Raw genomic sequence first — 72,089 nt, forward strand, 5'->3', positions numbered from 1 at the left:
TCAGAATTCGAGGAGGGTGGTGACGGAGCCAATCCCATTGCCCCCACACCTAGGAGCTCCCTTCATGTATTCACTCATCTTGTGAACCATGCTGGCGTCTGCACTCCACAGGCTCAAGAAACTGGAAAACGATGCCTTGATTTGCTCAAAAACATTAACAATTCTGGATCTCAGAAATGAACAACACAGGCAATACAGGAAATGTACTTCTCAGCATTTCATTCATGTTCCATTCCATGGCACTGGAAGTAATGGTTGTGTTTTTTTAAAAAAAACAAAACAAAAACCCCTAAACGCCTCCCCCCCCCCCAGTCAAATGGGGCTGATGCCTTGTAATCCGGTATTAATCCGGTATTATCACGATCACTTTCGGATGTACCCTTTTTCAGAATGGCACAGGGCATGGTTGTGCTGTATCAGGCTCCTCAGGCTCCACCCCCAAAACCTCCAGGTATTTCCCAACCCAGAGCTGGCAACCCTACTTACAGGGTTGTCGTGAGGGTAAGCACAAGAAAGGAGAACCATGCACTACACCCTGTGCCGCTTGGAGGAAAGGCAAGATTAAAAATGGGACGGATAAGATATTGGCTTAATTCTCTGATTATTCTTTTTTGTTTCCAACTGTTGCTGTTTTCCCTAAATTATTATTTATGATTCAAATATTTGGATTTGGGGGAAAAAAATCCCCAAATCATTCCAAATCTGCACAGAACCTCCTATGTTGTACATCTAGCCATGGCAACTCTCCCCAATAAAAGAAAACTGCAAACAGCCGACTCTCTTCTTTATCATTTGCATCCCGTTACGCCCTTAACCGCGAAAAAATAACCTCCACTTTTCCGCCCCTCCGCAGGACTAGCGATGCAAGCTTCTGTTGCAAAACTGGGACATGTAGTTTTCCAGCAGCAAAGCAGAACCCTTTCTAGCAGCAAAGGGTTCTGGGAGTTGTAGTTTGTAGCCTTCCTGGGGTTCAATGGCTGTCTACGGAGACTGTAAGGTACTGTAGCGAGCTTGCTTCTTAAACCAGAAAAGGCGTGACAATTGCAACCAGTAAACTCTGCATTGGAGTGAGCGAGTCTCATTACAATTTACAGCGTTCGCCTTATTTCTGACCTGTCGCCGTGCATAAAGAACTATTATTTTGATGCTGGTGTTACTTAATAGGCGTTTTGCTCCTTTAAATACCCACGGCTGAAATCCTTTGCACGTGCATTTAGGAGCAAGCCCTGCTGCAACGGAAGCCGTCTGCAAAAGGCGCAGCGAGAAGGGGGACTGAACATCTGTTTCGCTCCTGGTTTGCAATGTTTGCTTTAACCGGATTCCTTTCCTTTTCTCCCTTAGATCAGTGGTTCCCAACCTTTTTTTTGACCAGGGACCACTAGGCCTTTTTTGTTCGGGGCAGGGACCCCAAGGTTCAAAATAAAAATTCGGAGAATTTGAAAATAAACTTTAATCATAACTGTTAGTTAAACATTAAACTTAGAATAATATTTGAATATATATATTTTATAATAGAGAACTTTTAATTGAAAAGATTAATTGATTATGGGTTTAGAACTTTGTTTCGCGGACCTTAATTTAGTTCTCGCGGACCCCTGGGGGTCCACGGACCCCTGGTTGGGAACCGGTGCCTTAGAAGCGCCTTGATCCATTGATCTTGAGCAGCGTCTATCTCACTGGTTCCCAACCAGGGGTCTGTGGACCCCCAGGGGTCTGCGAGAACTAAATTAAGGTCCGCGAAACAAAGTTCTAAACCCATAATAAATTAATCTTTTCAATTAAAAGTTCTCTATTATAATATATATATATATTCAAATATTATTCTAAGTTTAATGTTTAGCTAACAGTTATGATTAAAGTTTATTTTCAAATTCTCGGAATTTTTATTTTGAACCTTGGGGTCCCTGCACCGAACAAAAAAGTCCTACTGGTCCCTGGTCCAAAAAAGGTTGGGAACCACGGATCTATCTAGTGTTGGAGGGATAGAAGGATTGAAACAAATCTTGCCACTAGATTGAAACAAATCTTGCCACTGAACAATGTAGCCTTGGGGTCCCTGTCGCTTAGTAGAAAAGGCATTATGTCAGGCACAGCCTGGAAGCCTGGCTGGCTGCTTCTCACTGTGAAGACCATGCCCTGAATGATGTCTGTGGTGACTCCCATGGCTGGTCCTTTGACAGATTCCTCCCCCCCAATGGTGAATTGTCTGGTCAAATAACTTTGTAGCACAAGATAAATTTATTGTAATAACAAAAATCCTAATGCTGTGAAGCAGTGGTTCCCAACCTTTTTTTGACCAGGGACCACTAGGACTTTTTTGTTCGGTGCAGGGACCCCAAGGTTCAAAATAAAAAATGCCGAGAATTTGAAAATAATCTTTAATCATAACTGTTAGTTAAACATTAGAATAATATTTGAATATATATTTTTATAACAGAGAACTTTTAATTGAAAATATTAATTTATTATGGGTTTATAACTTTGTTTCGCGGACCTTATTTTAGTTCTCAGGGACCCCTGGGGGTCCACGGACCCCTGGTTGGGAACCAGTGCTGTGAAGCAATGACATTTAATTCTGATCTGTTGCTATTGATTATTTGTAGCTGACCGTGTCACATAGATATAAGAGCTAGTGAGTGATAGTCAAAAGATAGAAGTGCCCTCCCTGGTTTGTCTTGGGTCACCAAGGATGGCCTAAATGCTGTAAACTGCGCTGTATGTATAAAAAACAAAGCTCCTATTAAAAAAAAAAACATGGCCGGTTGGGCGATGTCTGCCCTTCATCAAAGTACCAGTTTGTGTATGCTCCGGCAGGGCCAGGGAGAAGGAGACCTCACCCCTGCTGTCACTAATGCCAGATGCCACCGTCAAGGTGGCCCGCTGCCTCTGCAAGGGCGTCCTTGGATCAAACTACAGGTGGCCAGTTGGCGATATTTGATCAGCCACAAGTTGCTTGATTGTCATCCCGAGCCAATTTCAGTGCGGGTGGCAGCCTAGAGGAAGGCAAGCGAACGTGGCAATGGCGAGAGAGGCAGGCTGGCGGGGTGGACGGACAGCCAAAGCAAGGAGAGAGAGAAAGACCGTCATGTAGTTTGTTTGTCACTTGGATGCTGGTCCAGCTGCAGTTGCTATGTGCTTCTGGGAGCACGGGTCATAATCACGCAGCATGGTAGCTGTCTGCACAAAGGGAGGTGAAGAAGCATACCCATGATCCAGTTGCTGTCAATGTACCCTTGACAACCGTAGGATATGGCTGTATGCCAATGCGGGTAAGTAATTCCCAGAGGCCACTTTTCAAAAGAAAGAAATCCAGCCCAATTTTAGAACAACTTAGAGCAAAGAAACAGCGGAGTAGGTATGTAACCCTTTTGTGCTTTGAATCACACCCCATACTTACTTTTGTCTCCACAGGGTTCCAGATGTGTGTGTGTGTGGAGTAAACAGCTTGCGAGGAGTGATTAACAGTGGAATAGAGGGCCTGGGAATAGTTAAATTAATTTGGGGATGGAGCAATTTATAATTTATCTTCTCATGAAACAACTATCAGGTCTGGGAATCAGGGTTTCTTTATATGGAGGCCCTTGCAGATGTCCAGAGATGCCTCAGCCACTTCCAGCTTTTTTGGCCCATGGCCATAAAAAGAAAAGGCAACACATGATGTGCATAAAAACAAATTCCAAACTTTTTTTGAATGCCAACAAATTAACAGGTCTAAATTTGAGGCCTTCTTTGGACTTGAGACCCAAACCTAATGGCCTTCTGAACGGCCCTAGTTATATGCATTTAACTCTCCATCTTCACTCATGTGGAATCTCTGTGTAAATAGTAAGAAAATATGCAGTCTGGTTTTGTCCATTACCAGTGATGCTTTTCTGCTGTTTATGGGAAAACTTCAACATTGCAAGTCCTTTTACTGAACTAGGTCTTTGTCATACTCCCCGCCCCATACTTTTGTTCAGAGTAGGGTCCCTACTGACCACGAGTAGGGGATGGGGTTTGGGTTTCCAGATCCAGGTTGAGAAACCCCTGGAGATTTGGGATGGAGCCTGGGGAGGACAGGGACTTCAGTAGGGTACAATGCCACAGAAGCCACCCTCCAAAGCAGCTATTTTCCCCAGGGGCCTGACCTCTGTAGTCTGGAGATGAGCTGTAATTCCAGGGGATCCCCAGATCCCACCGGCAGGCTGGCATCTCTAGTTCAGAAGGACTTTACATTTATGTCTTTATTTATTTTATTAGATTTGTATCCCACCCTCTGCTGACTATAGTCAGACTCAGGGCCCCTACTAACAGAGACAAACAGACATTTAAAAATACGTATCCTAAAAGTTAAACAACAAGGTCAACAAATCACAACCGTTAACTCATATCTCCCCTTTATCTCAGAAATTCAAAACACTGGCTGCCCGAGTGATTCCAGGACTTTGAGAACTTGACCTTGAAAGCACAATATGTAATGTTCCTTTTTAAGTCACTGATATTATTTTGAAAAAACGGTGCTTCTGTTAACATTGAAGTAGAAACTTTTGCTTATCGGATGCACATTACTTATTTGTTCGTGTTTTTTGTGCAGGGTTCAGCGGATACAAATCAAGGTTAAACATAGAAACCGTTGAAGTGGGCAAATCTGATGCTGGGACGAGAAGCTACTGCTGATTGGTGACCTTGCAGAGTGGGTACTCAAAATGGATATGGGCATGGCATTGTGGAATAAGCTTCAAGTTGCAACTGTAGTCCTCAGTGAATTTACTTGAAAGTTAGAACATTGAAATATTTAACTTCCCACCTGTGTTCTGAACTGGTGGAGTCCAAAGAAATCTGAACATACTTTTCCTGAATATCCAAATGTATTCTTAGCAGTAGTAAATAAAAGACAGTAGTCCCTTCATGGAGTCTGTGGGAGCTGCCTTGACTTCCTTCTGTTTTATTTATGCTGTAATAGTTTTTTCCCCCCTGAATGAATATTCCAACCTTGCGAGTAGCAGGAGATGAAGTCCAGCCCTAGATATTCCAGGTGTGACATCAATCAGGATAAAGAAAAAAACCCCTTCAGTGTGTGAGTGTGATTTAGTTTTCAGCTGAATCTCAGTCTTCTAATGAAAATACTATATATCTTTGTTTTCAGTGGAACTTGAGCAGGATTCGGATCTGTGTGTACAGGATGTTTGCAAAGCAGTCAGTGTTGCTTAGCTGAATAGCTGCTGAAATCTGCTGTAAGTGGAAGGGGATAGCCATCTCCATATAAAGCGGTGGCACCTGTCCACAGACAGTAAATTATCTGCTCTGCCTGACAGTCCAACTGGACATTGTTCCTGTCACTCAGAGCTGAAGGATTCCCCTTTGTGTCACAGTGAGAACTTTCTCAAATGTTCTCTCCAAGCAGCAGGGGCAGTGAACTTCTTGCATTCAAACAGACTGGCTGGATATTTTTATCAGCTGGGTCTGCCCCTATATATGTGAGGCACAAACAGGTTGGCTGAATATATTTCTAAATTTTTTTCAGGTGGCTTTTTAACCCTGCTAGCTTCTTATCAATCTGACTGGTGCTGTTTGGTTCATCCCTGAGGTGCAAGCCTTGATCTCACCAAAAACTGAAGATGTGGCTACTGAATTGGAAGGTGAGGACACTTTAGCTTATACACGCTTTGAAAAGTGTAGAATTAAAAAGAGAGTTCAGTGTGTTCGGTGTCGCTGATGAATGGCTCTGTGAAAATTCAATGCTTTGTTTAAAAATAGTTGTTCAGTGCCACAGCTTGTTTACATTTGCATGTTTCTTCCATATGAATATATTGCTTTGCAAACTGGCCCTCCCCTTTCTATGCAGCTGCCATTTATACAGCTGCCAGAATGTTGCTTGTTTCTCAGCTTCAGGAAGATTCCAGCTTATCTCAAGAGAGGGACGTGTGATCTTGCCCATTTATAGTGGGCAGTTAAGGCCTCTCCTAACTCTACATGATCCTTGTTGTTTATCAGAATAAAAGGACTAAACATCCTTGAATACCCTTGAACAAGTGACATTCAAAACAAGTAATTGTTTGATAATATGGTTGCATTATTAACAGGAAATGTTAAAACGAGCAGAATAAACACCTCTAAAATGTAGCTTAAATATAACAGTCTGAACAGCTGTTTCTTTTAAAAGGGGATTTTATAAAAGATGCATCTTATAAAAGATGCAGCTTCTGCCATTTGTCTCCAATCCAGATTTAGGCATGATTCTATAATATTTTTAAATTTGTAGTACATTTTAAAGGGGTCCTAATGGAAAAATCTAGGAGTTGGTGGTGATGATAGTTGTTTTTTGAGGGGGGGCTTATCTGTAGAAATAACTGCTGAGTGCGCAGTGTGATTTCAGTGCACCTCTTCACAGAAGAGCGCAATGATTATTCCTGTGAACACATGTCTCAAGCACTGGTCACACAAGTCATGTCTATAGCCTTCCCTAAGCAGTTCCTTCAGTTCTGCACTGTTTGCCCTGGGGTGAGCTGTTGTTTGCACAAGTGGCTCCTGAAAATTATATTTGCACTAGGTCTCCCAAACGTTGTCCCTCTTGCTAAGTCATATTCTTTCCCCATCATTCAGGTTCTTTTGTTAAATTCTAGCATATTGGCTGTGAACCAGAAGAATGTGTAGCAAGCTTCATAGGCACGGCACAGCTTTGGAGCCTTTTTTTTTTCTTGCCTGGGGTGTAACTTGAGAAGTCAGTAACATAAGAGGAACTGTTATGAGCAGGGGTACTAAAAATGAATATGGGCAGGCAGAAGTGATGCTGTCACAGAAGAAGGAAACGTTATTTAAAAATGTAAATATATATTTTGGGAAATGTGATTTTTCAGTGCTATCCTTGTATACGCAGGGCCTTTGTAAAACAAAATTTTACTAATGGGCTGGATCCGAAGGTTTTGTTCAGCCTTGCTGTGATGGAAACCTCATGTTCCATTGGTGGAATGCTTCACAGTTAGTGGAATCTTTGGACCCAACTCAGTGTCTCTTTGGTAGCGCAGGCTTAAAGAGCATAGGGACCCTAGACAAAATCCCATTTATTGTTCTTTATGTTCACTTTTACTCACATAGGAGCAAGCATTCAAACACACACAGTCCCTTCCCTTGCCTCACGTGACCCATGCTTGAAATCTACTGTTTTATGTAGAAAATACCATAATTCTGTTCCTCATGCTGGCAGCAGTTCACATTTTCTTAATATACGTAGATTCAGTTACATCTAAAAGTATAATGTGGTCCTTGTGATACGAATAGGAGGCATCAACCATCTGGTAATTTTGGGTGGTATTATGAAAGAACCTTTAGGGCCACATGTGAGCTCTAGTCCTGCGGCCCCCTTAAACAGACTTCAGCAGACAACCAATCCACAAAAGCAGTTTTATTGGGTAGAATCGACAGGTTTCAGAAGCCATATTCAAAAGGACACTAGTAAGGGTCAAAGGCTAGGTACATAGCATATATGGAAAAGCAAAAGGAGATAACCGGTTACCCAGGCAACCCCCCCCCCCTCCAAGAGGCAGGAAGGAGTACTTGGCGATTCCCACAGTATGGGAATCTATGAAGACTAAACACGGGGCATAGACTGGCCTTGGACAGAATAGCACAACAGCACCTGGAAGCAGCACAGTTGCACTTCTGCATACTATCCTCATGGCCTGCTCCTGACACCACATTATATGTTACGTGTGTGTGTTAAGTGCCATCAAGTCACTTCCAATGCATGGTGACTCCAGTGTCCTCCAAAGTGTCCCATCCTTAACAGCCTTGCTCAGGCCTTGCAAATTGAGGGCCCGGGCTTCCTTTATAGAGTCAATCCACCTCATGTTGGGTCTTCCTGTTTTCCTCCTGCCTTCAGCTTTTCCTAGCATGATTGTCATTTCCAGTGACTCTTGTCTTCTCATAATATGATGAAAGAATTAAAGCCTCAGTTTAATCATTTTAGCTTCTAGGGACAGTTAAGACTTGATTTGATCTAAAACCCACTTATTTGTCTTTTTGGCGGTCCACAGTATCCGTAAAACTCTCCTTCAATACCACATTTCAAAGGAATGAACTTTGTTCCTGTCAGCTTTCTTAATTCTTCATTTCGTTCATTCTTTCACACCCATACATAGGAATAGGGAATACTATGGCATGAATTAACTTGATCTTAGTGGCCAGTGACACATCCTTACACTTAAGTATGTTTTCTAGCTCCTTCTTGGCTGCTCTGCCCAGTCTGAATCTCCTTCTGATTTCTTGTTTGCAAGATCAGATCCTTTTTTTTAAAGGATGCAAAACAGTTGCTGGGAAGGGGGATAACATGAAATTGGGACGACAGCAGGTGGGAAAACGGATTTTGTTTTTTTAGCCCATGCTGTTTCCTGATCAAAACTACCCCTCCAAACTTTTGTTAGTCACAGTGCGTAAAAAGAAATACCCTGGTATGGCTAATAGCAGTTTCAGTGTCTGTATGTGTGTGTGTGTGTATGATCTATATTTTCACTGGGGAAGAGGTGAATTCACCCCTTCTTCCAATGGCACAGCATGGAACAACCCCCACCAACCCCAAAACCCTACCTTGATTCTGCTTTAAACCCTTAATTAAAATCAGGCGGTCTGATTTGTTTCCTACGTAACACATACTTTTGTCCCTCAGGTAGATTACACTACAATAAATATTCCACTTTGCACTTACTCCTATACCTTAGTTAGCATGACCCCTAATCCATGTCTTTGAAGGCAATTTGAAATATTAAAGCTGGCATAATGAGTTAATTATGGCCCATCATTGGAAATACGTTTGACTTGCCAAATCTTTTAAATCAATTTACTTAAATCTTAGAAAAATTGTCATTTTATAAATGGATAGAATTGAATGCCATGCAGACTTAAAGCATTCTTCAGAACTGGTCAGATGCTGGGAAAAGGGACCTTTTTTGTTGAGTTTCCAAAACTGTGGAACTCCTCCTTCTGAGAATATTGCCTGATGCTTAATATACCCACATAGGGTTGCACGGGAGATACGCCACCTAAAAGGCGGAATATCTCAACCAAAAAAAGGGTGGTGTTCCTGAGCAGTAACGGCTTAGGAGGCCACCTAATGGCGGCCCCGCCCCCAGACCGGCGCCGTGATGCCCCGGAAACGCCTCCCGGGATGCCAGGACGCCCCAGGAAACAAACCTGAGGAGTAAGAGATCATCAGTGGAATCCTAACCAAAGTTGTGTGTGTGTATATAAAGTGCCGTCAAGTCGCAGCTGACTTATGGCGACCCCTTATGGGATTTTCAAGGCAAGAGACTAACAGAGATGGTTTGCCAGTGCCTTCCTCTGTATAGCAGCCCTGGACTTCTTTGGTGGTCTCCCATCCAAATCCATTGAAGTCAATGGACACTGCCTGTTATTTATTTGTTGACTGCAGTAAAGGGTATCCTGGCAAGCTAATGGCATCCCTTCTGAGGCAGTTTGCGATATATTTGACCAATCAAATATGTTTAGATACATGTACACTGAAGGTTTTTTATGGGGGTTTGTTTTTAGTTTGTATAATATAAGTAAAACATATTTACAAGTTGCAAAGCCATTCAGATATCATTTGTTTCTTAAATGCTGACAAATTAATAGTGTATAGGTTGATAATTGTTTTCATTCCCTTCTGTACAAAAAGCATTTCTGATTGCTATACATTATGACATACGATGTGCAGTTGTTTCTATTTTATTGTTATTAATTATAGTTATTTCTTTTGGCGGGTAATTTTTAAAATCTTGTGTATGTATGGATTTACTGTTTTAAAGTGTGTGCTTGCGGGGACAGGAAATAATTTTGTATTTTACACACTTGTTCAAAAGGCTTAGGGCATTACAACATGAAACACCTAGTTCTAGATTATTTTCTTGATTTCATTTTTTATAGACTTCAGTTGCTGGGACTGTATTTTAAGAGATCAGACTAGGAGGGAGGAAGAAGGGCTACCTAACTTTCTTCCTCATGCAATCTCTTCCTGCTGAAAACTGCCATCCCTGAACCGCTTTTATCTCTGATGGGGAAGTCTACAGAATATAGCATAAGGTTGGATCCAATTAGTTTTTACACTGCTGAAAAGTGGGTCTCCTAAAAAAGCTATGGAGTGGATCCTGGGACTTGCATGGATAAAAGCCACGTGGGGTGGGGGCTCTAGTAGGGAGGGAAATTGGTTGAGATAGATTGAAAAAGCTGGCAGGGTCCCACCCATAAATTTCCCCCCATGGAGCAAAAGCATAACTTGGAGGTGGCAGTGTTCAGTGGTAAAATGGAAACCATGGTGCGATGCCAATGCTTACACATCCAGCTGGAAGTGATGTCATCACACGAGGAATGCAGATTGCTCCTCCCCTTCCACTGGCTTGCTTCCGCCCACCAGCCAGCTGAGTGTTGGCGGGCAGTGGCATGAATCGGTGGGCGATTGCCCACCATTAGGGGGTAGCTGGGAACCCTAATAATCATGGATCTGCATATATTATGCAGTTCTACTTTTATCCTGTAATTGTTGTGGTTGAATGTGTGTTTGTTTGTTTCCCCCCCCCCTCCTATTTTAGGTATTGGAAAATTTTCCACTGCTTATGTACATTTTGGCAGCTAAAACGTTAATCCTTTGCTTAGCATTCGCTGGGGCAAAAATGTACCAGAGGAAAAGGCTTGAAGAAAAAATGAAAAAAGAACAGGAGGAGAAACAGAAAAGGGAAGCTGAGAAGAAGGGGAACTGAGGTGTCTTAAGAGGTACAGTCAGATTGGCATGACTGATACTTAGTAATATGGAAATGTCTCATTGTGGCTTTAGTATCAACAGGGTGTTTATTTAGCATCCTTCGATTTACACAGTCATTCAGAAAGGGGAACGTGGGTATACAACTGTTATGTCTTAAGTATGCTGGTATAGAGGACCTGAGGGATACTTCACATATTTCAGAATTTCCTACCTAATGGGGCTGCCTTCTCCTGTATCAGTAGGTTGGCCAACCTCCAAGTGGTGGCTGGAGATCTCCTATAATTACAACTGATCTCCAGGTGACAGAGATCAGTTCACCTGAAGAAAATGGCCGCTTTGGAAGGTGGACTATATGGCATTATACCCTATTGAAGTCCCTCCCCACCGCAAACCCCACCTTCCTCAGGCTCCACCCCCAAAATCTCCAGATATTTCCCAACCCAGATATGGCAACCCTATGTATCATCCTGCTGAGAGTCACTGTTGAGGCTTTCCCCACATATCTTTGTTCTTAGAAATCAGTTAGATGGCAACTAGGGAGACAGCCAATTTGGTTGAGGTGCTTCATTGATACCTCTTTGCAGACAGGTCTGTGAGGTGCTTGTATTGGCTTTGCTCAGTGCCAGATGAAAACCTGTTCAATACTTCTGTTTGACTGTTTTTATTGAAAGATATTTTACTGCTGCTTGCTTTCATCATGGCCTGCTTTCATTGTTGTTTAAGTTGAATTTGATATTTGCTTCAAAGATGCTTGGCTTGGAACTCAGCATTTTGTGGAACCTCCCAACTTTTCCTGATTGAACCCAGCGCCCATAACAGCTATTTTGTCATGGCTCCCCATCTCTGTTCTCAAAATTCCAAAAGTGCCCACAGATTCAACAAATTTCGAAACCTCAAATTTAAGCAAATGGGTGGCTTCATACTGTGAGAGTCCCCAGCTAGTTGGGCAAACTTCGCCAAATCAATTGCTCAGACTTGGATGCAGAAACAAAAGATTTATTGAAGGCTTCAAATAGAGAAGACAGGCTCATGGATTCAAAGTTGCGAGTGACTAGCTTATCGGGGTTACAGTATTTATCTACTACAGGGCATGAAGGTTCACACGCATGGGAGACATGGGAGGTTACAAGGCAAACCGGTGCAGCATAAAACATCAAACAGTCCTAGAGAGACAGTGAGGGCTATCTGCATTTCAAGGCCGGAGTCAGCCCGAGGGAGTGAAGGCAGAAGGCACAGCAGGGGAGGAGAGGTGGCACCTGGGCAAGAAGGACGAGGCAGGGGACTCAGGAAGATACACAGAGGTGCGAACTGCTTGTACGAGTTCAAAGAGGGAGAGATAGAAACAGATAGGAGCCAAAACCAGATGGCCCTCACATTCTGCCCCCCTTAAGGCCCCCCTCCCGTGAGTTCGGGAGGTCGAGGCTTCTCGGGATAAGCGCAATGGAATTCGTGTACGAGCCAGGGGGCGGCCATGTGGGGGGCTGCAACCCATTCATCGTGCGCGGGGCCTAGATGTTTCCATCGAACAAAGTAAAACAGCTTTCCCTTTTTCCACTTGGAATCCAAGACCTTGGACACTTCCATGTGGGTATCCCCACCCACAACAGTGGGCACTTCTGGTTTAGAAGGGGGGTGGAACTGGGGAGCGGAGACGAACGGCTTGAGCAGACTGATGTGAAAAACGGGGTGTACCCCGCGAAGGGTCTTGGGAAGATCCAGCTCCGCAGTTACCTCGTTGATCACCCGAGTAATGGGGAAGGGGCCCACATAGCGGTCGCTGAGTTTTTTACAGGGTCGGAGGGAACGCAGATTCTTCGTGGAAAGATAAACCTGTTCCCCCACCCGGAGTTCCCATCCCTGTGACCGGTGTTTGTCAGCCTGTTCTTTGTATTTCCGCTTGGCCCGTTCAAGGTTCTTCTGTAGCCAGGGCCAAGTGGAACTGACCGCCTGCACCCATTCCTGCATTTCGGGCACTGCCTCGAGTTCGGGGGAGACGGGGGCGGCACCGAAAGGGCCGAAATCGGTTCCGTATACTACACGGAACGGACTAAACCCCGTGGAGGAGTGGGGGGCATTGTTGTATGCGTATTCAGCGAAGGGTAACAGGTCCACCCAGTCATCCTGATGGTAATTAACATAGCATCGGAGATAGCACTCGACCACGGCATTCACCCGTTCGGTTTGGCCATCAGTTTGCGGGTGGTAGGCAGACGAGAGACCCTGTTCCCCCACCCCCATAAGCTTCAGGAAGGCTCGCCAGAATTTGGCAACGAACTGGGCCCCTCTGTCGGAGAGGACCTTCCTAGGTATCGAGTGAAGCCGTAGGACATGGGCGACGAACATCTTGGCCAACCCCTGCGCTGACGGGAGCCCAGCGCAGGGGACAAAGTGGACCTGCTTGGAAAAGAGGTCCGTAACAACCCACAGTACGGTCTTGCCCCTGCTGGGGGGTAGATCGGTGATGAAATCCATGGCGATCACCTCCCATGGCCGGGTGGGGATCTCCAGAGGTTTCAGAAGCCCTGGGGTTTTTCCCCCCCTGTTTTTGGCGGTGGCGCATGTGGGACAACTGCGAACGTACAATTCTACATCCCCTCTCATGCCCGGCCACCAGAACTGCCGCCGTACCAAATGCAATGTCTTGACAAACCCAAAGTGACCGGCCAGCTTGGCTCCGTGGACCAGTCCCAAAACCTCCCTGCGAAGAGAGGCTGGGACATAGAGTTTCCCTTCCTGCACCCACCAGGACTCTCGCTGCTCCATACCGGAAGGGAGCGTCTGCTGCTCTGCTTCCTGTAAGGACGCTTCCCGGAGGCGCTGCTGGAAAGCCTCCGGGATTCCCTTGAGCGAGGGACCACTGGGGTGGCGGGTTTGAGACCGGGTGGAGACTGCCAAACCCGGGATCTCTCCCCTTTGCTCAGGAGTGAATAAAGAGTCCACAGGACGGTCAAAATCGTTGCGGTACTGGGGCAGTCGGGATAGGGCATCGGCTAGGGCGTTTTCCTTGCCGGGTACATGTTTGAGGGTGAACCGAAATTTGGCAAAGAATTGGGCCCAACGTATTTGCTTGGCGTTGAGTTTTCTAGCTCCTTTGAGAGCCTCCAGATTTTTGTGATCGGTACACACTTCAAACGGGAATTCTGCCCCCTCCAGAAAATGCCTCCACACAGTGAGGGCGTGCTTAACTGCCGCGGCTTCTTTCTCCCAGATGGCCCAGTTGATTTCGGACTGGGTAAACTTCTTGGAGAAATAGGCGCATGGCTTTAAAGCGCCATTTTCGTCCCGCTGCAGGAGGGCCCCTCCCATAGCTGCATCGGAGGCGTCCACCTGGACCACAAACGGTTTGGTGCAGTCCGGGTGGGCCAGGACCGGTTCGGACGAGAAGAGTAGCTTCAAGTCCTCAAAGGCCTGTTGGCAGGGAGGGGACCACTGCAGTCGGGCCGAAGGCAAGGCGGCATTGGCACCTTTTCCCTTAGTGCGCAGAAGGGAAGTGAGAGGAAGAGCCACTTGCGCAAAGTTGGGAATGAAATTGCGGTAAAAGTTGGCGAACCCCAGGAACTGCTGCAGTTGTTTGCGTGTAGTAGGGGGTTCCCAATCACGCACCGCTTGAACCTTTCCGGGATCCATTTCCAACCCCTGGTGAGAGATTACATAGCCTAGAAAGGTAATGGAAGGCTGGTGGAATTCACACTTAGACACTTTGGCATATAACTTGTGGTCCCGTAACCGCTGGAGGACCTCCCGCACCAGCCGGACATGCTCTTCCATGGTTTCAGAATAAATGAGTATATCATCCAGAAATACCACCACCCCCCGAAACAACAAATCATGTAACACTTCGTTGATTAACTGCATGAACACACTCGGAGCCTCAGAAAGTCCGAACGGCATGACTAAATACTCAAACATGCCAAAACAGCTCGAAAAGGCCGTTTTTGGTTCGTCCCCCTCTTTTATGCGAATGCAGTGGTAGGCTTCCACTAAATCCAGTTTGGTGAAAATCCGGCCCTCCTTCAATTGTGCTAGTAGGTCTGGAATGAGAGGGAGGGGGTAAGCGTTAGACTGCGTGACAGCGTTGAGCCTCCGAAAGTCAATACACAGTCTCAAGTCTCCCGTTTTCTTTTTGACAAAAAAGGCGGGGGCGGAGTACGGAGCTTTGGAGGGGCGGATGAAGCCCCTCGCCAAGTTAGTGTCCAAATAGTCCCGCAACACTGTCTTTTCACTGGGGCTCATGGGGTACACCTTTCCCTTGGACAACTTGCCGTCCCCAACTATTTCAATCGCACAGTCGGTCTCCCGGTGTGGTGGCAATTCGTCACACTCCCGCACATCAAACACATCCGAATATTGGGAGTATTCCGAGGGTAGGTTGGGGGTATTGGAAACGGGTCCTGGGGAACCCACTAGGGCGGCTGCCGGGGTCCCGGACATGCGGTCCCTGTCATGCATGGCGCAGGGATCCTCAGGGAAGGTAAGGGTCCGCTTGACCCAATCAATAGAAGGGTTGTGGCCCCGTAGCCAGTTCATTCCCAGTACTACAGGGGCAACTATGGGAGCAATGGTAAAGTACAGCCGTTCCCAATGCTCCCCTACAGTCATGTCTATCGCGGTAGTCCGGTGAGTGACAGGCCCCTTTTTAAAGTCACTCCCGTCCATCTGGGAGAAGCGAAGGGGACCCGGGAGGCGCTTGCGGCGGACCTGCAATTTCCGGGCCGCTTCCTCGCTAATCAATGTGCGGGCGCACCCCGAGTCCACGAGCGCGGGGAATTCTAAAACTGGGCCCCCCGTGGGTAGTGAGAGGTGAACCCGAATATAAACATTATCTTCCTGGGCGCTTACCATCGGTGGAGCTCCTTGCACGAGGGTCGGTGCGGTCTGCTGAGGAGCCCCCCTTACAGCAGACCGACGGCGTTTTTTGCCGGCACATCCCACTCTTCCTCCTCGCTGGACGAGGGGGACGTGGTATTTGTAATCCGTGACTCGGCGGAGTCAGAGGTTGCACTGGCAATCCGGGGTCCCGATGGACCGGTCGAACTGGCGATCTCATCCAGGGCGTGCGCGTGCAGTGCCGAGGGGGTGCTCCGACGTTCTGGAGCGTTGCTTCGGCGTCGCGGCTGACCCTCTGCGGGGGCTTTCTCTGGTTCGCTCGGGACGGGGCGAATGGAAGCCGGGCGTCCGGAGCGGGATGGGCATTGGGAGGCGAAGTGACCCTTTCCTCCACAGACCAGGCACACCCCTGCCTCGAAGCGCTTGCGGCGCTCCGCTGGCGTGGGGCCGCTGCCGCCTGGGGTGCGAGGGTCCCGGATCCCACCTGCCTTGTCTCCTCTCGGTTTGAAGTCGCGGCCGGAACGTTGCTTGGACAGGTTCAGGAGCTGCTTCCGATTTTCGATGTCGGCAGCGTGGCGCACCCAACCCTCAACGTCAGGGGGGTTGCCTTGCATAAAGGCCCAATGCTGCAGGTCCGGGTTTAGGCCCTCCCTGAACAACTGCACCCGGGTAGCCTCACTCCAGTCCAGAATCCGACTCGACAGAGACTGGAACTCGCTCGCATACTGCGCCACTGACTTGGCCCCTTGGCGTAGTTGCATCAGAGCGGCTTTGGCCCGCTCCCCCAGGTTCGGGTCCTCGAACCGGTTACGGAGTGCGATCATAAAGTCATCCAAACTCCGTAGCACAGGGGAGCGGAGCTCGTACTGTAACACCATCCACGCGGCCGCTTCGCCTTGCAGGAGGGAGGCCACATACTGGACCTGGGACTCCTCGGAGGTAAAGGTCCTGCCCTGCTCCCGCATGAAAATGTCCACTTGGACCATGAAAAAGGTCAACTGGTCCCCCGACCCATCATACGTGATTTTCAAGTCCCGGCGGGCCGGGGTGCTGGGAGGAGGCGCGGGGGGAGCCGCCGGTGTCCCATCCGGAGGGTTACCCGGCGGGGGCTGTACCTTCAGCGCGTCCATGGCAGCGGCCATCTCCTCCATCACAAGCTGCATGGCATCTATGCGCTCCACCATCGCCTGGCGCTCCTCCTGCCACTGTCTCCGCTCCTCATCCATCAGAGCGTCCCGACGAGCGGGGTCGTCCTCGAACCCCGTACCCGTTAAGGCCAAGCGGCGGTGCTTTGCCTCAGTCCGGGAAAGCGACCAACCTTTCGGCGAATCCAGCCAAGTGTTAAAGGTGGTCTTGGGACGCGTGCCCGGTCCTGGGCCCGGTCGGGGCGCACCTGGCACCTTCTGGTCCGGTTTGTCTTTCGGGGCCGGCTTGTCCGGGGCACCGCTTCCATCCGGCGAAGCCGGAGGGGTCGTTTTTTCCTCGTCGGCTGACATAGCTGTCCCGTAGGGTACAGATGCAGAACGAAGAGGCAAGGACTCGCAACTTAATGTGAGAGTCCCCAGCTAGTTGGGCAAACTTCGCCAAATCAATTGCTCAGACTTGGATGCAGAAACAAAAGATTTATTGAAGGCTTCAAATAGAGAAGACAGGCTCATGGATTCAAAGTTGCGAGTGACTAGCTTATCGGGGTTACAGTATTTATCTACTACAGGGCATGAAGGTTCACACGCATGGGAGACATGGGAGGTTACAAGGCAAACCGGTGCAGCATAAAACATCAAACAGTCCTAGAGAGACAGTGAGGGCTATCTGCATTTCAAGGCCGGAGTCAGCCCGAGGGAGTGAAGGCAGAAGGCACAGCAGGGGAGGAGAGGTGGCACCTGGGCAAGAAGGACGAGGCGGGGGACTCAGGAAGATACACAGAGGTGCGAACTGCTTGTACGAGTTCAAAGAGGGAGAGATAGAAACAGATAGGAGCCAAAACCAGATGGCCCTCACACATACTATATTTGCCCTCCCTAAGAATACTTTGTTGCAGGGGCAAAATAGTGAGTTGGGTGACAGGGCTGAGCCCTTCTTGTTCTCTCACTTTTCCCCACTAGAGCCCTTCTTCTTGACAACATTTTGCAGCAGTGGCCAGAGTTTCATAGCCTGATATGGCTACAGAACATATAGTTCCATTCTGACACATCATAGCATGAAGAGCTATGACATGAGTCCTGCACATGTCCTACTGTGGTATCATAGCTGAAGAATTTTCCTTCTGACTGCACATGTGGATTTCCCTGTGGGAAAATACTGATTTTTATCAGCTATTGCAATTGTAAAAACACTGTTTTTTTGTGCAGATTTTTAGACATTTGGCAACTTGCTTGGATTCCTTTTCTGGGAGAGTTGACGACTTCATTAAAACACAAAGATCTGCCAGAGGAATGAAGTTTCAAGAGCAACATTTACTTAAATACATGTTGTTTTTTTGTATATTTAATAAGAACATTATGTTGCTATTTGTACAATAAAAGTTCTCTTTGTAAAAGACTAATGACTTATACTGGAAATCCTTTATGTAAGGTTACTATTGTTTTAAAAAGCATATAAAATTGTCTAAATGGATATTGTTCCCTCCAAACCAGGTTCTTTTAAAAGTGCAGTATAATTTGCTGCACTGTTTCCTTTCTCATGGAAACCAACGGGACTTTTGAGTTAGTCACAACTCACTTGTTTGGTTGGTCTCAGTGGGCCTTCATCCTGATTCATTACAGTTGCATTAGACTTCTCTGGAGGAAATTTAGTTTTCAGTGGAATGGAGAAGGAAAACAGGATTTTACATTTACTGAAAACTCAGATGTTCCTCACCCCTGGAAGTACTTTGTCATCTTGACTTTAAAATGTAACCTTATCTACCAAGGTAAACTCTGTAAAAAGTTAGGGCAAAAAACTAAATTTCTTCACATCTTGCTCATTTCAGTTGGAGCATTCAGCACATGTGTTTTTCTCTTTCCTCCCCAGTGACATCTAAGGGTTTCCCCGGGTTTTGCCCGCATTTTCAAATTCAAGATAAAACAGGTGCCTGAAAACGTGAGCAAAATGTATAGAAACGCAGGGGGGAGACCGAGGCAACCTCCGATAGTCAGAAATGGCATGCATAATCCAAACAAAGACCCGAAGTCGTTGGAGGGGTGACTGCGAGGGCAAAAGCCATGCATAAAAGGGCTAGATGTGATGTGAACATTTCTTTGTACTTCAAAACAGCTGCATTGGGATGCTCACTTCTACCCCTTCCTCTTGCAGAGCCAATAGCAGCTTGGGAGAATACCATGGGAGGGAGAGGCTTAACCTCCTCTCTGCTCAGCTCCTTCCTCAATCAAATCAGTAGCCCAACATAGCTGCTTTGAAGCAGTCAATAAATCAGGACCTTCTACATCTGGCCTATTTTTCCACAGTAGTTTAAGACATAGTTGCATCTCATACTGCCATCCTGTGGAAATTCAGTGAGCTGCCTTTGTTGGTAAAGTTGGATGTGATGGAAGTCATACTAGATACAAAAAATGTGGATGGCTGCAGACTTGTACATGCTTGGGAGTAAGCTCTGTTAAATGTGGTAGGACTGATGTCTGAGTTAGGTCTGCCCAACATAAAGTCTTCAGATGACTTGTACCTCCTTCCTCTGTATTTGCAGCCCCCAATTCCAATTGCATTCAGAAGAAGAGTTGGCTTTTATATGCCGACTTTCTCTACCACTTAAGGAAGAATCATATCGGCTTACAATCACTTTTCATTCCACTCCCCACAACAGACACCCTGTGAGGTAGGTGGGGCTGAGAGAGCTCTGTATAGAAGCATCTAAAGTGTGCGAAAGCTCATTAGAATTGTAAGTGCATCACTATATGTGTATTGCTCCTCTTAAAGGAAGACAGTGGAGATGGCTGTTGTTTTTTCTGGCCATTTGTAGCCAGCCAGCAATTCTGCATAGCCTACCTTCATCATGCAGTGTGAAAACTGATAGGAAAGAAAAAAAATGTTATGTGCTGTTATTGACAAACTTAGTAGAAGAAGAGTACAGATAAGGGTGTGAGGGGTGTACACGTATTAACAAGAAAGGGAGGGACTGAGAGATGAGGATAAAGAGTGGTGTGGGTAGGGAAAGAAAGCCAAGGGGGTGACTGAGGTGAAAGACTGATGAGAATGATGCAAAGACTGCTCCATCCCTCCTTCAAACAAAGTGGGGAGGAGGGAGTGGGGTTTGGCCGCTGGCTGGCAGGAAGGGAGAGCCAGTGTACACTCACACCAGGGGCCCGATGCAGAACATAGGGGTGTCCCAAGGAAGGGACATATATGGACCTGCTTTAGGCTGGCGCTCAGGGTTGCCAGATCCCTCTTCGCCATCAGTGGGAGATTTTTGGGGCGGAGCCTGAGGAGGGCGGGGTTTGGGGAGGGGAGGAACTTCAATGCCATAGAGTCCAATGGCCAAAGCGGCTATTTTTCTCCCGGTAATCTGATCTCTATCGGCTGGAGATCAGTTGAATTAGTGTCAGAGCCTGGTCTGCTCTCGCTTCCCAGGGGATCTTACATGTTTGTGCTTTCGGTTTAGCCTAGCCCGGCACCTGGAATATGTTGAGACTTCGGCCGTGAGAATCCTTATCTCTGGACTGCATGGCAATCCAGGTCTGGTATCTCAGAAGTAGTGTCAGATTTACGGACCAACAAGATTCCAACACAGTTGCTCAGACGCTGCTGTGCAGTAGCGATTAAAATTTGTCAATCTAAGAGTATTCCTAAGGAGGGTAAGGATTAACCTCAAAAGGGCATCCATTGGTTGTGTAATTATGTATTCAGACTATTTTGGACTGAGTTTCCAGGAAGAATGATGTTGTATCAGCATATAGCATGTATATGAACATATGTATTTTTCTGGCAAGGCTGTAATAAAGTGTTTGACAGAAGTAGTGTCTTAAATCATGTAAGGTTTCCTGCAATGTATTCTCTGCTTTGCTACGCCTTTGAGCGGTCATGCTTTCAGTCTATGCCTGCTAAGTCTTTTAATAAAGTATTTTACTTCTGACAACCTGTCTGAGTGAGTCCTTTGCAAGAGAGCTAGAGGTGGAGACCTGCACTTGACAATTAGCAGGAGGTCTCCGGCTACTACCTGGCAGTTGGCAACCCTACTGGTGCTCCCTCTTTGGACACGGCAAATAGAGGAGACTAAGTTCATCAACAGAGCCATGCAGGCGAAGTGTGTGGGGTCTAGGATGGCTTTTAAGTCACCAGGCTCTCTTCTACAGCAGCCTCCCAAGTGGGGCGGGGGAGGTTGGGGGTTGGCTGTTAACTCTCTGGGTAGAGCACAGAGGATGATATGGGATACGACGAAAATAGAGGTAGTATTGCCTGTAAGGGTACCTGTGGAGTAAAAAAGAAGGTAGGTGAGCCCTTTGGGGAAGGTAGGAAAGCGGGGATAACGGAGAAACAGAGATACGGAGACCCCAATGAAGGGTGAGATTAGGGTTGCCAGTTCCGGGTTGGGAAATACCTGGAGGGTTTTTTTTGGGGGGTGCCTGATGATGGTGGGGTTTAAGGAGGGGAGGGACTTCAATGAGGAGATCAGTTGCAATAGCAGAAGATCTCCAGCCACTACTTGGAGCTTGGTAACCCTAGGTGAGATATAGAAAGGGTAGCAGAGATGGAGAAAGCTGAGGGTTTCTGAGAGAAAAGGGATAACTTGGAGATGACCTATAGGTGAGGAAAGTAGTTCAGAAAGAACTGTGGAGTGACAGAAACAGAAGAATAAGGGGAGGAAGAAATATGGTTTAAGGGCAGCTGTCCTCGTAAAGAGGGGGTGAAAGATACACATGAAGCAATCTCATACTAAGTCAGATCAATGTTCTGCCAAGGTCAATATTGTTGCCTCTTATTGGGAACAGCTGCTCAAGTCACAGGTATTTCACTTCACCTACTACTACTGGATCCTTATTTTACCTGGACGTGCCAGGGATTGAACTTGGGACCCTCTGCATGAAAAGCAGAGGCTCCATGACTGAGCTGCATTTCCCCCCCAAAAAACTGGGAGATGGGGCCACAGAGTCATGTGTGGTAGGGAAATAGTAAAAGAGAAGTAACTGAGAGATGAAGACTCAGACTTGTAGTGGTGGAGAGGAGATAGCACATGCTGTGGAGTAAGAGAGAAAAGTGGTGAACACAGAATGGGTTAAAAAGAAAAGCGGTAAGAAAAAGTCCTTTTTCTAATTGGAGTGTTTCAGGTTGTCCATCCGTGTTAACATGCACACCATCGGAGTGGAAGGCTGCATACATACTTGGGAGTCAGTGTCACAGAAGTCAACGGGGGTTATTTCTGAGTCAATGTGTATGATCAAACTCTTAATTAGAATAATTGAAACCTGTGTTATAATTTTCACAGAGGGAGCATTATAATTTGGGGTGTAACTTTCCAGGATTACTAAGCAATGGAAAATAAAAGGAGGTGTTCTGATGGAGAAAGGAATGCCCAGCACTGCTGGCACGGAACCACTCCAAGCAATGTGGGTGATCAAACTTAATACTTCACAAGTTTATACAGGGAGAAGTATGGCCTGGGCCCAAAGCCTACATACTATTCTTGGAATGTGATGTAGTGTGAACAAAACTGCCTTGTACAATTTGCGGAAAATAACAAAAAACAGATAAAGCAACCATTAGAAGGTCTTTAATACCATTAAAAGCTTTGGGACCCAGGATGGACTTCACCTGGTGCATAAAATGTAGTAAAGGGGATGGTGGCAGGGAAACCCATCCGAAGAGAAAGTTCTGATAACTGGCACACAAGAAAAGGACCACATCATGGTTGCAATCCTAAGAACGCTTTCCTGTTAAATACAATGAAACTTACTTCTGAGTAGAGCTGCTTAGGATTGTTCCCTATGACAGCCTCCCCCTCCCCCCCAACTTTTGAAGGGAGATGGGCTCTTAAAAGAGCATCTCGGTTGGCAGGTTTATATGGGAAAATAAAACCAGCGCTTAAGAGTTTTTCTCATAAACTGGCAATGCAAAAGTTGGAAACTTGCATTGCAGTATAAAAGCTAATATTCTCTCTGGCCTGCTCTAGCTGCTTCAGTGGGGGTACAATGCCATAAATGGGCTAGCAACCCCAGCCATCAGCGATGAACAATATGTCTATATTTTTATCCTGCCATTCCTCCAAGGAACTCAGGGTGGCATGCATGGCTCTCTCCTCCATTTTTTTCCTTGCAACAACCCTCTGAGGCTAAGGGCCCAGTCAGACATGATACTCTCTACATGTTCCCACACAGGTAAGTATAAATTGCCATGATCATCTGGTTATGGCTACTAATATGGAAGTCCCCCCCCCCCGCCATCTCATAGCATGGCTGGGGGAAAGGGAAAAGGCTGAGGGGAGGGGGATCATCCTCTTGCTGGCAGGTCCTCCTTTGCAGCTCCTGTCACCCTCCCCTCATCTTTCTCCCTCCCCTCCTCTCTTCCCCCAGCTGTACTAAGTAGGTGGCTTTCAAGCAAAATTGCAGCAATTTCATTCAAGAATTACAATGGATTCCACCTTGTTCAGATGTAATCTCCTCTGCTGGCAGGCTGAGATATTACTTGGCACCATTCTATTATTAGAAGTACAAAATCCAATGCTATGGAAACTGAATGTCAGAATGAAATGGCAGCTGTTCCTTAGCTGTGTTTGCTTGTTGACCTTTATTCATTGAGGAAAATTAATAATTTTAGACTTGGGTTGAGCACAAAATAGAGCATACATCTACCGTTCCACTCAAGTTCTCAAAGCTCCATGCACATTGTCACATTTGTTCGTACGACAATCTTGCTAGTTATGATCTGTATCATCATCATCCCAATGTTATACATGGGGTTTAAAGGGCAAACTAATTAAACCAGGGATTTGTGATTGAATCTCCTGATATATAATTTATACTGGAACCAGGGGCTGACACCAAATGCAAAGTACAAGGAAGGGAACCACCGTTTTTACCAGGCAGACAAAAGCCGCCCCCCACCCCGCCACTATAAGGTGGGTGGGCGACAGCTGGCCAGGAAACACAGTGAACCTGCTCCTGCACTGAGGGGGCAGGGTCCTTTTGCAAGGCCGTTTCCCCCCTCTAGTGTTCCTCTGCCAGTGGGGGATTAGATTTGGCTGTGGTGCTGGGGCAGGAACGTAACTACCTGCACTATTTTGCATATAGAAATTGCCCTCCCCCAAGCTATTAGCTTCGGTAGGGAAAATGATAGGTGCATGCATTCTACCTGTCCTTTCCCATCATTTTGAGGCCAATTGCAGCTCAGGAAGTAGGTGGGATTTCTATTGGAAAGATGGCATGGGGGTGAACTAAGGGGATATTTTGGCCTCTGTGCCCTGCTTGTAGGCTTTCTATGAGCATCTGGTTGGGCACTTTATGAAACAGGATGCTAGACTAGATCAGTTACTACTATCATGGCTGTGAGGTCCTCTATCAATGCCAGGCCAAATCACACACACGACAGTGGCTTTTTAATTTAAATTACCCGTGGATAGATCCAGGCACAGATCCTTTGTGTAACATGTAATTTTGCTGAAAGATAATGACTTAGCCAAGACTTACATAGTGAGTTCATGATGGAACTGAGATTTTGAAATTGAAGACTTTTGATCATAAAGCGAGCTCTTCACAACTGTACTTGAGCACTTGAAGCTGCCTGATACTGAATCAGACCACTGGTCTGTCAAAGTCAGTATTGTGTAGTCCAACTGACAGTGTCTCTCCGGGGTTTCCGGTAGAGGTATTTCACATCACTTCCTACCTGGTCCTTTAAACTGGAGATGCTGGGGATTGAGCATGGGACCGTCTGCATGCCAAGCAGATGCTCTAGCATTGAGCCACATCCCCTACTTACCTACACTCTCATTGATCCTGATACAAAAAACGACAATTTCTTAGGAGTGACTATTAACTAGAAGAACGAAAAGGAAGTGGTCAGGGAATCATAGGTAGACAGTTCAGTCATGCTGCCCCCTAACCAGTAATTCCACTGATTGATCTAGAGATCATGCAGGCTAAAAAAAACAATTATGCCACCAATTTAGAGCTATTTGAGATTAGTGTGTGTGTCCCCCGCTGTTTTGTCTTACTATTTTTCTTTCTTCTCTTGCCCACTTTAGCTGGTTTTATTTGCTACCTTTTATATCTCCTAATTGCCAACATGTTCTTTTCTCATAACTGGATTAAATTAAATCAATTTAAACAGCACTTGTAAACCCAGCATCATATTATACAAGAGTCATATTAAAATGGTTCCTTTTATTACTGCTTCTGATTTCAAAAAGCAACATAGAAGCCAATGAGCCCTTTGGATTTAGTCTACTGACCTGCTAACGCTCAACCAGAGATTGTTTAAGGAAACGCTAGAGTAATCGTTAGGAAAACTTGTCCAGGTAGTAGTTTTCCCATCGCCGTACTTTGCTAACTGCTACCTTCCATTTGGTAGGACTCATTTTCTCTATTCCCTTTCCGATCAAATCACTGAAAAGGATGCATTGATATGAGTAGGTCCTCTCTATGGACTTCAGGGAATACTCCTTTCTGTTACTGATGACAAACCATTTTAAAGATGACCAGGCAGTATCCATAGGGTGGAGGTAGTTGTAAGGGAAAGGCACTGAGAGAAGTTCATGACCTGCGGCCTTCGCAGTCTCCGGGCAGCACTTGATACTGGACAAATACAGGGGAGTTGCAGGCTGAGGCTCGCTTTTCTCCTTCTCTTGACCCGACTCTTCATTTTTCACTGTTGGCTGTCTTTTCTCTCTGACCACAATGGCACACTTTCCATAGGTGACAGATAAGAAGTCACAGAATTCATGGAAGACATCTTCTTTCTGGCTTAAAGATAAATCATCTCTTAGAAACACTCTGTATTTCCATGGTACCCATCCTTGACTGCTACCAGCATGTACAATTGTCCATACAGGCCAGTTGAGATTGCCTTCTTGAGGAACCTTGTCCCCTGTTATTAGGCTTTCCAAAATGTCAGCTTCTCCTAAAAATATGGTATTGTAACCATTGATCTGTAGAGTTCTTAGTGTCTTTAGATATTGAAGACACTGTTTTTTCAAAGTAGGGTCAAGGTAACTCCGGTGCATGATGTACTTGAAAAGTGGATTCACAATGCGATGCATCTTGGACCTTCAAATACATTGAAGTACATGCAATGTTCTGATGATGTGAAGGACCAGTGATGACCTCACAATGGACTTCACTGCACATCTTATTCAGTAGCATCCTCAACAAAAAGCTGAATAATGCAGTTGTTCTTTTAAGCTCACAAATAGTCCAATCCTTTGCAGGTTTACTCAAAAGTAAACGCTACAGTGTTCAATGGGAACAACACCATAAATCATGGAGAAAAATATGAAGCAGTTATAAAACAATAAACTATTTCATTTAGAACAAACACTGATTTTATAACACAGCTTAATCTGTTGGTGCTCCTATAGCAATACCAATCCAAGCTTGCAAAATCCCTGGAGATTTGAGGGGGAGTGCCTGGGGAGGGTGGAGTTTGGGGAGGGGAGGGAGCTCAGCTGAGATGTAATTCTGGAATTACACTGCAGGCTACTAAATACTAGAGAGCCCAAGGAGTGTAGTAGTTAGAGCATAGGTCCCCAACCTTTCTGTGCCTGTGGGCACCTTTGGAATTCAAACAAAGGGCGGTGGGCGCAATCACAAAATGTCAGGGATTGAGGTGGTATACAATTCTGATAGTAACTCTTCAACATTTCAGGCAGAAGCTCTGATTAACAGGATTCCTTTTAATCTGCACAGCCAATCAGAAGCCCTGCTGGGGGAAAGCCCCACTTACCCCCACCCACTTTCTAAAAGAACTTGGTGGGTGCCAGGAAAGGTTTCAGTGAGCACACTGTGGGGACCTCTGGATTAGAGTCTGGACTAGGATATGGGTGACCCAGGTTCAATTGCCCATTCTGCTATAGAAGCTTGCTGGGTGACCATGGGCCAGTCATGTACTCTCAGACTAACCTACCTCACAGGGTTGATGTAAGGAAAAAATGGAGGAGAGGAAAACAATGTAAGCTGCTTTGATTCCTCATTGGGGAGAAAGGGTATAAATGAAGTAAAATAAAATTTAAAAAATGAAAATAGCACTGATACGTGGGGGTAGATTACATACAATATGATCCCCAAACAGTGTTATTACGGCCTTGAAGCTGGCCCTGGTTACAGATGAAAATCCATGGAAGAAAAGGCAAGATTATATCGTTGAGTTCTCCCTGAGTCCCTGGATTCCCCCCCCCCCTTGTGTTCTATGCATGATTTTTGCTATTTGGAGAAAGAATGTTTGATTCTGAACAGATTATTTTTATTTAAACATGAGCATTTTAAAACAAGGAACAACTTGCAAGTGATTGTTGAACTGCTTGCGTCAAACTAACAGCACAAAGGATAGGATATTCTTCCCTTTCATATGTAATTTAATACCTTTCTGGGTCATGTCTGATATTTTGCCATTATTACCAGTGCAGTTGACATGCGTGTGTTGAAAATGGAATATCTCTTGGGTTGCCAACCTCCAGGCACTAGCTGGAGATCTCCTCCAGGGGAACTGATAGATATCAGACTACAGCCGTTTATGCTTGGTAATTAGCACGTTCCAGGCTGAAGTGCCCCGCATATTTTTTTTATTTCTTCACACTGAACTGTCATTCCAGACGTCACTGCGAAGTTGGCGCACACCTGCTTTGCATTTCTTAAGAGCCCCTTTAACGCAGCCTTTTGTATTTGCTCCACCCCCGCATGGAAGCATTCACTGAAGGAAGCATGCAGAATCATAGCTGCGGCTTAGCTTTGCAAACGACTATTGCTAATGGCTATGCAAATGGAGAAACGAAGGAGCAGGCGAATGGGGTGTGTGTGGAATTTGTTTGACTTTCTCCTCTTGCATCGGACCATGAATAGTCATTTTAAATGTCAGATTTAAAAAATCAGCATTGAGCAAGAAGCAGAACTGACCCTGCATAAATGGCCTACAAATCCAGGCTCCACCTAGAGGATGCTCGCAGTTCAGCATGGAAATGCCCACCATGTTGTAATTCTAAAAATAGACATGGTAGCAATGCTGGTGAGTTGTGAGTTGCCAGTCCTCAGCTTCCAAGGCATAACTTGGCAGAGTATGCATATTACACTCATTATGCAGTTACTCCATTGGTTATCTATCAGTAGGGTTGCCGACCTCCAGGTACTAGCTGGAGATCTCTGTTACAACTGATCTCCAGCCAATAGAGATCAGTTCACCTGGAGAAAATGGACGCTTTGGCAATTGGACTGTATGGCATTGAAATCCCTCCCCAAACCCTGCCCTTCTCAGGCTCCACCCCAAAAACCTCCTACCGGTGATGAAGAGGGACCTGGCAACCCTAGTTATCAGAGCCACCCTCCTGGTTTATGACTACATTATATTGAATCCACTGGACTACAGCTGGAAAGAAGTAGACAACATCTACTTGCAACCATCCAAGTGTTTGATATCTTTACTTGGAAGAATTGCTGACTGTGGCCATTCATGCTTGGTAATTAGCAGTGCGTTCCAGGCTGAAGTGCCCCACATTTTTTTTTTTTAGATTTTCATGCTGAACCGTCATTCAGGAAGTGACTGCGAAGCCAATGCATACCTGCTTCACATTTCTTAAAAGCCCTTTAATGCGACCTTTTGTGTTTGCTCCGCCCCCGCCTCCAAGAATCCCCTCAAGGAAGCATGCAAAATGACAGCCACATGCTAGCTATGCAAACGGCGGTTGGTTAATGGAAGGAAGGAGCAGGCAAGTGGGGTGGGTGGAATTTCTCCTTTTGCGTTGGGACTGTGAATAGGCATTTTAAAGCTCACATTTAAAAAAAGAGGTTTGAGCAAGCATAAAAACTGACCCTGCATAAATGGCCTGCAAGTGGTTTCAAAACAAGCAAATGCTAGAGGTTCAAAATGATCTGTTGTACTTTAAGCACACGTGAAAGGCTGAGTCACCATACATCTTAAATAACAAACGTAAATTAACCTATTTGCACTTCTTAGTCATAAATATGTGCTGCCACTTGAGGCAGAGAGCCAGCCCCACACAGCCTCCTGTGATTTGAGCATTGGTGGTACAGTACATGGACAATTCATGTGGGCCATTAATTTAGAAAGGTATTTATTATATATCTTTAGACCTTGATAAACTGAGGGTACATTTGTGATCTACCTATATTTCCTCATGTGCCTGTATGACTGGTTGTCTCATTGCTATGCATGTTGTTACTCTATTCTCCTATCGATTGTGAACTAGAAAATGTCAACTAAATTATAAATTACCGTGTTTGCCTCTAGAGTTGTACAATCAGCAATTGCAGTTGGTTGTGAACAGTCAAATACAAAGAACAGTTTCTCTTTCATATATCTTGATGACTGTTAGAAAAGTATCACGAGGACAGTGTTATGAATAAGTCGTGACAGAACTAATAAAGAAAGAAAGAATTTGCTTGAATTTCTTCCTGGCAGAGCCCTTTGTCTCAGACAACTCTGGTGAACAGATTGCAACAATATTATGAAAGAATAAAATGAGATTGTACAATTTGAGTGGGTACAGGAGATGAACTTTACTTCTCGTGACTGAGTATATCATAGAATTGCTAGTATTCAAAAACACTTTTCTAGTGATGTAAACTTAAACCAATATGGCTTATGCAGCTTTATGCCCATGTGGCAAGAACTGGAGTGAGGGATGAGGCAGGGAAGTGCTTAGTGGAATACAGAGACAGAGGGAGACTACAGATGACTACAGATGACCAGTCCCAAGGAAAACTTACTATTGTGTGAACATAAACCCTTAGTAAATTGGTTTATCTGTTCTGTCCTGCTAAGCAGTAAGAAGAATCTGATCATACTTTTGTGTCTGATTTGACATTCAGGCAAGCATACAAAGAGGACCATTCTCTTCATACACAACCCCTGGCGAGTTGTTGCTTATGTTCTCCCTGCATCTCAAACTGAAGAATGTTTGGGGGAAACGGGACAACACAATTGAAAGCCACAGATGCTTGCGACAGGAAATCTGATGCAACCAATTCTGTAGCCGCTGACATGTGTGAAAATGATTGTGAATGCACAATTGTAAAGTTCTCGAAGTCCCACCTCTGGCTAAACAGAACATTTTATAAAGATAAAGAGAAGATGACAGTAATTAGTAGGCATTTGCTATTGGTGTTGGCTGGTAGACATTCAGCTTCATTGTCTTTTTTGGGGGTTTTTTGGTGTCAAGTCACAGCTGACTGATGGTGACTTTGTAGGGTTTTCAAGGCAAGAGGTGTTCAGAGGTGGTTTGCCATTGCCCGCCTCCACGTCACACCCTGGTATTCCTTGGAGGTCTCCCATCCAAATACGGTACTTGCCAGGGTTGAGGCTGAGAGTGTGTGGCTAGCCCAAGGTTTTCATGGTAGAGTGGGAACTTGAACTTGGATTTCCCAGGTGCTAGTCTGACACCTTAACCACGACACTACTTCATTAGACAACCAGGGAAAATACAGTGAGGCTGCCAGCGCAGTAAACTGGGAGATCTGTATTATTAAAAACAAGGGCTAGGAATCCACAGCACAGATCGATGGAGCTGAAAGAGAGACAAAGAGCGCTATCCTGAAGGGCCCCCCGAATCGGCATAAGAGCTGGTGTAACCCCATGCCGGCATAAGTGCCCACTTATCCCGGGATAAGGGGCACTTACGCTGGCTTGGGGGGCATTCACACAGGCCCTGGGGTGTCACGCACCTGTGCTGGGCTCCCCTGCTGGCACAGCTGTGCCAGCAGCAAAATCCTGGAAGTGAGAGCCTGCGCCGGGGTGGAGCTGACAGTCAGCTTCCGAACCCCTTTCGCCCTGGGAACGCCCCCTCGAGCAGCAGCATTGCTACACCGCCTTTTTGGGTGGTGTAGCCCCATTGCCTTCTATGGGGACATTTCCCCTTTTTCCATTTTAAAATTACTTTTATTTTCCTCGCAGCGGCCGGGAAACCTTCGGAGGTGGCGGCATGCCTGCGCCTCTCCCGGCCACTGCCTAACTGCTCCCCTTCCCCTCAGGAATGGGCTGCCAGAACACAAAACCGCCAGTTGATAGAGCCACTATTCTGAGTCCTTTTGTCTTCCTGGGCAAAGCAGATCAATACATGCCTTACAATGCAATGCAATCCAGCATTAGCATCGTCTAAACCCACTGAAATGAATGGGCCTGGACAATAGTAAATCTGCCTAGGGTTGCCCTGTAAAGGTAAAATATAAATCTTTTAATGGTGGCAGCCAATTTTTTTTGTACATTAACTAAAGATTACATTATAACATTTTAATATAACTTACTATCACATTACTGAACAATAGAGACAGAGATAACTTGTTATCTGATTTTTTAAAAAAAGGTAAAATTCTTACTAGGAGCACTAATTGTCTAAGTTTCCATATTTTCCTGAACATATTTTAAATTATGGGCCAAAATGCAATCTTCCAACTGTATATTTGAAATTTATTTAATATTATTTGGCTTTCTGCATATATTGGATTCAAGGTGGTTTAGAATTATTTTTTAAAAAATGACTGTAATCTAGGACTGCCAATTCTGGTTTGGAAAATTCCTTGAGATTTTGGAGGTGGAGCCTGGAGAGGACAGGGTTTGGGGAAAGGAGGGAGCTCAGTGGGGTATAATACTAAAGAGTACACCTTCTGAAGCAGCCATTTTCTCAGTTATAATTCTGGGTTCTCTTCAGGCCCCAACTGGAGGTTGGCAACCCTATCATCAATTTAAAATATATTGTTATTATAAAACCAGCATAAAAATATTCACTAGTGTATGGTTACCATAGTGAACCTTCATCTAACATAGAAGTGGATCCAAAGGAACCATTGTGGTTGCCAGAAGAGCATCTTGCTCACAGAAAGGCTGTTTCTGACAGCTCAGGGTACAGCATTGCGTAAGAAAAGTGAAAATAAATTCCAAGATGTTCTTCAGATTGCACAAGACCTTGCTCAAGCGGAAGCATGAAAAATGCTAAAGAAGCCACCTATTAAAAGTTCTTGCGCAAACATTTTGGCACAATGAGAGTGGTTATTTCCCTTCTATTCCCTGTTAATATAGGAAGCAAAGTTTACCACTTACGCAACTTGAAGTTCTTCGAACATTTTGTTTTCCTGTTAATTTGGATAATTCCTGTTTCTGCAATGCTTGTTGCTGAAAGAGCACGTTATTTATATTTATATTTAGCAATAGGTGTTGTACATTAAGCCATAAATGTATAGAACGGGACAAAGTTGATGCTTTGGAAAAAGCAGTTACGTGTTTATGGGGTCAGTGCCATACATGAACAGAAGAAGCTTCCTTAGACTGCTAGATTATTGATCCTTCTCATCCACTATTGACTGCTTAGACTGGCAGCAGCTCTCCTTAGTCTCCGGCTTGGGTCTTTCCTAGTGCTGCCATTTGAGATCCGTTACCTGGCTACATCAGGGCCTGAACCTGGACCCTCAGTATGGACAAGCAGTCATCCATGATGGGGCTAGGACTGTTCGAAACACATGTATCTATCAAGGACTGGGTGTGCAGTGGATGTGCTGCTGTGCCTCTTCAAAATCACTGGGTAGATGATGTGCCATTTAATCCCACACATTTATATAGTGCTCTCGATGAGTTCCATAGAGGGTAATGTGTAGAAGCAAAATGCATGTTACATATGTGCAACAAAGCCGTGGTATTTTTTTAAAATGAAAAGCAGCCTCAGAAGACTTGAATTGTGAAAGGAGTACTAATTGGGCCGTGCTTAACATCAATATTACGTGCCACATGGGGCTTTCCCCCAGGTAGGAATATCTAAGTATGAGAGAGAGTCAGTTCTTCCATAATCCCCCCTGAATACTCTAATGATTATAACTTTATATCATCACCATAGGACCCTGTACCACATTTTTGCCATGGAGGGTCCATCTATGTGGCCATTTGGACATGACAGCCATGATTTTGAGTCAGCTTGTGCTATCTTCCAGTCATTCTAGGCCACGGTGTCATGCCATGAGAAGAATTCAGTACACTGACTTTTGGCATCCAGTTGCACCAGCTTGAGCTTGGTGATTGGGACCCAAAAGCCAATCCTGTTCAGTACATCATATCAATATGCACACTAGTATCTTATTAGTGGTTGTTACAGATGAAAGTCAGCCTGGGAAAACTGCAGCTGCCACAGACACAAATGATCACATGAGCTGGCCGAGAAAGTGATTCACCTGCAGTTAAAAGCTGGAAGATATGCCACCCATGCAGCTTCATATAAAGTTTGGACAAAGGCCCGTCAACTTTGATGGACAGAAGAGGAGCCTATACATTCTTCAGCCCCCCCCCCCCATCTTCTGTGCCTAGACTGTAACCTGTTAACTTTTTTGCACAGGACTCAATACAGGTCGCTGAGAAGCAAGATAGCTGCTGTTAGAGATTCCTCCAGCTTCATGGTCAACATGTTTGGCAGGTGAATGTATCCAGTATTCAAGAGTCATAGTCATATCTGAGCTGAACCTGAAACTTCCTCACCTCACCCTCATTTCACTCAAGCATCTGCCAAACAGCTTTATGGCTGAACAATAGCCGATGGTGGTGTTTCCAGTCCTTTTACCTTGAGGCTGCTTTTGCATCTCTACAGTTGGTGAAATTGACTATCCCACAGTGTCATGGATGGTCATGTCAATTACATGGGAGGAGATCCGATTCCCATAATACTGTATGAAAATGTATATGCATGAAATATCATCAATAACACAAACTTAGATTCAAACAAAATAGTAAAACCCTGGTTATGATCACTGGCTGACTGACTGGCTTCCTCACGCTTTTAAAAAATTGGCTGCCAAGCGGTACACAGCAGTGACAGGTCTGTGTATGCGATGTGTTAAATGGCGCTAATTGCATTGTACTGTACTGTTTGAATATGTGAAAAGTAACTTGCTGAACAGGTCTGAGCTGCTTGCAACCAGTGAGCAGAACACGTGGTCATGAACTGCCCATGAGCTGCTTGGGAACTGCTGAACTGTTCATTGAAGGAGCAGCTCCCTTCTTGCAACCAGTGAGCAGAACATGAGCCAAAGTAGTGGGTGTTCATCCATCTCTAGTCCCCATCATGTGTACAATCTGCCCAGGGTTCTGTTTCATGGTCCCTCTAGAGTGTGGCAGAAGGTTGAGAGCAGGATGGAAGTTGGGTGTGGGCTTTTAATACCATTTACTTTTTAAAATGTGGGACAGGGGGAAATAATGTCTACATATATGGATACAGTCATTGTTCAGAGTCTTAAAGCCATTGTGCTAAAAAAGTTCTAAATATCTGTAAACTAATCTGCAGTAAAACTAATCTCTCTTGATGAATAAGAGAATTAGGGCAGAACATTTTCATTTAGTTGAGTAGCAAGCACTTTGTGATCTCCTCCAGTATTTTAGGGATGACTTAGTATGACTGGCAAGTGCATCAGGGCCATGTCTTTTCCCTAATGAATTCATTAATGGAATCAACTTGATAACAGCTTAGGGTTTTTAACTCCAGTGAATTATGATGGAGGAAATCACAGATTCTACTGGAGGCTCATTGGGTACTTGGATCTGTGCCATTATTCCCCTCCCCTGCCATCAGTAGCCCATGATGTGAAGTAGAGGCAAGGAAACACCTCTCGTTTTCTTGTGCATAATTCTTCCCTTAGTTTAATGTGGGCTTTAGTGTGAGTCAACCAAATGTTACCTGTGCTTTCACTTTCCCCTGAGACTGTGCAGACCTCCTCTTAGAACAGCTTGTCTCTCTTTATTTTGACACATGGAGCATAAGCATAAGTGCTGAACAATAATAAATAAATAATCCATACATCTTAATGCCCAGAAGAAAAAGATGAACATCACAGCTATAAAAAATGCCAGCCTTCACAGTGGCGCAGTAAAAAATATATATAAGGAAGTAGATGGTTTTCTTCTTCCATGAACTACACAGTACATTTAAAAAAATGCTGAAAATAATATAAAAGGATCCTGCACGTTTGGACTTGATTTCTGGTCTCCCACCAGAAAGCACAGGGCTGGAACAGGGATACTTTGGCGCTGTTCAGGCAGACAGAACAGTTTTCTTCAGCTGTGCATGGGAAGCTTGCCTTGCAGAATCAAACCTCCACCAAGAACTGGTCTAGGCTCTTAGTTCCATACTCCTGTGAGCAACAGAAGCACCTACAGTTCATAATAGGGCATCAGGCTGCATATGGAGTGTATTTTCATACACTTTCCAGGACTGAGTCCGTGCTTGGAGCCTTGGGCGCTGTGGTGCTGCTAACAGTCTTTTGACACTGGTCAATATCACTCAGCTCTGAAGAAACATGCTTTGCGAGGACAGCCAATTTGTCTCTGTGTGATAGTTTCCTTCCAGCTGTCTGATAAAGACAGTCCATGTAATTTTCCTGCTTCTTGAAAACAATATTGCTGAGCATCAAAGCAAAGAGAAGAAAGCCAAAAAACCCAACAATAATCAGGACGAACAGAGACTCCATGATATTTTCCTGCTCCTGAACATAGGGGTTTGTGTAATTACAGCACCTGACACTTTTCCGATCCCTTTGTTGCACATAAAGTCGGAGCAAATTCTTCAGCACAGAGCTTGCTTCCGTGTCACTGACATTCATTTTATAATGCCACTCACGCTGCAAAAACAAAGCAAAAAAAGAGAACATCACATTCAACACTTTGCAGATCTCCAATGGTGTTTTGTATTTGACCTTTGCATGCTTTCTCTTCCCACTTGCAACAAGCAATCATACTCCCAGACCATTTTCACCTCCTTTTCCCAAGCACTGCTGAACTTGAGGTACAGCGTTATCGCTTTGTCAACTGTCATGAAAATAGCATAGGTCCCTTCACTTGTCAAACAGGTGCTACCACTTGAGAAACATTGTCAATGCATTGTTTGACCATCATCTAGCCCAACAGATGTATAACTGATTCCTCTTGCATGTTATGATATCAGAAACAGAAAAGAAAATGCTGTGTTTTTTCTTTGTCCTCTGAGCAGAAATGCCTGATTTATGCAATGTTCTTGGAACAGAAATGTAGTGGAAGTGGCCAGGGAGGCCTTTGTCCATTAGCACCCCACATCGCCCCCATAGAACTTGAGCTTGCCGTAGTTAGAACAAAAGTTAACACATCTGACTTGCTAACACATTTATTTCTCTTATTGCTGATTTTTCAAATACAGTGATAGTATCCAGATCTTCAGAACATTGACACCTGCTTCTTTATACATAGCACCATCAAAGTTCATTATGTCATATTCCATCTTATCCAGTTGTGGATCCAGAGCTATTACTCACTATTAATATAAATCTGGATCAACTTGCAACCTAGCTATCAAACTACAAAAGCCTATTTCTAAATATCATGTTACTATATATAAAGGTCCTATGGTAGAAAGAAATACTTCCCAGAAAAGTTGATAGACTTACAGTAACATTACAATGGAGTTGCCTTTGCAGAAGGCACCAATCTCAATACAAACTTCAGCTCCACCTGGAGTTCTTCCTCTGCCATTCAGCCATCTTTGTCCACCCCAAACTCTCCGACCAGCAGCTGGTTTATATCATCCCTTCTCTTGGCTCTCTGCTGAATCTTACTTTTGATTGTGGACAGGAAGGCATTTCCTTTTGAGCACTTTTTTGGGGGATGATTTTGTGTGAGGTCCTGATGCAAGCTGTCATTGGCCATGTGAAAATGCAGGAACATCCTGGATGATTCAGGTTTGCTATTCCTGGCAATTCACCTGCCTCCTCCCTGTTGAGTACTATTATAATTTAATGGCTATGTTTACTCTAGCATGAAGCATGTGACTGGTCCGCTTGGAATGTCTGCATCCATTAACATTCAAATTGCTGCAGTGATCTATGTGTTGAAGCAGTAAGATTCCCACTTCATACACCACGGATATTTAACAGAGACAGTCATAGAATTACAACACTGCATAAGTACATTTTACCTGTACTGTGTAACTATAGTAAGCATGGCAGGCATGGATCCTCTTGGGTAACAGAATCAAGCATTCACTATTGCTATTCTTATGGTACCACAGGATGAATGAATGAATAATACCAGAAGGACTCTCAGTCCAGGGCTTTACTCACCTCTGCCATAAGCCTTTTCTTGCGCAGGTGGCAATAAAGCCTTGAAGGGAACATACATGCAATAACAAGAAGGGATGAGACACAGATGGAGGATGAAGATGAGTGGGGTAAGGGAGAGCAGTTTAGGAGATGAATGAAACAGGAGTCCAGTGGTACTTCAAAGAGTTAGAAAATTTATACCAGCCTACACTTTTGTGAGTCAGAGCTCACTTCATCAGATTGTGAGTATGGAGGCAGGAGGAAGTGGGGGTAGGATCGTGGGGATCAATCTGGAGTTAGGAGGCAGGGAAACGTGTGGGGTTTGGGTTAGGATCAGATCAGGCAGGAGGGACAGAGAAACAGCATGCAGTGAAGGAGATTCTTCCATAACCTGTTAATGGGAAGGAGGGTTCCTAGGAATATCAGCCAAGCTGCTGGCTTCTAGTTACAACATTTTTAAACAGTATTTTTTCTGTTCCCAACTAGATTATCACTTCTGTGACAGTTACCTGAACTGTTGCAAGGATCCAAACAAGCTTCTCCTGTGTTGTCAAAGGCTGATCTTTTATTGTATATAAAGTCTTCCTAGTCTTTCAGTCTCTGAAAAGTAATGAACCATCCGCAAGCCTTTCAGATGCAACACCATGACAATGCAGAGGTTTCATTCCTGTGTCAGGAAATGAACACAGCAGTCTGGCCTCATCTAGTCTGGGGGGGCCACAATTCCTCTCCCAAGCTGCCTGACGACCCTGGGGGTCATGCCATAGAACCACCACATTTTAAACTCCCTCACTGGACTAATTTCCTTGAGTAGTCAAGGTTCAAACTACACACGATGGTAGGAAAGTCATGCCCAGTTCCCTGATAATTTTGATCGAAATGTAAGCCCAGGATGATTAATATGATTGCAGCACAAGTAGTAGGAGCAGTTGATTAATTCTTTCTGAAGGACCATTTTTTTTGCAATCAATCCCCCACCCCACACACCAACTGCTTCTCCAGTAGCAGGAGAAAAACACAGGGATTTTCTTGAGAAAAACAGACAAGTACTGAGAGCAGATTCTGTCTGTAAAAACTACCCTTGGGGAAAGAATTAATCCAGCACTCTCGTCCAGTACCTCTGCTATGATTAAATTGGTAGCCTCCCAAAGGCCAAACTGCACGAGATACTGGAAAATTTGTGTTCAGATCTCTAGCTTGTTTTTCCTTTGTACATAGAACCTGTGGGAGGCCTTGATAGATACAGGCTGAGACTGCAGTGTGGGATATGAACTCTTTTCTCCCAACCTGTTTTCCTAACTTAACCCCCACCCCCCACTCCGGGTGGGTATTTTCTCTAATATTGGAAACATATAGACACCATACAGGCCACGAGGCCAAAGGGTTAAACCTCTACCACAACGTGGTCCTGATCTGGGATGGGGCCTCCTGGAAGGTTACATGAATATACATGAAGCTGCCATATACTGAATCAGACCCTCGGTCCATCAAAGTCAGTATTGTCTACTCAGACTGGCAGCGGCTCTCCAGGATCTCAGGCTGAGGTCTTTCACATCACCTACTGGCCTAGTCCCTTTAACTGGAGGTACCGGGGATGGAACCTGGGACCTTCTGCATGCCAAGCAGATGCTCTACCACTGAGCCATGGCCCCTCAGGTTGTCTCTGAGGGGAGAAAGCGCTGGAGATCTAGTATGATCCCAAGCTTGTGTTTCATTTTTTTTTAAAGTCAAGGATCCGATTAATTAGTGTTGTGTGTAGTTTATGGGTCCAACTAGCAGCCATGGCAATCTGCAGTCAAAATATTCCAATTAAGAAAAAACCCAATTAACAGCCCAGTGTAGCTGCTTTGAAGATCAGAAAAGCAGCACTTGAGGAGGTGGGGGCGTTTAACCCTTTCCTCCCATGCTGTGCCTAAATTGCCCCTACTGAAGCTACAATTAACTGGGGGGGAGGGAGAGCGGTAATTCCCTCTTTCCTTGCAGAGCTAATTGCTGGAGTTGTGTGTGTATGAGACAGAGAGGAAGAGAGACTGGGAAACTGGCACAGGAAGAAAGGGTTAAACCCTCCTTCCTCGGGTACAACTTCCCAGATCTTCAAAGTGGCAACATAGGGCTGCTAAACTAATTAGTTTCTTAAAAATCCCCAGGAGATTTTAATCACAGATACCCCATATCATATTTACTTTGGCCCTCAGGATGTGCCAGATTATGATTGCTAGAATACAGGGATTATGCTGGCTCTGCCCTGCCCATAGATTCTCCCACATAGGGACAATTTCAGTACTGTAGGGTGGCAACTAAAGCCAGCATCTCAAGTGACTAATGAAGTCAGGGTTTTGTCATCATTGGGATATCAAGGGAGTCCAAATAGGGTTCAAAATTGAATTTCTACATGCAATGTTCTCATATGGTTCCCCCTCCCCAAAGAAATTACTGCAAACTGGGAGCCCATGGAAAACCACTATAAACTGGGAGCCCATGAAAATTAGAAACTTCCTTCCCACAAGCATTCTGTGAATTCTGAGGGGGCTTGATCAGGGCCTTTTCTCTTCCTCACCCTTTCCTTTCTAGCTGATGCTCAGTTGCTCTACTGTTCCTTTTAAAGCATTCTACTATGAAGCAAATATGGCTAGTTTTTAGAATGGGTGTGGGTTGTTTTACTTTGGGTTAATTTAATAAGAAAGTTATATTTTTGCATACCTATGGAGTCTCCGAGTATGTAGAGACCCCATTTTGTCTGTGAGTGGTTCTGTATAAAGTTGCCTTTGTGATTGCCATGCGAGGCTAGCCAGTCTACTATTAGATGTAGTGCTATGCACCCTGGCATCGACAGTTGTCTCACCTAGTTTGTGGTATTCTGGTCTTAGGCTGTATCCACACAGCACTGTATCTCTTTTGCAAATTCATTGCCGCTGTGAATGTAGAGGCATTCTCAGTGGCAATGAAGCATCCACACAGGGGTTTCCTCCATACTTCCTTTGGTCATCCCTTCACATCCACTGTCCCCCCACCCACCCACCCCACACACACATCAATGGACTTTTTGCCAGTTTTTAAATTAAAAAACAACAACAGTGGTTGCTATATCACTATAGTGGTAAAATGCTTTAGTGACACAGTAACCACTGATTTCCCCCCCAAAAGCTCTCTGGTGATAGTGCTCAGACTATCTGGTGATAGTGCTCAGACTATCTGGTGATAGTGCTCAGAGTATTAGACAAGGGATCTAAGAAACCCAGGTTTGAATTCCCAATCTGCCTGGAAAGCTCACAGGGTGTTATTGGGCTAGTCTGTCAGCTAATCTACCTCAAAGGATTCTTGTGAGGATAAAACAGAGGATGGGGAAATGATGTTGCATCTTGCTTTAGATCCCCATTGGGGAGAAAAGCAGACTATTAGTATCCTAATAAATTAAAATAGAGAGGGAAATGGCAGCTGAAAGGAGATGACAGGCAGTAAAATGGCACCAATGCATATGCACTTTTCCATCCAGACAGCTGCCAATGCATTTGGGCTGTGATCTTCCTAGAAAGATCAAAGCAAAGCAGGGAAAAACCGGAAATGTGGACACTTGGAGGACAACATTATGTGAATCCTCAAAAAACAGCATTTCAGTTTGGAGGCCAAGGTGGAGCAAACCAGCCATGTGGATGCAGCTTTTTAAAATCTTCTATCTGTAATGTTCTTGCAATTATTTAGGATATCTTTCATTACTTCTGAGCCCCCAAAATTATTGCTCTTAATTTCTATAAAATGTGGGACTTTAGGAGGAAAGGCTTGTTTTCCTGTGTTACCACAGAGCTGTGAAGCAGGGGCAGAGAGGAAAATATTGACATGAAGATCTAGCCATTGAGCAGGACTGACAGTAAGCCAGTCAGTGGCGTAGCGTGGGTTGTCAGCACCCGGGGCAAGGCAAGTAATTTGCGCCCCCTAACCCGTGGATTTTAGCACTCGAGTCTCTTCCACTAGATTAGTTAAAGAAACCCTTACCCCCTAAGCACATGTATTGTTTGTGCTGATGTAATTAAAGTAAAATGACTGAACCTGGGGCCTTCGGTATACCAAGCAGCTGTGGGACTTGCAAATACCTCTGTACTTAATAATTTGTGTTTAAGAGGTGTTTGGAAGATGCAATACAAACCTTATGCCTGCTTGTCTTTGGGCCATACTCCTCCTGTGTTGTTTAGGTGGAAAGCAGCCACTGGCTTCCTTTTGGGACTTCATGTACCCCCCCCCCCCATTCATTTTCATATGCCCAAAACATATATTTACTGTTTACTGATATGATGCTTGCTATACACCTCTGTGCACATCCTGGCCACAGGAGGCAAAGATGTATAGTAAATTGGCCCATGCTGCAAAACTAAATTAACTGTATACAATTCAAATTCACCAATTAGTAATAAGTGGAAGATGAGTTTGAAAAAGAAAAGTCCAGGAGGCAATTCTCACTAAGCATCAAATTCTAATCCACAAGTGGTTTCTCTAACAATGTGTGTGTGTGTGTGTAAAGTGCCGTCAAGTCGCAGCCGACTTATGGCAACCCAGAGGCCACTTACCGGCATCATCTTCGCCCCGAACCGCATTGAGGCGGGTGGCGCCGGCTCCCACCACCCGGGACCGAGGCGGAGACCAACGGCCGAGGCCTGGAGGAGTGCGGCGGCCTCGCGTGCCCAGGAACCTGTTGCAGGCGGCGCTCCCGGGCCGGTGGGACGGCCCTCGCGGGACCGGCGCCTCTCTCAGGGCCCAGCGCCGCCCCGCGCCCTTCAGCTTTGTCTCGCCTTCGCCCCCCACCCCTCCTTCCCCGCCGCCTCTGCTCGCCACAAACAAGACGGCCGCCGCCCTCCAGCCTCCTCTGAAACTCCCCCCCCCCTTCCGCTGGCCCGGCAGGGAGGAGCTGCTGAGTCCCACCCCCAAGGTGGGCTGGGCCGGGTGAGGCCGACGCTGTGGGCTCCGCCGTGCGGCCCTGCCTCAGCGGCGAGGGGGAGGGAGATTAATGCCTGAGGCGGCCCTGCCGTGAGTTGGGGAGCGGGGCCGCGGCTTTCCCGCCCCCTGGAGGCCTGCTGAGAGTTTGAAAATGTTATACAAAAAACACCGCTTTGAAAGGGTTTTTTGGATACCGCGGCTTATGAATGGTTGGAAGACGTCTTCACTGCAGTGAGAGAGAGTGAGTGAGTGAGCCAGGCAGGGGCAGAGAGCTGCGAGTGCGCCCCCCCAGATGTTGCGCCCGGTGCGGCCGGCCCCCCCTGCACCCCCCACGCTACGCCACTGAAGCCAGTCAACCACACAGAGACTCAACCACACAGAGACTCCCTAACAGACAGGGCTTTGGGATGGAAGGAAGCTGGGAAGAGAGACCAGACCAGCTATCTTGGGTAGGGGCTGTCTCAGTTGTGAGATGGATTGTGCCTTCAGAGCTACAGAGGCATCCTATGCTTGGGATGGGAGTTACAAGGCACAGTAGGTTGATTTTGTCTCATGCTAGTGCGACACTCATCCTTGCCCACTGGCTGTCACAGCTGGCTTTCATTTCAACCTAGCAGTCAAAAGTGTCCTGGCAGGACATAGGATTCTTGTTTTCAGGTCAACTCAGACGTTGGAACCGGAGTGCTGCTCTGTGTGTGTAGTGTTTGCTGGGATTGTGCTGTAATTTGGCTAGAAATGAAGCAATGAGATCCTGAGGCTGATGTATGACCGATCAGACATGGCTTACTGTAGTGAAACTGTGCAGACAATACTAATGGCTGCACTCAGAGAGAGCTCGTGGCTCAGTGGCAGAACCTACTATTTATATTCAGAAGCTCCCAGGTTCAGTCTTTGGTTTCTCTAGTTACAAGATCTTAGACAACAGCTGTCAGAAAAGCCCTTTCATTCTGAGAGCCATTATGCTACAACGGTTAAAATGTTGGGCTAGGGCTGTCCTAATCCCCACTTGCAGCCATGAAGCTCACTGGACTAACTTGGCCCAGTCATGCTCTCTCAGCCTAATTTACCTCACTGAATTGTAATGAGGATGAAACGGAGGGGGGGATGATCTCCTTGGAGGAAGGTTAAGGCAAAAGTCTAGGAGCTTCTGTCTACTTGAAATACAGGTATTGCTGCTGCCAGTCACAGTAGACAATACTGAGCTTAGGCAGACCAGTGGTCTGACTTCATATCTTCATTTTTTTATCCATTGAAGAGAAAAGGAATTTAACGTATGTTAAATTCCGATATGCTAAGGACAAGAATCAATTTGCTGCCATGACACGTAGGCCATTTATTCATGGAAGGTTTTGCATTGGATTTGTCACTCTATAGATGCACATTTCCCCCAACTGAATTCTCAAAAAACTGCATGGCGGCTTATTGTTGAGTTTTGAGAATATGGATGGGGGGAAAGTGCATCTAAAGAGTGGCAAATCCAATGCAAAACCTTCCATGAATAAATGGCCGTAGAGTGCTGCTTTAATGACTATATCATTCCTGGTCAAATCTCTATTCCAGTTTTCACTTGAATTTGTAGTCCCTGGTGCTTTTAAAATATAGGCAGATAAATTTTTATACAATAAATATACCAAAAAATCAGATACACCAAATAAACAAACTGATCTGGAAGTATAAGCGTTATTATTATCACAAATGGGGCCCACACAAAATGTTGCAGATTCTGTAGTGGTTAGTTTTCATTAGTAGTGTAACTGTGTGTGTGGTTCCTCTTTTCTGTGCTACTTTTGACATTATTATTTTTAGAGTCCTGCTTAATTTTTGACAGGCCTGAACACCATTTTCCTCCTGGTTTTAGTGTTTTGTTGTTGCTGCTAATCCCATCAGATGAGAGGAGGGGAGGGGAGACACAGAGGGTTCCCAGGTCCCTCTTTGCCACTGGTGAGAGGTTTTGGGGGCGGAGCCTGAGAAGGGCGGGGTTTGGGGAGGGGAGGGACTTCAATGCCATAGAGTCCAATTGCCAAAGCGGCCACTTTCTCCAGGCGAACTGATCCCTAACCGATGGAGATCAGTTGTAAGAGCAGGAGATCTCCAGCTAGCACCTGGAGGTTGGCAACCCTAGAGACACAGATTCTTTCTTTAAACTGTTCCCAGCTGCTGTGGGTGGAGGAAGTAGGCCACTCAGTGAGACCCTTATGAGTTGAGGGCAAGGGAAGGCAGTAAAGCTTGGAGCCGATCTGTACACGTTCCCATTTATTATGGCTTGCTCGTTTCCCTTGGGCACAGTCAAGGTGGGCTCACAGTCACTTTATGTCAGTGGTTCCCAACCTTTTTTTGACCAGGGACCACTAGGACTTTTTTGTTCGGTGCAGGGACCCCAAGGTTCAAAATAAAAATTCAGAGAATTTGAAAATAATCTTTAATCATAAGTTAGTTAAACATTAAACTTAGAATAATATTTGAATATATATTTTTTATAACAGAGAACTTTTAATTGGAAGTATTAATTTATTATGGGTTTATAACTTTGTTTCGCGGACCTTAATTTAGTTCTCAGGGACCCCTGGGGGTCCACGGACCCCTGGTTGGGAACCAGTGCTTTATGTGAAGGGAGGAGTGTTTGGGCGTGTGCCTCACTGGCTGCCTCAGCCAGAGGATTTGGAGTGAGCCTGGGCTTTTACCTGCCATCTCCTCCCTCTTCTCGCCACCTCCAGCTTCATTTCTGCTGGGCAGCAGCACCAGCAATCCAGCTTCTCTCTTCCTGACCTCTAGCCCTGCTTGCTTGCTCACTTGCCTGCCCTCTCTTCCCCTCTTCGTCAGCTGCTATTACCTTTGCACACCGCAACTTCCTGAGAACTACTTCCATTGTTATGTGGCTGCACATTTGGGTTTTTTTAAACCCCACACCCATTTTTCCTGTTTTAAGATTTTCTTGCAAGCCAAGTTTGCGGAAAAATCTTACTTCTGCATAAATCACTCCATTTGCAGATTGGGGCATAGTTCGCTATTAAATATATAGATTATTATTATTTGCCCTCAAGTTGCAGCTGACCTGATGACTCGGTAGGGTTTTCAAGGCAAAAGATGTTCAGAGGTGGTTTGCTATTGCCTGCCTGAGCACAGGCAACCCTGGTGTTCCTTGGTGGTCTCCCATATAAATACTAATCAGGGCCAACCCTGTTTCGCTTCCGAGATCTTACATGATCAGGCTAGCCTGGACTATCCAGGTCAGGGCATAAACTTTAATATATCAAATAAATATCAAGTTTGTACAGCAATAATAGAAGCTACTACATTATCATTTCCAGCATGTCACACTGTTTGAGAAAATATACATGGTGTTTGTCATCATCCTCTGATCAGCTTATTTTACATTGGGGAATTCTGTTTTGTGGGAAATTTAATATAGTAAATATAAATCTGTGAGAAGATTGTGAGTTTCACAATTTTAGATCCTAAATTTAGAAAATATGGTTTATTTAAAAATTTACTTTCACCCAAATTAGTAGGCAGAGAGAAAGGTATCAGTGAATATTAATCCCCAAACAGTGTAAATACTAAGGTAATTTCCCCATGAAAATCTCCAAACATTTGGAAAACTTTTTCTTACTTGATCATAACTGAAATGTGTTCTGTTGGGTGGGGGTTTCAGCCAAACCCAACAGCCAAAATCTGAATAAAACACCCAGAATTACTATTTGATTAGATGTCAGTTTTTTTAACATTTAACATTTATCTACCAAATTATGTTATTTATTTTCAACACTTATTAAACCTACATCCAAATGTCACCAAACCCCACCTTCCCCAGGCTGTACTCCCAGGAATTTCCTAACCAAGAATTGACAACCTACCCAAGACTGACCACCAACTTTTAGGGCTGGATGTGGATCTGAATCCAAGACTCACCAGTCCCAATCTGACACTCAGACCACTATACCACCACTGTCCCATATCTAGCTAGTAGCCTTTTGTCTGTGCAGACTCAGTTCTAAAAAGTACTGGTTATAATGCTGCACAGAAACATCTCCAGATCTGTCCAGGCTTTTCTGTGGAGAAAGGCCCCATGTAGGCCTAGCTTTCCATTGAAAATGCCATTGTAAAACATATAGTGTCTCCATTTTACAGTGCCTAGGATTCTTCAAGAGATTGACAAGTCTCTACAAATTTATAAATCTCAACGCTTCACAACATTTAGCTTTTATACACCAGGAACAAGTGTATATCATAGTCAAAGTCAGTATTTGCATTAACCAAAAGGCATTAAACTTAGGGTTGCCAACTCTTAAGGAATTGGAGAGGAATTTCATTTAAAATCTGTAGTATAGTGTAGAGTTTTGCTCTCTGAAGTTTCCACTTTCTCCAGGGGAACTGATCCCTGTAGAACCCGGTCCCTACCTGGAGGTTCTCAATCAAAACAACAACACACTAAATGTTAAACAACTACAGTGTATTAATGACGAGATAACAAGAATGAAAAGGATACCTCACTACCTAGAGCATGCAAACGTACAATTACAGAGTACAAGATACAACAGATACTGAACAACACAATCACTAGAAATATATACACTATATACGATGAAAAAGCGAATGTGGTCCCACAATTCACTTGTGCAAAATCAATAGGAAACAAAATCTTTTCGACCCGGAGTAGAACAATATTCACAGGTATAGTTGGGAGCAGAGAAGCCCTCCCTTGGTTTCACTCACGATCCTGAGGTCGAAGTAAGCCCTTAAGAGGACAATGACTTCATCAGCCTTGCATCTTTCTGGAAAATTCTTATTCACCTTAATAAAGGTTTGGAAAATGTCGCAGCGTGTAATCAACCGTTGAGTTCCTTAGGCTGATGAAGCCTTTTTTGGTGAAACGCAAAGACTATCCGGGATCTGCGTTCTGTCTTGAGATTCTGAACGACTCCTTGTGAATTTGAACCATATTTGGACTGTGGTCCCCACCGCACGATTTACATTGCCCTTTTAAGGGACTTACTTCGACCTCAGGATCCTGAATGAAACCAAGGGAGGGCTTCTCTGCTCCCAACTATACCTGTGAATATTGTTCTACTCCGGGTCGAAAAGATTTTGTTTTCTATTGATTTTGCACAAGTGAATTGTGGGATCACGTTCGCTTTTTCATTGTATATATTTCTAGTTGTTCAGTATCTGTTGTATCTTGTACTCTGTAATTGTAATTGTTGTTTTGATTGAGTATCTCTCAATACAGCACCAAGTGATTTTGGTTTGTTTCCCACCTGGAGGTTGGCAACCACAAACTACATACAATAATTAAGTATCAATGAAATGACAATACCATTATGTCACCAACTGGTCTCCAACCCAAGGAAGAACTGCTTCTGTCACCCATCTCTCCTCAGCAGCTGTGTCAAAATACACCGTGCTGTAAATTACAGACACATCTGCATCTACAAGGAGGCTGCACATTTTCTGACCTCAGTAAAATTCTGAGGGTATATGTAAATGCATGTAACATATAAACAGCCATGAATGTAGCCTAGAAAGGAAAAAGGAGAATCGAGTAGAAACAGTGGCATTTGTATCAATGGCATATCATATGTGAAACACAGGAAGCTGCCATATACTGAACCAGACCATTGCTCCATTTAGCTCACTATGTGCCTGGCTTTCTGGACCTTTCCCAACACGTTGCCTGGGATCCTTACACGGGAGATGCCAGTGACTGAACCTGGGACCTTCTGTAGGCACAGGCGTAGCGCTATCCTTAGACCCATACAAGGTAGAGATGGTCCATTTAAAAAAAACTAAGTAGCTGCAACATAAATCTCTCTCAAAAGGAATGATATACATTCTTTGCAAAGGAGGGAAGCAGAAACATATGTTTTGATTATCTTTTTTTTTTTTTTTGGAGAGAGAAGGGAAAAAATAACCAACCTTCACATCTTTGAAAAAATAATGTGACTGCTTTCTCCTCTATCCTCACATTCAGTATTTGTTAATTACAGAAAACAGAGGCAAATTGAAAGATCAAAACCCAAACCAAACCAAGATGTAATTAGTATACTTACATTTCATGCTTTGCTGCCTGGTATTAAGAGCTGTCCTTTCTGAAGCTAATTTAACACAAGCCCACAGCTGACTGACTATATAATGGGCCAAGGGAGGGGGCGTGGCTTCTTGCTTCCCTCCAGCAATCAAATATTCAAGGAAGTGGTACACGTGACAGAGGGCACACCTCTGGGTGCACCTACTCACGAGAAAGTCCATCGGTGAGGCTCACTAATTAATGAGTGTTTCAAATATCCCACACAATTTGTCAAGACGTTTGCTGCTTTTAAGACTTGCAAAGAAAAAGGAACCCAAGAGGGGAAGGACTTTGGGTGACAGAGAAGGGGCAAAATTATTCTTCAGTAGTACAATTGCTTTGCAGTTCAGTTGCGTTCATACTGGAAGTATTCAAGACCGGTTCAAAATTGTAGATGGATTAGCATTTATTGCTTAACGTGAGTAAATTTGCCAGGAGAAAATAGTACGTGCCTGGACCATGGTTTTCTGTGGCATGTTGCTTCTTAACTTTTCTCATATAAAATACTTTTCATGTTTCGTACTTTTACCTCAAGGCAAAACAGGTTGAGGAAGAAGAAGAAAGGAACATTGTTCCAAGACTTTGAGGTGAAGTAACTCCATGATGTTGCATCTTTTCTTGCTATGCCCTGCTTCCTGCACTGGGCGTGACATCAGTTTGCACACCCCTCAAATGTCATATCTGTGTAAGTTACACTACTTTATATATACATCCATTTCATGACTAATGTGTAACTCACAACACAGTTTACAACACCTGCCGAAACTAGCCCTGTAGTTTCCATGGAAGTTCCAGCAACCAGATATTATCTTAGCTGTAACAGTATTTAGCCCTGATCTGGATGGCCCAGGCTAGCCTGATCTGGTCAGATCTCAGAAGCTAAGCAGGGTCAGCCCTGGTTAGTATTTGGATGGGAGACCACCAAGGAAGACCAGGGTTGCTGTGCAGAGGAAGGCACTGGCAAACCACCTCTGTTAGTCTCTTGCCAGGAAAACCCCAAAAAGGGGTCGCCATAAGTCGGCTGCGACTTGAAGGCACTTTACACACACACAACAGTATTTAACTTCAAAACAGATGCTTTCTCCTGCCTTGTCTAATCAGGCATTAGAAGAAAAACTGGGCACACGTTACCCATCAGCCACAATATTTTACAGCCCCCCTAGGCAGGGGAACTGATTTCTGTCATCTGGAGATTAGCTGTAATTCCAGGAGATCTCCAGCCCCTACCTGGAGGTTGGCAACCCTATTGGGGATGGAGCCTGAGGAGGGTGTAGCTTGGGGACAGGAGGGAGCTCAGAGAGATGCAATGGCATAGTGCCCACTCTCCAAAGCTGACAATTCCTCCAGGGAAAGTGATCTCTGTACTCTGGAGTAATTCCGAGAGAGCTCCTGATTTCATTTGAGGTTGGTAACCCTAGGTCAAGGCCAAATAGCCCTCCTGGCCTTCCCTCTCACTGGCCCTCGATCTGAGGATTGGGAAACAAGTAATTCAGCAAAAATGCTGAAGTTAATCAGGTCTTGGCCTGGTCAGTACCTGGATGGGCTGGCCACTTCATGGGTGCTGCCTTGAGGTGAAAGGTGGAATATGAATGTACTCATACATTACTGGCTTGCCTTATTGAAACATAACATGCCAATGGCAACTCAAATGTAACTGAACAAAATGTCCTACATCAAGATAATACCATAAAATCACAACACATAATTTTAGCTAAATAATCAGCAAAACAAGCACCCCCCTTCCCCAGAACATTAGCAGAAAAATTAGATCCAGTGTGGTGTAGCAGTTAGAATGTCAGACCAGGATATGGGAGAGCCAGGTTTGAATCCCCTTCTGACATGGATAATTGCTGGGTGACCTCAGGCCAGTCACACTTCCTCAGCCTAACCAACTTCACAAGGTTGTTGTGGGGGTAAATGGAAGAGAGCAGAATGATGTAATCCACTTTGGGTCTCCATTGGGGAGAAAGGTGGAGAATACATGATGTAAATTAACAATAATAATCCAATAATAGTGAAAATAGACCTTAATCACACTCAGCAAATTGATCAAAGCCACACAAAACTCAATCAAATCATTAAACAAACAAACAGACTTGGGTCTCAGATGCCAGCAGTGAATATTCCAGATTGACCTCTCAGGGAAAAGTGTTCCAGAGATGCAGCATCACTTTGGAAAAGTCCCTAACCCTGTTTACCACCCACTTAATCTCCATTGGCAAAATACCCAGAGAAGGAATTCTAAAGAAGGTCTTAGCTAGTGGATGGATCATGCGGGAGGAGGCAGTCTTTCAGATACCATCTTGGGCCCAAGATTATTTAGGGCTGGTTCCTCTTGATGACTACAAAGAAGGCAAATGCCATGAGCAGTTGCTCTAGGTGTTATCCAGGAAGGCAAACCAAAGTCTGTATGACTCACACATTCTCTATGTATATGGAGTACATTCCCCCTTTTGCCCTCCAGCAGGCTCATGTTGCTTTCTGTAAATACACATAATTGAAACAGTCACCTGAGAAGGAACTATGTGTATGGGGCTCCCCCCTGGTAACATTACCATTTGACTTCCATTAACTCTTAACCTACTGTATCTTCTAAAAGAAATCTCCGGGATTGTTAATACCATGACTACCATGTCTTTAATCAATCAATCAATCAATCAATTAATTAATTAACATTATTTACACTATTTATAGTCCACCTTTCTCACTGGGACTCAAGGAGAATTACATAAAGTGAGTCAATCCAATCAACAGGATGGGACATTCACTGAACAATGAAACAGGATTTGGGTTGTAGAATGGACAAGAAATCTAAAAGAAAGAACTTAAGCAAAGCATAAGTGTTTACATGACACATTAAATGATGCAAAATGATATAGTAGGATCCAATGTACAGCAAACTATGTGCAGTAGTATAGACTACAATTTTCTTTTTTCTCTCACACCTGTATCGAAATTGTGTGAAACTGGAACCAATTTGTGTGAGTGACTGGCAAGCTCTTCCCCTAGATCTAACCCATTATTTCCATTTATTATTTCTCCAACATATCTTAGTACATTGTCATTAGATCCTTTCCTGTCTAGTTTTAGGCATGGTTATGGGAATGAAACAGCCTTGGTTACCCTGGTGGATGACTGGCACTGGGAAATAGAATCAGTGTGACTCTATCAATTCTCCCGGATCTCTCAGTGGTTTTCAGTACCAACAGTCATGGTACCCTTCTGGACTGCCTATTTGATCTGAGTTTGGGAGGCCCCTTTTTGTCCTATCTGGATGGTAGGTTTCAAAAGATAGTGCTGGGGGACTACTGCTAAGCCACTCGGCCTTTGGTCTGTGAGGTCCCTCATGGCTCTATCTTGTCTTTTATGCTTTTCAGCATCTACATGAAATGGCTGGGTGAGATCATCCGGAGATTTAGGCTGGGTAGTCCTCAACATGTGGATGACATTCAGCTCTCTCTCTCTCTTCCAGCTGATCCCAGAGAAACTGTAGAAACCTGGAACCAGTGCCTGGAGGCAGTTTTAGAGGGAATGTGGGCTAATAAAATGAAGTTTAATCCTGACAAGATGGAAGTGTTACTTGTGAGTGGTAGCCCCCTCCCATCCCCTGCTGGTGGTCAGGGGGGACCTGGCAACCCTAGGTGTCACCCATTCTGGATGGGGTTGTACTCCCCTTGAAGAAACAGGTTCATAGTTTAGGGGTGCTCTTGAACTCAGACTTACTGCTTGTTAAGCAGGTTAACTGCTTGTTAACTAGGAGTACCTTTTACCAGCTTCTACTGGTTAGCCAGCCGCAGCCTTTCCTGGGCAGAAAAGATCTGGCCACTGTGGTGCACGATCTGGTTACATCTAGATTAGATTACTGCAATGTACTGTCTGTGAGGCTGCCCTTGAAAAGTGTTTGGAAGCTTCAACTGGTGTAGAATGCTGCAGTCAGGATATTGACTGCAGTGGGTCATAGGTAGGGTTGCCAATCTCCATGTGGCACCTGGAGATCTCCCGTTATTACAGATGGCCCAGTTCCCCTGTAGAAAATGGCTGCTTTGGAGGGTAGACTGTAAGGCATTACACCTTGCTGAGGTCCCTCCCCTCACCAAACCCCACCCTCTCCAGGCTACACCTCCAAAATCTCCAAGTATTTCCCAACCCAGAGATGACAACACTAATCGTAGGGACAATATCACTCCTGTCTTGGCCCATCTACACTGGTTCCCAATGTGTTTCCAGGCACAATTCAAATTACTGGTGTTGACCTTCAGAGCCCTGTATGGTTTGGGACCAACATGCCTGAAGAACTGCCTACTTTTTATGAACCCACCCAACCACTATAGTCATCTTCTGAGATCCTGCTTTGGGTGCCCCTGCCTTTTGAGATTAGGCAGCTGGCAACCCAGGAGAGGGCACCACGTCTGGAAGAACTCTGGAAGGAGACTAGTTTGTCCCCTTCTGTTGCCATCTTCCACCTGTGGATGAAGATTTTTTGTGTTTCATTTGGTGTTCTTTCAGTGATCCCTCCTTCCTGCCCAGTGTTTTACCGTAAGCGCTGTTTTTGTATGTGCATTTTAAGTGTGGTTTTAATTATTCTAATGGTTTTAATTTGATGGCCTTGGTGGCCCTTATGAGGGCAAAAGGACAGGGTATTAATTTTGATTAAAATAAATAAGTAGTCTACCAGTGTTTGTATTTTTGAAATACATCCATAGTTTCTGTGTTCACAACTACCAGTTGTGAAATGCAACCATTTCTCAGACCACAACACATTTATTACTATGTAGCATTTCAATTTGGGTGATGACTTTTTTAAAGTGTCCGGTTTTCCCTATTTTAGATGTTAATAATTTCAGAAGTATTTTGTTAGAAATTTCTTCAAACTTACACTCAAACTTAAATGCAGCTACTTCTCCTCTTGGTTATTCTCTGTAGCGCCGGACAGGGGATAGCTTCATGGGTCAGAAAAGAGTGATGCTACAAGTACATCAGCCAGCCTGGTAGCCTCCTTCTTTGGTGTAGTGGTTAAGAGAGGTGGTTTGGAGCGGTGGACTCTGATCTGGAGAACCAGGTACGATTCCCCACTCCTCCAAATGAGCGGCAGAGGCTAATCTGGTGAACTAGATTTGTTTCCCTACTCTTCCAGACGAAGCCAGCTGGGTGACCGTGGGCAAGTTACAGCTCTGTTAGAGCTCTCTCAGCCCCACCTACCTCACAGGGTGTCTGTTGTGGGGAGGGGAAGGGAAGGTGATTGTAAGCCGGTTTGAGTCTCCCTTAAGTGGTAGAGAAAGTCAGCATATAAAAACCAACTCTTCTTCTTCTTCTTCTGAAATGAGTTGTTACATTAGTACAACACCCCTACTTTTCAGTGGCTCAGGGTAACAGAATGCTAACCAAAATAATCTGCCTGCTATCTCATTAACTTGTTACACTTTAAGCTGCTTCTCGTTGTCCATATTGAACTGCATTGAGGAAGTAGGAGTATGAGGGGTTGGCTGTTATGTTGTGTGGGACTCCAAGGTGTTCACGGGGACTTAAAGCTCCTTTTAAATACAATGCTATTAATTTTTCAAATAAGATGCCCTGGTATCTTGACATGTACCTCCAGTGACACATGTAAAATTTAAATGCTACACTTAGGAGTACAATTAATCAATTAGAAAAATCCTCACTACATCCTTACATAATGCATACTGTAATAATAAAGAGTCATGATTAGTAAATTTAGTAGATTGAATTCTGACTGATAGATTTATGGGCAGAGATGACTCTGCTAGCTTTAGCTGATGACCTCCATCTTAGAGTAGACAAAGGCCATGCCTCTTTATTGCTATTATTGGACTTATCTGCAGCCTTTGCTACAGTAGAGCATACCATCTTGTTGAGGTGCTTGGAGGCAGAGGTAGGTATCATATCCTGACGTCTCCACTTCCATATCTCAGTGGACAACAGGGTTGTTAAAGTCTTCACAGCTGCTGTTGCCTTCTTAGAAAGTTCAGAATTATATGGATCATTGCTTTGATTCAGGATGTGGCTTTTTTTAAAATCCTGTATACAATTTGTAGGATCCTTGATGATATGTAAGCCTCCAAATGGCAGGGGAGTAATTTCAAAATAAATAAAATAGTCTGATATTATGGGCCATACCTCAGTGGTGGGCCTAGTTCTTTGCATATTTATTCTGATGACTGTGGATCAGACTGTTGTACATGACAGACGTAATGGTCATGTGTCTTAACAATTGAAGGTATCTCCTCAATGTGCTTAAGAGTCAGAAAATACCCACCAGGGCTTGGAAAAGAGAGGGTGCAGGAGTGTGTCTGCGTGAAGAGATCCTGGAAAAGAAAGAGAGATAAAAGTAAAGACGCTATTGTGAGTTGAGTGAAGCGCGGAAAGATATTGGGACCTCTTCTTGAGAAAAGTACAGGTTACGCTGAGGCAGATAGAGTAAATCTACTTCTTAATGATGAATTCCCAGACATAACAAAACAGGTGGCCAGGTTCTGTAGACTGGTGTGTAATGTAAAGAAGGCTAAACCAATTTATACTTTTATTCCAGCTCATAACGGGGACTCATGATTTTACTAAATAGTGTATTAAGGATATAATTTGTATTCGTTTATTAATGTATATTCATTTTTGGGTCTGTATTCTTTGGATGTTGGAAGCGTGAATGCAGATTTCTGAATTTTATATGGAACTGGTCAATTGACCGCAATAAAATATATTGGGTATTGAGTACCTGTATATAAATAAATAAAGCAAATACTACAAAAGCACCATACATCTGTTCTCCAAAGGGAACCCGAGAAATGCTAAGCCTGGAACCACTCACCACATGGGGAAGCAGGATGTGCTTAACAGTATATTAATTCCCAGATTCAATGCCTGGTATCTCCAAAGTTCATATGGAGCCACTGGAAATCAGAGTGTACAAGACTGTAGTACAGGACATTTTAACATTTTATTTCATGCCAATAGTGTGATACCATTCCTAACTTAGAAAAAACAGCAACTGCTGAATATCTGGCTTCCATTGAGAAGCAGGATAGAGTACATGATTGAAAGGAGTGAAAGTCTTATTTCCTAAAAGATTAGGATGGTCCATTGGATATTAGTGGCATCAATCAACAGCTGCTGTGGCATACAGATTGGGTAGATGTGGTTTGGCTGTTTTCCTCTCTGGCCAGTCAGAATATACTTCAATGGGTGACTCTAATGTCACTCTTGGGCATTTCTCCCTTAGGAAGCTGACTGGAAAGTGAGTGAAAGAAATGGCTTATTTGAGACTGAATCTTCTCACTCACAAGATTTGCTGAGCAGGAAGGCCTTGTTTTGCTGAGTAACTTTTTTTTCCTGATCACACAACTTATGCCATTCTTTGTAATTGTTATTTGTGAGCTCATTGGTCATTGAGCAATTATCTGTTTCTTTGGCACGTGCTTGACTAGTAACTGTAATTGTATAATTGATAGTTGAGGTTTATATCTGCACTGCTTATCTGCAGAGCTCTTCTCTCATGCCTTGTGGCACCTGGACCATGAACATACCTTGGGGGCAATCTGTGCTCTAGGATTAAAGTGGGGGAAAACCCAGGTAACATTTGGCTTCTTCCTTTTGTTCAGGAGAACCTCTGGATTCAGGATGAGACATTCATGACCAACATCACAGGTTAAGACTTTCCTATTTTACTTAAACTGCCCACCAGCCTCTAGTTATTTATTTGTTTTAAAAGTCTTCCATTTTTCCCCCAGTTAAAGAATGCCAGTGCAATCCTAAACAGAGTTACACCCTAAATCCAGTTACTTCACTGGATTCAGAAGGGTATAACTCTATTTAGGATTGCACTGTAAACATATTGTACATCTTTGAGATATACAATAACATTAATAAAATGCTATATTACATTTATATTATGAATAAAATGTTTTTATTAATAGCAGCATAGCTCTGTAGTTGGCAACAAAGAATCATCACACTGCTGAATATGAAATGGTATCATCCATCATTCAAATTATACTTTGGATTATGTGTAGGATGATTAAGTACAGATGTTAAAAATCTGGGTGTCAGAACAGAAAGAAGCCTTTTGTAAGCCCATTTTTTTTAAAAAAAAGATGTTTGTGATTGTTTAACTTAACAAATATTTAGTCACACAGAAACTTCTAAGTTCAGAAATAGAATCTATTCATTTGACAGAACTGCTGATTAAGAAACAGAAAATGATTTTAATTCTGTAAAAAGGTAGAAATCAATGCATGTGGGAGAATTCCCTCCTGCACTACAGTACATAATTACTGTGATGAGACCACTGTGGAAATCTATTCCCTGTACAAGGACAACTTTCCGCCTAGGGCTGGGCTCTGGCAGGAAAGGTCCCCCCACCCCCCAATTTGAAGAGAAGCTGGATTAGCATCAACCCAGAAAGAAACCTTTAAAAAAATCAGATCATCAGGCATTTTAATTCACAAAACAGTGGGCAACTGTTCTCTTGCTCCTTCCCTACATTCGAATCAGCTTCCATTCTTGAACCAGGTACGTGCATGAGGATGTGCGGAATTTACCCACCAGCAAATAAAACTCTGAACCTGCTCTTCTTTCAACATACATCTGTATGGAGACTCATTTAGTTAGGGGGCACTAACAGTGCCATCCTAAGCAGGGATACATCCTTCCAAGGCCACTGATTTCAGTGGATGCAGAAAGGTGTAACTCTGCTTGGGGTGGTACTATAATAATCCCTTCAAGCTAGAGAAAAATTAATCCACCTGTTGAAGGCATAACTGCATGCATATTTAAAATGAAGGACCTTTGTATGGCAATGATGTTTATGAGGTTGATTTATTTTTAGAGTACTACTGTGATGATGGTAGAGACCACTGAAAAGCAATTCTTCAAAAGAAAGCATAAAATTCCATGTTCCTGTGAATGCTGGACTCAGTATATTTTGTTTCAAAAACAACTCATATGCAATTTTTCTCAAGATATAGAAGTACTAGGCTCATGAGGACAAAAGCAACTTCTATTGCGGAATTACTGTGTGGCTGCCAAAGCAGGAAATATTGCCATGTAAACTGCCATATCTGTGGTAAGGATTGATTGGCAATTGGCAAAGAAATAAATTTGCTACCTGACATCATTTTTCCCCTACTGGGTTTCCTCCTGGAAAAAAAACACAAGGAAATACTGGGTGAGAAATGAACAAATGGGAATGTACCCATTCATGTCAACTCGTAAGAACATAAGAAAAGCCCTGCTAGATCAGACCAAAGACCATCAAGTCCAGGAGTCTGTTCACACAGTGGCCAACCAAATGTCTCTAGGAAGCCCACAAATTAAACAACTGCAGCAGCTTTATCCTGCCTGTGTTTCACAACACCTAATATAATAGGCATGCTCCTCTGATACTGGAGAAAATAGTATTCATTTTGACTAGTATTCATTTTGACTAGTAGCCACGGATAGTCCTCTCCTCCATGAACATGTCCACTTCCTTCTTAAAGCTTTCAAGTTGGCAGCCATCACCACATCCTGGGGCAGGCAGTTTCACAATTTAACTATGCGTTGTGTGAAGAAATTCTTCCTTTTATCTGTTTTGAATGTCTCTTCTTGTAGATGAAAACTCTTACCAAGAAACCAATCAGGAGCTGCTGCCTGGGTGGCCTGCCTCAGGCCTGCACACATCTGACCAAGCAATCTGCACAACCACCAGCCATTCATGGTATCCCACCAGGATTCAGTAAACTTCCTGTTTTTGTTACTTGCTCAAGATTTTTTTAAAAAGGGGGGGTTCTAACACATGGCAGGTCATAATACAAGGTTCAGTTTAATGGGTCACGGTTAGAGTGGCCAGCTTCACATTGGGAAATACCTGGAGACGTTGGGAGGTGGAGTCTGAGGACGGCAGCGTTTGGAGAGGGGAGGGGCTTCAATGCCATAGAGTCCAATTGCAAAACCTCCATTTTCTCCAGGGGAACTGATTTATGTCGCCTGGAGATCAGTTGTAATAGTGGGAGATCTCCAGCCACTACCTGGAGGTTGTCAATACACACTCAAGTATAAACAATTCTCAATATTAATCTATAATATTCACATACAACCAAACCATGTGAAGCTAAGTGGAGTACAAATCTGAACATCTAACTATACAAACAACTGGTGTATATACTACACTATAAATGGCAAAAACTATCCAAGGCCCAAGGTGTCTCATCCTTGTGCTGGCTGGCTGTCTTGTTTCCAGGCACAATTCAAAGTGTTGGTTCTTACCTTTCAGACCCCAAATGATGTGGGGCCAGGATACTTGAAGGACCTCCTCCTATAATGACAACCCACCTATTCCCAATCACAATCCCAATCCCGTCCCCAATCCCAACCCCTGATTTCTGTACTACTGCCTGCAAAGATAAGGTGGGTGGTGACCAGAAACAGGGCACTTTAAGTGGTGGCACTTCACATCTGGCCCGTCCTTCCCTGGAGTGCCCTTCCCTGGCGCCTACCTTCCTGTCCTTTAGGTTCTAGACCAAAGCATTTCTTTTTACCGAGACCCATATTTTTAGCTGTTTTCATGGTCTGCTTACTTTAAGCATATAGGCTGATGAGTGTTTTTTGTCTCATCTTGTTTTTATGCCATTGTTTTTTATAATTTCACAGAATCGTGCGTTCCCTTGAGTAGGTCTCAAGAGGGGTGGCACTGCCAGCACCATGAGGGCCACTTGGTTCAGCTTGCTCCTGACTACCAGTAGCCCTCCAGGGCAGCAGCCTACAAAGAAACATGCTGGTGTGTGAATAGGCCAGTCTACACACACACACCCTTTACAGTATCTTTTCCCCCATCAGGAGTAAAAGCAGCTCTGGAGTGGGTTTTCTGGCAGGAAAAAGCGTGGGGAACAAAAGGCACCTGCTGCACAGATCTCCCCCCCTTAAAAAGGCAGTCCATCATCTGGACAAGAAAAGAGTTCCTAAAAACGGATCTTGGAAGAAAATGTATTGTGGAAGTAAGACTAGCTGAGCTGGACAAATAAGTAAGCAGTACAAGAAGAACGGTTAGGCACCGAAATGACAAAATTTAACCCACTTAAGGAAACACTCTCTGTTGTAATGCAGAAGTCACCAGTGGATGGAAGAAAAATGGAGGCAGTCCAAAAAGACTGCCCTACACTGAGGAATGCTCTGAAGAAAATGTCTTAAAAGGCGAGACCAGTGAGATGCTGGCACAGGGAAGGAAGCAGAAAAGGAAGCAGCCACTTGAAAGAAGACATAAATCAGTGTAGTGCATGACAAAGGCCATTTATGCACGAGAGGTTTTGCCTTGGATTTGCCACTCTCTGGATACACAGTTTCCCCCATCCCAATTCTCAGAACACAACAATAAGCCCCCATGCAGAGTTTTGAGAATTTGGATTGGGAAAATGTGCATCCAGAGAGCGGCAAATCCAAGGCTAAACCTCCCGTGCGTAGATGGCCTAAAACTCCACATGGAATTTTCAAAGTAGGAAATAAGTGCTGATGAAGAATGCTGAGCTGACTGGAGCTCATGACTGATCCACACTTGTAAAACCTTCTTTCACCTCCATGATCCAAATCTTCTAAGCAAAGGCCTCCGCTCTTTCCCCCTGCTGGCCTCCTGCCAAGCCATCCCAGGCAAGCTTCCTCTGTATCCCTGCCTGTAAGCTTCTTAACCTTCCTAACCAAGAAATTAAAGATTATTTCTGTTACAGGCTCAGGGTGTACAAGTTTCAAATAGCACAGTAAGAGAATTGTTTTGTTTTCAGTCAAGGAACACCCCCCCCCCTTGTGGGTTTCCAAGGCACAGAGGTTCAAAGCTGGTTTGCCATTGCCTGCCTCTGCGTGGTGACCCTGGACTTCCTTGGTGGTCTCCCATCCAAATACTGACCAGGCCAGCCCTGCTTAGCTTTCGAGATCTGATGAGATTGGGCTATCCAGGGCTATCCAGGCCAGGGCAGTAAGAGTTTAACTGCATCCAAAGCCGGTATGGTATATTAGAAAGACCTTTGGGGACTGGTTTCCTACTCAGCAGCCCCAGTGTTGATGTGCGTGTGTGAAAGATTGAAATGCAGTTGTTTCAGTGTGTATCTATGAGGAAATTTTTTTAATAAATGAAGGATGGTTATGTAGAAAGGTGGATTTACAATTGCTTGTTAATCACCCCCTGGGTATTTGGTGTTATCTGAGAACAGATGCATCCTCACTGAAGCACACATGTAGCTCCTCGACCTCTATTTTTTCCAGCGAGTTCTACTATTATGGAGGGAATGGCATTTTCACATTTTAAACTTTCTTTCCTATATGGAAGTATCTTTGGTTATTCTTTATAAGTGTGGCATAGCTCTCTTACCCCATTCCTCTTCTTTTTCATGCGATCCAATAGTGTTAGTCAATACTCGTTGCTGGGGACAACAGGGAAAGATTATTTTGTCCTCTGTGCCCTGCTTCGAGGTCATCTACAGTCACCTTGTTGGCCTCTGTGAGGAAACAGTGCTGAAATAGATTGACCTTGGTCTAATCCAGCAGCGCTCTTCTTATGGTCAGCTGCTGAGCCATTTTCTTCACCAGGGTCTCCTCCTCCAGTGAAACATACAAATGTGGGGAAAAACTTTGTCAGTTTCACAGATGACTCATTTTATCAAGCTTATGGACCATCTTTGGGCCAGGACGGCACCCAAAGTTGTTTACAATAAAAACAAATGCAAACAATTAACAGTTATAATAATTCAAATTTAAAACTAAATCCAAAAACCAATCCGATAATCCAAACCAACCTTCAGAATAAGCAGCAGGGCAGATAGATAATTTATTCAATCTAATAACTGAATGTATAGTGGGGAAAGTAAGTTTTCATTCCCCTCTGTAGAGACCACTACAGAAAAAGTCCAACCCCTTGTTGAGTACAGTGTAGCACTGATAAAACCAGGATCAATTATTTATTTTTATTGTTTATTGCTGTTTCTTGTTTCTGGGGTGGGGGCAGATTTATGCAGGAGAATGTTCTTCCTGGGATGTTCAGGATCCGTACCACTTAGCTGTAAAAATCAGAACTAGCACCTAGTGTGTGAAAATAAAGTAGCATTCAAGGAAGACGCTTCAAAGCAGGTGTTATATACTTACGACAGCTTACAACTGTCAGCCTATGAGCAGCCAATTTATGAACCTGTTGAACTTTCTGAATCATTTGCAAGACAACCACACATCTTGTGCATTACAGTGAGCTAATGGAGAAGTCATCAGATGACAGTAGAGAGATCTATGTCATCCAGGAGCAGGTGCAGGTGGCACAACAGCCAAATCTGTTCCAGTCATCTAGGAGGATTCCATAGTTAGTGGTACTGAAAGCTGCAGAAAGATCAAGGAGAATTAGAAGGGTGACACGCTGTTGGCCCATTTTCCAAAGCAAATCATGTGCCTGGGCAACCAAGCCTATTTCTGTCCCTAAAGCAGGGCCTAATGCCAAACCGATATTAATCTAGATAATTAGCTTAACTCAAAAGAACCTGGAATTGCCCACTGAATGCCCACTTGAGTATCTACACTTGAGACCACACTTGGAATTCTGTGTACAGTTCTGGTCACCACACCTAAAAAAAGGATATTGCAGAGCTTGAGAAGGTGCAGAAAAGAGCTATCAAAATGATTGGGGAGGGGGGGCTAGAGCAACTGCCCTATGAGGAGCGGTTAAAACTCTTAGGTCTGTTTAGCTTAGAAAAAAAGTGGTTAAGGGGAGATATGATAGAGATCTATAAAATTATGTATCATATGGAGAGAGTGGACAGGGAGAAGCTTTCTCCCTCTCTCATAATACCAGAATGTGGGGTCATCTGCTGAAGCTGGAGGGTGAGAGATTCAAAACAGATAAAGGAAGCATTTCTTCACAGAAGGCATAGTTAAATTGTGGAACTCCCTGCCCCAGGATGTGGTGATGAACACATGAAGCTGCCTTATACTGAATCAGTCCATCAAAGTCAGTATTGTCTACTCAGACCAGCAGCGGCTCTCCAGGGACTCAGGCAGAGGTCTTTTACATCACGTATCTGCCTAGTTACTTTTTAACTGGAGATGCCGGGGATTGAACCTGGGACCTTCTGCATGCCAAGCAGATGCTCTACCACTGAGCCACGGTTTCTCCCCAATTTGAATGCCAACTTGGAAGGCTTTAAGAGGGGAGTGGACATGTTCATGGAGGATTAGGGTTATCCATGGCTACTTGTCAAAATGAATACTAGTCATGATGCATACCTATTCTCTCTAGTATCAGAGGAGCATGCCTATTATATTAGGCGCTGTGGAACACAGGCAGGATGCTGCTGCTGCAGTTATTTTGTTTGTGGACTACCTAGAGGCACCTGGTTGGCCACTGTGGGAACAGACTGCTGGACTTGATTGGCCTTGGTCTGACCCAGCGTGGCTTTTCTTATGTTCTTATCTTTCCCTAAACATCACATTCAAGATTGTTCTACAGTAGATGAAGTCAGTGGCGTGCAAAGATTGTTTCTTCCTCAAGAAACTCTTATTTTAATCTAGCAGGAAGAGACCTCTTGGTGAGTTATGTGTTCACAGTTCTGCTGATCATAATGATGAGTCTCAAATGGGAAGCTGTTATGAGTCAAAATGAGCATGTCATAGCATGCACTTCTCTAGTATGTTCGCATCCCCAGATTATATTAATTGAAATTTACCTTGCAACTGGAAGAGGCTAAGGAGGCTTCGGGTGCAGATTCTGTTATTGATGTGGCATTGATGTTGAAATGGAAGCAAGTGACAATCTGCAAGGTGCTCCAAAAACTCGTCCAACTGGACTGCGGTCAGTGCCATGAGCTTTCCAAGGGGAGGCTGCACAAGCTTATCGCCACCTGGAAGAGTTGCACTGGATGGCATAGATGCAATGCTACTAGAGAAGTAGGATTACTTTGCTGTCAGCTCTGCCTCTGAACATGACTTCAATTAGGCACTAACCCAGACACAGTTGGATTCATCGTTCAGTGTTCCACCTCCTGTGGTCTAGCAGGATCCTCGTCACTTTATTCCCAGCAGTTCCTCTGAAAATCAAATGTCTGCTTTCCTGCAGATAGTGGCAGAGGGCACCCTAGTAGTGATAATGTCAACAACCCAGTTCAGTTCTCTTTTCTAAAGACCAATCAGGGCTTCAGCTGGAACACTTGCAAGGTCAGCTAAGAGCATCCTATGGGCAGACTGGGGGGCTGAAGAAAAATTCAAGTGTCTCTGGAGTGGGCTCTTTTAATCAGTTCCCTTATCTCTGATGAAGTTATTGCGCCCCATGATGCTCCCAGTGTAATGAATGTGTAGCTGTAATTAGGCCAGGGGTACTATTAGAGCTCGCACGCTACTGCATTTTAGTGCCATCTATAGTATATTGTTTTAAATTTAGTTTTGAAGCTATGTATTTATTCAGTGTATTTTAAATTGTTGTTACCCCCTCTGAGCCCTGCTGTGCCAGGGGAGGATGGGCTGTAAATATAAGTATAAATAAATAAATAAATAATCCTCACCAGATAGTGATCTGTCCATAATGACATATATCCACAGCTTCTCCAGTCTCTTTCTCAGGCTCTGCTCAGAATACCCAATTGATTATAACCTAACAAATGTTTTGGCCTCAATGTAGAGTAGGACTGCCACAAGAGAACATTGCAATTAGGGTTGGGAGATATATATATATATATATAGGAAAATTTCGGATTTATTGGACCCAATTCCTCTCCCCCCCCCACCCCCGGTAAACCCGGAATAAGCCAAATACCCATACCGGTAAATTTCAGTATTTGGCTTATTACTGGATTTACCAAAAAATTCAGGCCCATTATAGTATATGTGGATTTGGTTGAAGTTCCTGGGGGGGGGGCATTTTTGGAGTTAAGAGTCCCCAAATTTGAAGCGCGGCTACAAGGGACTCTCTTTGGATGGTCACTGAAGTTTTGTGAACTTTGGAACAGGGGGTCCAATTTTATGGGCCTGCAAAGGGGTCATCTCCATCCTCCAGGCATTTGCAACCTGAGCTGTCCATTGGTTTTTAGGTCTAGAAGTTCAGTATTGCTGAGGACTGGCGGAAAGAGCCTCAAAGTCTGGGGGCTGCCTTCGTATCTGGGGACCATAGCATGATGTCCATGAAAATTAGCTTGCAAACGGAGGGAAAAGGCTTAAATGCAAGAGAAATAATTTTGCCAAATTTTTCACGACCCCCACATTCAGTTACGCCACCCACAGTTTAAGAAGCTTTGATATAGAGGACGGCACAGAGTGGCATTCTGTTGCCCCAGAAGGTCGGACCAGAACCAAAGAGTTGAAATTATACCCAAAGAGTTTTCAGCTAAACATTAGGAAGAACTTCCTGAAAGAATGGTTCCTCAGTGGAACGGGCTTCCTCGGGAGTTGGTGGGCTCTCCTTCTTTGGAGGTTTTTAAGCAGAGGCTAGATGGCCATCTGACAGCAAGGCTGATTCTGTGAACTTTGGCAGATCATGAGAGGGAGGGCAGGAAAGGTTGCATCAGTGCTTGGCTCTCATGGCCCTTTCTTACATGGCCAGGGTAATGCTGAAACCACTTTGGGATTAGGACAGAATTTTCCTCCTGGCCAGATTGGCCAGGGATCGTGGAGGTTTTTTTGCCTACCTCTGGGCATAGAACAGGGGTCACTGGGGGAGTGGGGGGTAGTTGTGAATTTCCTGCATTGTGCAGGAGGTTGGACTAGATGACCTTGGAGGTTCCTTCTGATTCTAGGTTTTTATTGGTTTTTGTAGGTTATCCGGGCTGTGTAACCGTGGTCTTGGTATTTTCTTGTCCACAAAACCTGCCTCTAGGTTGTTATGTTTCTGTGTTTCTGTAACCACAACAAAGTCAGGCTTCAAGCATGAGCAGCAGCCACCAACTCCCATGTATGTGTAATTTTTATGCTGTGGGAAGCATCAGAACACTGCCAGAGATCTACTGCATGCTCCTCGTATTTTGGGCTCACAAAGATATCTTGTCCACAAAACCTGCCTCTGGCATTAGCATTGTTTTTCTAACTAGCCCTCTAGGTGCTCCGTTTCAGCTATGCTAGCAATCTGTTGTAAAAAAATATATGCCAGCATCATTCGACTCTTTCCAAACAATTAGTCGTTGGAGATCTGCCCCCAGCAGGCATTACCTGCTGGTACTCCAGCAACCAGCAAGAGAAAAAAGACTTGTTCAATGCAATCAGCAATGGCATGATGTCACTTCTGGGGAAAACCCAGAAGTGACATCACACTCCTTTAAGAATCACTGGAAACGTTATGGTAAAACTGGGGAAACCCCTCTAGGAATCACTGAAAACACTATGGTTTTATGATACAGGTTTTATTACATGAGCTTTATGATTCCTAGAGAGGCTAATGGCTGCACCCCCAAGTCCCTACCCTCTGGTTTCCTGCTGGTTGCCAGACCAGGCCTGGCAGCTGTAGAGACCTGGGTTCAAAACCTCTGCTTGCTTACTTGGCCTTGGACCATTCCTCAGCCTAATCTACCGCATGGGGGTGTTTGTGATGATAAAACAAAGTGACAACTCCCAAGAACCTTGGAAGAAAGGAGGGATTTAAAAATGCAGAATTCACAGTTTTGCAGAAAGGCAAGGGAGAACGGTAAACAAATGGTTCATCAAAATGAAGTAACATCATTGAATCTCTGACTTTTTTGAAGGTTCCTGTCATTATACTTAATACAGAAATCTTGGTAAAGAAGATTGCTTGCAGGAGAGGGCTTGAATGGGAAATACTGGGAGAGGGGACAACAATTGGATCAGAACTCTCTCATGACAGTCCTATTTTGAAAAAAAGATCAAAATGCTGTTTATTGTCACTAGTATTTTACTTTCCGATTGAAACAACCATTCCATGCATTCTTTGTTAATGCATTTTTCCCTTTGCAATATTCTTTTGCAATATTACAGAAAAATTATAGTGTTTTTATTCTATAATTAAAAAATTAGCTACGACGGCACACGTCTCCCTGTCTAATAATGAATACTTATGTAATGTTTATAAGAAAGGTTGAACACGTTGTCTTCAAGGCTCCATTACCCAGTAGCAATGCAGACCACATCCTGTGCTTCATTTCCTGTTTCCAAAGAGACTCTTTGTTGATCACAGTGAAGTCACATTGGTTGCTTGCACGTAGTTCGCTCTGTAACCACCAGAGGGTGCTCCTGCAAGAATAAACTCATTCCTTATATTGCAAACCTAGTGAAATTTATCGTGTTGAGTGTACACACCATTTTTATTTCTTTTTAGACATAATAAATACAGATAACACCAATGACCAATTGCTAGCCGAGCGCTTAGGGGGAGTCCACAGAACCGGCTGCCTAAAACTGCCCCCCCCCAACCAATCCACCGAGCATGCAGGCAAGACCCCTCTTTGCAAACTTCCCTGGACCCATGCTTGAATAAAACATGTGAGGCAATAGGTGGATGTAAACGGCCACAACTTTATTTTTACAGCGAATGGGCATTAGCACGGCCAATTGCCAAAGCAGCCATTTTTCTCCAGGTGAACTGATCTCTATCGGCTGGAGATCAGTTCCAACAGCGGGAGATCTCCAGCTAATACCTGGAGGTTGGCAACTCTAATAAGGTGGCAGTTCCCGGAACCCACATCGGCGGAAACTAGTTGTGTGGTCCCCTGCCACTTGGAGGGAGGCCCTCCACCTGCCCCCAAGCTGGGCAGGTTCCCTGACAGCCCCCAAGCTGGGCTTGTCCCTAGCAGCTTCCTCCAAACAGATACCGGCCTCCCCCACAAATCCCTTATTGGGACCCTCAGAGTGGGGAAAAGGGGGCACACAGTCTGGCTTTACCCCCAAACTGGATCCAGCCCCTATGTCAAACTGCCAATTCAATAAAGTTGTGACAAATGAGAGAACCTGACCTAAATCTAAGGAGGGTGGATAGGGTTGCCAACCTCCAGGTAATTAGCAAAACAAGAAAAAAGAGCACCTCCGTGCTAATGCCGTAAGGTTTGGAAACTGGCACGGGAAAAATACAGTACAATGATACAAAAAATGTATTGTGTTTCAAAACAATTCAACAAGTGCAGTGGACTACAAAAAGTGACAATGAACAATATATATACAAAATATACAAGGCGTGTTTGAAGCAGTCAATAAATAGTAGTACAATCTTCTTAGTATGTATATGTAGGAAAATAATTTAAAAAGTCTATCCGGTACATGTATAAATGATCACAAAGTCTTCATTAAGCATGATGGGTGGGGGACGGCCGTTTCAAGAATATTTCTTCAGCCCCATTTCCAATCCTACATTAAATAGAATACATTCTATCATGAAATTTCTATGAGCTTCACTTAATTAAAATTAATTCATATATCTTATACTTACAAGTATCCAAGCTTAATTAAATTCTATATATCATGAGGTCAATTCACCAGTTCCCGTAGGATACTCCAAAGTGTAGGCAGCAGCTAAGCTTGTTTAAAGCCAACCTGTAATCACAGCTGCAGATAAAAGAACACTCAAGCCGCGTTCCTAGTAGAGTCTACTGTAAATCCTGTAATACTGGCGTTAGAGTCTCCATTGCTGTGTGATGGTTATATATAACAAGAAAAGTCATTCTCCAAATTCAATCCGTTCGGCTGTAATGTATTAAAGAGATGTATGAAGTAAGTCTCTTTTTGACGTAAGATTCTCTCAGTATCCCTTCTGTCATAGCGTTTACCCACAAGGTTCCAGATCACAAAAAATCTAAGATCGTTCTCAGAATGGCGCGCCTTTATGAAATGATCGACTACTGGCACATTTGATATTTTCGCACGTATCCTCGCCCTATGTTCAAGGATTCTTGCTTTTATTGGTCTAGTACTCCTGCTATTACAACTGATCTCCAGCCGATAGAGATCAGTTCACCTGGAGAAAATGGCCGCTTTGGTTATTGGACTCTATGGCATTGAAGTCCCTCCCTCCCCAAACCCCTCCCTCCTCAGGCTGCGCCCCAAAAACCTCCTACCGGTGGGGAAGAGGGACCTGGCAACCCTATGTGAGTTTGATCATGGGTCATGTTTTTCCAGTCAAAGGGCCAGGGGTCTCCAGTAAAATTCAGGAGTTGTCACTCTTTATAGCAAATGTTTCTTTAAGGTAATTGATTTGAAGAGGATTATTTTGCAGTTAGGCAAACAGAATGGATGTCTTCTGCTCAATAAGTAGACTAATGAGCAGTTTTATTATTTTTTTTAAAAAAACCATAGCATGTAGAAACAAACAAGATTTCTTAGAAATATTACAAAAGCTAAGTGCTAAGTTAGTCACGGGCAACCAAGAGTGCTGTGTTCTGGTTACTTTTGCCCCCACCCCCCATCACTCCCTGATCCCTGAATAGTGTATGCTTGACCTGAGCAGAGACAAAGCATAGCAAGTGGTGACAACTCTTAGTGATTGCCAAACCTCTGGCTCTTCATAATAGCTGCCTTTGTGTGTGCCATTGGCACCTAAAGGAGCCAGTGCTTTGAAAGTACAACGTGTTACTGATGCAGGTACCGAGAACAAACAGGAATCTTGCAGCACCTTAAAGACTAACAAAATGTTGTTCCAGCAAAATGCTTTCACAGACTACAGCCCACCTCTTTAGATGCAAAGATGCAGACTTTTTATGAAGATGGTATGAAAAAGAAAAAGAAACTGCTGAAGCAAGGGGCCAACAAATGAGGGCACTACATGGTGAAATGTAATTATGCCAAATTCAAATGTAATCACACACACACACACACAAAATAATAATACAGAGACGCTTTACGATTTATGTTCCGTTTATTAATACCTGTAATGGATAGGGAGTTCCAGGTTTTGCTAAGAGAGTTAACAACACCTGTAGTGAAAAAGACATCCCAAGTCCTGGTTCAAGCCTAGAACCAGACACTGGCAAACCTCATCATGGATGCCTTTTTAGCTGTTTCAGGTCTTTGGAGGGTTTTTGTTTTTGTTGCAGAACAGTGATATTAATATTAGCAGCAAAATGTCCTGCAACAATGAAATGTTCTCCTACTGGTTTCTGAATGCTGCAATATTTAAGGGGTATAACGGATGTTTAATGGGTGTTGAAGTAAACAATGTATCAGAATAATGATCTACCAACAATAAAATAATTATTAAAACAAAAACCTGGTATTTCATCCACCAAAGAGGATTTCTTTGATTGAAACCCAAGTGCAACTCCTCTCGATTTAGGCCTTATACCACATATGTCTATGATCATTATTATATGTCATAGCGTAGAACAATCACAGTGACTTCTCCATAGGAGCAGACCACTTCTTCTCCAGCATAGGCTGATGAGGGTTAGCACTGCAAGCAGCCACAGGAGGGAGATGGGCTTTAGGCCCTGCCAGCCAGCCAGCCAGCCACTTCAACTGCATACATTAGCCAATGGGAATAGGGTTGCCAACCTCCAGGTACTAGGTGGAGATCTCCTGCTGTTACAACTGATTTCCAGCCGATAGAGATCACTTCATGTGGAGAAAGTGGCTGCTTTGGCAACTGGACTCTATGGCATTGACGTCCCTCCCCTCCCAAACCCCGCCCTCCTCAGGCTCCACCCCAAAACCTCCTGCCGGTGGTGAAGAGGGATCTGGCAACACTAAATGGGAAGCAGGTGTCAAATGGGTTTTAAAAGGCCTGCAAGTGCCTCCCCAGTGCTTTTGCCATGGATCTGTGTTAGGGTTGCCAACCTCCAGGTGGTGGCTGGAGATCTCCCTCTATTACAACTGATCTCCAGGCGATAGAAGACAGTTCCCTTGGAGAAAATGGCAGCTTTGGCAATTGAATATGGCATTTAAGTCACTCCCCTCTCCAAACCCTGTCCTCCCTAGACCCCACCCCCCAAATCTGCAGGTATTTCCCTACCCTATTGCACAGTACAGCATTATCCTATAACTTCTGAGCAGGGTAAAATGTTTTTACCATTGACCAGTATTGGCTTGAGAACTTCAGGGTTTGTTGTTGCTGTTAAGCCTAATTTGCATTATAAGTTTTAGGGGAGACTGATATTTTCAGGAACCATAACATGCTGCAACTAGACAATTAAATAGGACACAACTGGCAGGGACAGTATATGTAAAAGGGTGTGTGTAAAAGGGTGTTGATGAAGTAATTAATCCCGGTGAGCAGCCTGAGGCATCACTTAGGTGTGGGAGAAAGAGGCTTTTTCAGACCAGCCTCTTGAGTCTTTGGGATTTGTTGAGACCGTGGGATAGACACGTTCTGAGAGCAGGACTGGCTCACCTATCCAGAGGTAAAGGGTATTATGGGGGCAGGACTCAATATGACCAGTCTCAGCATACTTGATTTGTGGCTGCGAGGAGCCATGAACTAACTGTATTTAGGTGCAAGGCTCACCTATACCTTGGATGTAGATGATGAGGGATGCCGTCTCACCTGTCTTGCCAGTGCATACGGAGTTGGCCAAGTTATTAGCATTTTACTTTTGTACATTTTTTAGGTGTGGATAAAGTTGGAGTTCAGGATTTAATCTATTAAAAATGTACGGTTTCTATGTGCAAAGCCTCTGCTGTGGTAATTGTTAGGGTTGCCAGCTCCGAGTTGGAAAACGACTGGATATTTTGGGGGTGGAGTCTGAGGAGGGTGTGGTTTGGAGAGGGGAGGGACTTCAGTGCCATAGAGTCCAATTGCCGAAGTGGCCATCTTCGCCAGGGGAACTGACTTGTAATAGCGGGAGATCTCCAGGCACCACCTGGAGGTTGGCAACCCTGGTAATTGCCCATTTTCAGTGTGCCACTGGCCTCCCTGCCTTTTGATATTTATATTACAATGTTAACATAGGATGCAATCCTGTGCGCACGTAAGTAAAACTGAGCCCCACTGGACACAAGAGTCAAGATGAATAGGATCGTGCTGTAAAAAACTTACGTGCATGGCCAAATTTAGATGTAGATCCTGTGGTTATCTTCTGGAAATAAATTTGGTCATACTGAATCATACAGCAAATTTGTTAAGAGTTCTGAAGACAAACTGAAAATATACAGATGGGTTTTCTAGCGAGCCGTTCCAGCCACCCGGTCCTGTGGAAGCTGTTAGTACTCAAGAGGCACAACTAGTAGTGAATACAAATATATGTTTATGAGATAAAGGTTGGAGAGAACAGCCTCTAGGCTTGTCAGGTCCTCACTTTGAGATGTTGTTTATACCTTTGAATTTTCTATAGGGTGAACAAGGCTGCTGCTGCTGCTGCTGATGATGATGATGAGATTTCTCTGTGTGCTGTAGGGTTGCCAATACCTGGAGATCTCCTGCTATTACATCTGATCTCCAGCCGATGGAAATCAGTTCACCTGGCGAAAATGGCCACTTTGGCAATTGGACTCTATGGCATTGGAGTCCCTCCCCTCCCCAAACCCCACCCTCCCATGGCAAAGAGGGACCTGGCAACCCTATTATGCTGACTAACATTGCTAAGAGGCCTGGAGAAAAATGCCCTGTACCTTTGCTAGAGGCGTGTGTGTGTGTGCAATAAGTGCCATCAAGTGGCTTCCAACCCATGGCGACCCTATGAATCAATGTCCTTATGACACACACCCCTTCCAACCACTTCAATATCCCACTCACTCGGCCCGGCCATATATGCTGAGGGGAAAAGGCGTTGGCCTGAGTATATTTGTGAGGATAATTATTTTCCTTCTCCTCCTCCAGTCCCACACCCGTATTACCTCCGTGAGAAATAGGAGACAAGAGGCTTTTCAACTTAAACAGAGAAAACAGGGAAGTTTATTAAAGAGAACTCTCAGAGATTGGTTTTTAAGAAAAGGCAGAATATTTTGGAGGGAAAAGTCAGAGTTCGGTTGAAACAAGCAAGATTGCTTCAGAGAAATAGCTTAGATGTTTCCTTTACTCGAGATAATTCACAGTGGGTAGCCGTGTTAGTCTGTCTGCAGTAGTAGAAAAGAGCAAGAATCCAGTAGCACCTTAAAGACGAACAAAAATATTTTCTGGCAGGGTAGGAGCTTTCGTGAGCCACAGCTCACGAAATGCAAAAAGCTCACAAAATGCAAAAAATGCAAAAAAGAAGTACCTTGATCTGATCTAGTAGAAAAGAGCAAGGGTCCAGTAGCACCTTAAAGACTAACAAAAATATTTTCTGGCAGGGTAGGAGCTTTCGTGAGCCACAGCTCACTTCTTCAGATACAGTATCTGAAGAAGTGAGCTGTGGCTCACGAAAGCTCCTACCCTGCCAGAAAATATTTTTGTTAGTCTTTAAGGTGCTACTGGACTCTTGCTCTTTTCTACTCCTTTACTCAAGTTACTACTTTACTCAAGTTCTACTCCTTTACTCAAGTTACTTTCAGTTCTCAAGCTTAGTTC

At 44.3% G+C, this 72,089-nt stretch overlaps 2 protein-coding genes across 3 annotated transcripts; one reads left to right on the forward strand and one right to left on the reverse strand.

Moving 5' to 3' along the window:
- Window positions 1-5,597: 5,597 nt before the first annotated feature.
- Window positions 5,598-18,073, forward strand: SMIM11 (small integral membrane protein 11). Of its 2 annotated transcripts, XM_056858639.1 has the most exons (3): window positions 5,598-5,618; window positions 10,560-10,740; window positions 17,908-18,073. In XM_056858639.1, the coding sequence occupies exons 1-2, from the start codon at window positions 5,598-5,600 to the stop codon at window positions 10,725-10,727; spliced, it is 189 nt and encodes a 62-aa protein (XP_056714617.1). In that variant the 3' UTR covers window positions 10,728-10,740; window positions 17,908-18,073. The 2 variants fall into 2 exon arrangements, with proteins under 2 accessions (XP_056714617.1, XP_056714618.1); XM_056858640.1 differs by lacking the exon at window positions 17,908-18,073 and having other exon boundaries at window positions 10,560-10,745.
- Window positions 18,074-24,980: 6,907 nt separating this feature from the next.
- Window positions 24,981-25,739, reverse strand: C12H21orf140 (chromosome 12 C21orf140 homolog). The gene has a single exon (XM_056858872.1). It carries the CDS (start codon window positions 25,737-25,739, stop codon window positions 24,981-24,983), a length of 759 nt encoding a protein of 252 aa, XP_056714850.1.
- Window positions 25,740-72,089: the final 46,350 nt, after the last annotated feature.

This window comes from Euleptes europaea, chromosome 12, assembly GCF_029931775.1.
Source record: "Euleptes europaea isolate rEulEur1 chromosome 12, rEulEur1.hap1, whole genome shotgun sequence".
Lineage (NCBI taxonomy): Eukaryota > Metazoa > Chordata > Lepidosauria > Squamata > Sphaerodactylidae > Euleptes > Euleptes europaea.

Coding starts and splice junctions, on each gene's coding strand:
- SMIM11 (XM_056858639.1), top strand. CDS start 5,598: ATGTGGCTACTGAATTGGAAG. Junction 5,619..10,559: donor TGTGGCTACTGAATTGGAAG/GTGAGGACACTT, acceptor CTCCTATTTTAG/GTATTGGAAAATTTTCCACT.
- C12H21orf140 (XM_056858872.1), bottom strand. CDS start 25,739: ATGCATCGCATTGTGAATCCACTTTTCAAGTACATCATGCACCGGAGT.